Source organism: Mus musculus, chromosome 7, assembly GCF_000001635.26.
Source record: "Mus musculus strain C57BL/6J chromosome 7, GRCm38.p6 C57BL/6J".
In the NCBI taxonomy this organism is placed as follows: domain Eukaryota; kingdom Metazoa; phylum Chordata; class Mammalia; order Rodentia; family Muridae; genus Mus; species Mus musculus.
Window position 1 is genome coordinate 128,246,444 of NC_000073.6, and position 69,690 is coordinate 128,316,133.

Consider the following 69,690-nt stretch of genomic DNA (forward strand, 5'->3'; position numbering starts at 1 on the left):
TTAGAGTCTGGATCTCTGTTCTCTGTGAGACATTTCTTATTATGTATGCCTCCTGCCGTTAGGCTGGCAGTCAAAACCTGTAGTCTGCCAGATCCTTAGAATGTCACTCCTGCCTCTAACCAAATTCCGCAAGTCTTTTTAAAATGCCCAGGGTGCGAGCGGGGCCCTACTTTGAACTCTGCTGGCTTTGGGAGGTGCGGGCTTGGGGCCCTCCGTTTATGAGACTCCTTAGGCAGGAGCTATGGAAGAACCACTCTGACTTGGTTTCAGCTTTAGGGACTCGCTGCCGCTGAGGCAAAGGCTGGGGTGTGGCCTCCTCTAAACAGAGCCACAAAGCTGGATTGGGTGGGCCCTAGTGCTGTCTTTCTTCATGTCTCCATGCTCCCCCTTCATCGCTCCCCCCCCCCCCACTGTATCCCAGCGGGTCCCGGCTTCCATACATGGTCACGGCCCTGCTTCTAACTCCCTGACGTCCCCCCCCTCCCCGTCCTCCGCCCCCACCGGACACGGCCCCCGCCCTACTCTCCCCAAGCTGTCCGCCAGCGCACCGCCATGGAGGACCTGGGTGAGTGAGGAGATCCCCCTAGCCTCTCATCCTTCCCCGCATCTATCCCCTTCCCAACTCACACTTCTTCCCCATCTCAGCTTTCTCTCTCCATTTTCTCGCCTCAGCCTGCCTGTGCCTCCCTCCCAAATCCACATACCCTTTCCTGCCTCTCCCTTTCCTGCCTCGCTTGCGACAAGCCGCTCCCTCCGTTCTTCCCTGGCTCTCTCTGCTCACTCAATCCTGCTTGTGCAATGGACAAAGTGTTGAGGCACCCACGGGGGCCTGGATTCAGAGACTCTGGGTAGGAAGGGGTTAAGAGATCACTGAGTCCCGGGACTGGGAAAATAGACTAGAGAGGAGAGTGTGACCTGGAGTTTCGGAGATGAAAAGGACCTATATCAGGGTTTCAAGAAGAGTTGAGTGCTCCCAGGTAGAGCAGAGGTCAAGAAAGTCCTCAGGGCAAGAAAGAGAATAATAGAGAATGCCAGGGTTATAGAAAGAAGTCTAAGGCTTCTACCGTAGAGGCTCGGAGAAGAGTAAAGGGACGGGGCGTAGATAAAGCGCCCCAGGCATCTCGTCCCCTCTATTCGCCTAGGCTGAGACTAGAAGACTCTGCTCTTCGTGGCAGAATTTCTAGATCCAGCAGCAGAGGGCGCTCGTCAATAATAGTACATGGATAAGACGTACACCAAAAAGCCGCTCCCTGCCAGGGCCACTTAAAGGACAGGGCTAGACTTCAGTGTGGCCAAGTGGACCAAGCTGGGGAGAAGTAGTAAGTATGTCACAGCAAACATCTAATCAGGAAGTTGGGTGTCAAACATACAGCCGATTGAACAATTTGGGTACAGTAAGAGACAATCTGGGCTGCACCAGAAAAGATGGAGAGAATAAAAGATCATTAGTTGGTTTGTACTTGGCTCCCAGGGTAAGTCAAGGGAGAGGTCTGATCATAAATACCCCGCCACCCCATCCCTCCCCCTCCGCCCCTCCATCCCCACTCCCCCCGCGCTACTATTCTACTTTTTTGCCTTGGTCTGACCCTGTGAGTATGGTTTTGGCCGCTGCCTTTAACACCGGCTTTCTACCTTTTAAAACACGGACACTTGAAATCCTTTATACTCTAACCTCTTAAGACCTTGACATCCCCTCCTTCCCAAACTCTCACCCTGAGGGCCTCTCACCACAGATGCCCTGCTCTCTGACCTGGAGACCACCACTTCACACATGTCACGGTTAGGGGCTCCAAAAGAGCGCCCACCAGAGACACTCACACCTCCCCCACCCTATGGCCACCAGCCACAGGTGAGATGAGATTTTGGGTTCTGGGGGTAGCCATTAGGGCCTGGGTTGGTCTGGGCTAGGGGACATCAGAGTCTGAGTGAGGCAAGGAACATGACTGTCCTTCCACAAATACCTCTACTCTCTATAGACAGGGTCTGGAGAATCTTCAGGAACCACTGGGGACAAGGATCATCTATACAGGTGAGGGGCCTGGGAACTGGGCTAGGAAGATGGGGAAGCCAGTTTCAGTTCAGAGGAGGGGACTCGGATTCCCTACCCTAAACCCAGGTTCCCTCCTGCCCTTAGCACAGTATGCAAGCCTCGGTCCCCAAAGCCTGTGGCCCCTGTGGCTCCTCCATTCTCCTCTTCCAGTGGTGTGTTGGGCAATGGCCTCTGTGAGCTAGACCGTTTGCTTCAGGAACTTAATGCCACCCAGTTCAACATTACAGGTACCAGGGTTACCGAGACAGTCTTGGATGGCTTGGGGACAGGGCAAAGAAGGGCAGAGTCTAAGGGACTCAAACTGTCCGAGGAGCCATTAAAGGACGGGAAGCCTTCACTGGGAGGGTGGACTGATATGGGCTCCTTGCCAGTGTTGTTCTCTCATCTCTCCAGATGAAATCATGTCTCAGTTCCCATCTAGTAAAATGGCTGAAGGGGAAGAGAAGGAGGACCAATCTGAAGACAAGAGCTCACCCACTGTGTGAGTTTGGTAGAGTGGGCAGGGCTGGGAAGCGGATGATGGGTCCTGCATGCCTGACTTACCAGAGGGGTGTTAGGCTGGCAGGTTCTGAGGTGATTCACGGTGTCCTCCACAGCCCTCCCAGCCCATTCCCTGCCCCCTCAAAGCCTTCAGCCACCTCCGCCACTCAGGAACTGGATAGACTGATGGCCTCGCTCTCTGACTTCCGTGTTCAGAACCATGTGAGTCTGCAAGGATTTTGGTCCGTGTCACTTTGTGGCTCACCAATCCAGTCGTGATGCTTCCAGTCTGTGGCTTTGTTGACTCAGTGTCCTCTTTACTGCAGCTTCCAGCCTCAGGGCCACCTCAGCCTCCAGCAGCGAGCCCCACCCGTGAAGGATGCCCATCTCCACCAGGACAGACTAGCAAAGGCAGTCTGGACACCATGCTGGGCCTGCTGCAGTCTGACCTCAGCCGTCGTGGTGTCCCCACACAGGCCAAAGGCCTCTGTGGCTCCTGCAATAAACCTATAGCTGGGCAAGTAAGTTCAGTACCTTGAGCAGTGGCATATACTCACATATCCACCTTTAAGAATCAGACTGGCGTGGTGGTGCACACCATTAACCCCAGCACTCAGGAGGCAGAGGCAGGCGGATTTCTGAGTTCGAGGCCAGCCTGGTCTACAAAGTGAGTTCCAGGGACAGCCAGGGCTATACAGAGAAACCCTGTCTCGAAAAAACCAAAAACAAACAAACAAAAAAAAGAATCAGACTTTGTGGTTTTTCCCTTTTAAAATGTTTCCTCACTCTTTGAGAATTTAATGCATGTACAGGTTAGATACAAAGTGAGATTCGTGTTAGATACAATGTATCTTAACACCTTCCTCTATTTCTTCCAGTGCCCCTTTATATTCCCAACTTCATGTCATCTTTTTTTTTTTTTTTTAAAAAAAGTCTACCAGGTACAGTTAGTGCTTCCAGTGTGTGAATGGGTGTAGGGCCATCCTTTGGAGCACTGGCCCCTGCCAGGGGCTACATCCCTGAAGAAAACAAGTGCCGTCACCTAGGAGCCAACAACTGCCAATCACTCCTCAGCTAGGGGAAGGGCTAAATGAGCCCCTTCCTCATTCTTGCTGGAATTTTGACTGGCTCCATACTGTGTAGGTCTCATGAAGGATCTACAGCTCATGAGCGTGTGAGTGCACCAGCCAGGCATGCTGAGAAAGCACAGCTTCACAGCTGTCAACCTCTGGCTCTTACAACCTGGCCACGCCCTGTTCCGTGATGCTCGCTGAGCCTTGTGGGGACACTGTGGGAGATAAATGCTCCAATTAGGACTGTGTGTTTGCCCCTTTCAATGAGTATCTTGAAATGGAATTTGTTTTTCCTTGTGATGTTGAGGCCAGAACTTAGACCCTTGCATTTGTTAGATAGACTTCCCCTCACTAAGCTTTGCCCTAACTCTTGGGACAGGTGTACTGGAATTATAGGGATGCACGGCCCCTTCCCAGGTTATATGTAATTCTTGGAGATTGAATCCAAGACTGTGTGTGTGCTAAGTGATCAGTCTACCACCTCTAGCCCAACCCTTGGGATTTTGAGACAAGGTCTTATGTACTATGTAGCACAGGCTGCCCTAAAACCCATGATTGTGCCCCCTTTACCTCCCAAGTTCTAGAAATTTTAGCATGTGCTACTATGCCCACCTGAAATGGACATTATTATTTATATTTTATGTGTTTTTTGAAAAAAAATTTGAGGGAGTGTCTCACTGTAACCTAGGTTGACCAGAAGCTCACTCTGTAGCCCAGACTGGCCTTGAACTCAGGGCTATCATCGTCCTCCTCAAGCCTTCTAAGTGCTGGATGTACAGGAGTGAGCCACCATGCCCAGCTATGGTTTATGTTTCCTTCCTTCCTTCCTTCCTTCCTTCCTTCCTTCCTTCCTTCCTTCTTTCTCTCTCTCCCTCTTTCTTTCTCCCTCTCTTTCTTTCTCCCTCCCTTTCTTTCTCCCTCTCTTTCTTTCTCCCTCCCTCCTTCTCTTTCTTTCTTTCTTTCTTTCTTTCTTTTTCTTTCTTTCTTTCTTCCTTCCTTCCTTCCTTCCTTCCTTCCTTCCTTCCTTTCTTTCTAAAATGTGCATTGGTGTTTTCCCTGAGTTAATAGGCTCAGCTGCCATGTAGGTGCTGGGAATAGAACTCAGGTCTTCTGGAAGAGAAGCCAGTGCTTTTAACCACTGAACCATCTCTCCCAGCCCCCTATTTTATGTTTTCTTAATTTGAAAAGTTGCGTGTGTGCTAGGGACTAAAGCTGGGGTTTTATGCATGCTAAGCACACCTTTACCATTGAATACTCCTAGCACCATGTATATTTATGAATGAGAAAACGGAAACTCTTAGTGATAAGCCATAAGGTAAGAACTCCAACCTGTTTAGTATTTGGTGTGGCCCTACTGTGTGCTGACCACTGTACTAGTTCTTTTTCAAACCCCTATTTCATTTAATCTTCCCAAAGGGCTCATTAGTTTTGCTTGGTATCTCTCGGGAATCATAAAAACTGTCTCTCTTTCCTTTCTGGTCCAGAAGTCCTGCTTCTTGGATCATGGATCAAGGTGTGACCTCTGTGAGGCTCTAGGTACTCCAGACTTCATGGGAGCTTCCTCTACTAAAACTCACTCTGTATCGGCATAAAGAGGACTCTGTTTTCTAGCGTGGTGCCTAAATAGACTTTAAAGTAACTAAACCTTTCGTGGGCCCTTAGAAGGAGTGTGGCCCAGATACACCACTATGCCTTGCGTGCTTGTAAGCCTGAGGGTAAACCTGTAAGGCCAGCCCTGGACCTCTAACACAGTTTGTAGAGACTTGGACACTTGGGTTTGTTGTTATTTGTTTGTTTGTTTGTTTGTTTCATCCTGATCACCCTGCTTTCTGAGGTTGGCAAGTCTGGTTTGAGAGTCAGGAACTTAGTCTATCAAGATGCTTTAAGCCAACCCAGCACAAATATTCTGGATCATATCTGCTTAATTTTCCGTTAAGACTGGGAAAATGCCAGGTATATAAACCTTAGCTCGTCCAGCTCCTGCCAGGTGGAGAGCCAATCTGACAGAAACCTCCTGTTCAACTTGGCAGGTGGTTACAGCCCTGGGCAGAGCCTGGCACCCGGAGCACTTCCTTTGCAGCGGTTGTTCCACAACCCTGGGAGGCAGCAGCTTCTTCGAGAAGGATGGGGCTCCCTTTTGCCCCGAGTGCTACTTTGAGCGCTTCTCCCCACGATGTGGCTTCTGTAACCAACCCATCCGACACGTAAGCTCTGCAGACCTCCACCGATTAACCTGTTTCAGAGAGGACTGGCCATATGGAGACCTATCTCTTCCACCTACCTCCACGCCCACCCTACCCTGTCTCTTCAGTTTTTCCTCTTTAGCCCCAAATCCTTTGTTAGTTCTCCCGCCTTCCCTGGGTTCCCAGAGGGAAGTGGAGGGAAGAAGGGAGAAGAGGTGACAATAGTGTCCTTTTTCCGTTTTATGCAGAAAATGGTTACCGCCTTGGGCACCCACTGGCACCCAGAACATTTCTGCTGCGTCAGCTGCGGAGAGCCTTTTGGAGAAGAGGGTGAGAGCTGAAACTTAAAAGCTACAGGTCCACTTTTCTCCTCCCCATAAGTTTTCTTCAATTCCATCTGGCCTTTCCATCCGTGGGTCCCAACTCCCGCCTCTATCCCCACCCACCGCGCCCCTTTCCCTGTCCTAGACCCTATCCTTCCCTCCCTGTTCTGCATACCCACTGCCACGCTTTGATCTTGTAGTCCCGCCCACACCGTCTGTCTCCGCCCCCAGGTTTCCACGAGCGGGAGGGTCGTCCGTACTGCCGGCGGGACTTCCTGCAGCTGTTCGCCCCACGCTGCCAGGGCTGCCAAGGCCCTATTTTGGATAACTACATCTCGGCACTCAGCGCGCTCTGGCACCCAGACTGCTTCGTGTGCAGGGTGCGTGGCTGTGGGGAGCGGGCTAGGAGCCCAGGGTGTGATGATTCGTTGATTAGTCGCTTCACTTTTGCTGCAAAGCTGCAGGAGTCAGGGTGGATGCTAGTTATCCACACGGGTTACCTGGTTAGGGTTTTGGCTTATTTTTGTTAATTCTTCCTTCTGGTAGGAATGCCTTGCGCCCTTCTCCGGAGGCAGCTTTTTTGAGCACGAGGGTCGCCCTTTGTGTGAAAACCATTTCCATGCTCAGCGTGGTTCGCTGTGTGCCACGTGTGGTCTCCCAGTGACCGGCCGCTGTGTGTCCGCTCTGGGCCGACGCTTCCATCCAGACCACTTCACCTGCACATTCTGCCTGCGCCCACTCACCAAAGGCTCCTTCCAGGAGCGCGCCAGCAAGCCTTACTGCCAGCCTTGCTTCCTGAAGCTCTTCGGCTGACCTCCTCTTGGGATCAGAGATCTCCAAAACTAAGCCTTCAAAAACACATTCGTGAAAAAGACTGAGTCCTCCAGATCCCTGGCTCTGGAGCTACCCAGGCATCCTTGCTCCTTCTCCCACCCCCATCCCCATTGTGGCCCAGCCACTGGAGAGGCCTACCCCTAAGATGCTCTAGGTTTGTCAATTTCAGAAAGGGCCCCATTAGCCTGGAATGTAGCTCTCACTTTGACATGATTCTGGTTCTCTTGTCTGACCAAGTAGAGGCCAGGATGTCCCTGTTCACCCATGGCACACTATTCTGTACACATTTTTTTTTCTACAAACATAAAAACACACTCCACACTTTACAGTGCCAGAGAACCTTGCTTTACTACCCAGAGCCCTTGCTCTGTGCTCTGAGGGCTCCGGGCCACAGCTCTGGGGAGGGGACAGAGCTGCATCCCCTTGGGGATAACAATAAATAGCAGATGAAGGCAGGCATGGAGAGGTATGCCTGTAATCCCAACGCGGAGGCCAGGGCAGACTATCTTCAGTTGCATAGCAAAATTGAGGTCAGTTGGGTTCAAAATAAAACAAAAACCCGCAAACCCCTGGAAACCAAAATTCAAAGCAATGGCAACAGAGGGAAAGGTGTAGTACTTCATGACTCTAATCGCAGCATGCCGGAGGCAAGTTCAACACCAGTTCAAAAACAGGCTGGCTGTGTATAGTGAGTTCCAGGCCAGCCTGGCTCTTGGGTATAATAGAAGACCAAGTACCAATAGGGTGGGGTTGGGGCACTAGAAGACCGGGGTTCAGTTCCTAACACCTGCAATTGTCTGTAACTCCAGTTCCAAGGAGTCCAACACCTCTTCTGACCTCTGTAGGCACCAGGTACACACATGGTGCACAGACATACATGCAGGCAAAACGCCCCTACATATAAAGCACAATTTTTTTTTTTAAAAAAAAGGGGGGTTGGAGAAATGGTTCAGGGTTTGAGTCCTGTACATTCAGAAGATGTGTTCAGTCCCCAACCCCACATGGTGGCTCCCAATCACTTGCAACTCCAGTTCTGAGGAGTTGAGGACACCATGAGTTATCATTTATCTTAAAAGACATTTTTAACATAGGTTTTAACCACAGAGTCAAAAGAGAGGCACTGGGGAAGAAAGGAAGATATGCGTCAAACCATAGGTGTGGGCTCCTGAAAGACAGACAAGGCAGCTCTGTCCTAGAGGTGAGTATATAGGATTTTAACTGCTAATGAGTTTCTCAGGCACCGTCTACTTCTCTGTCTGTATTCCTCTTTTTGGTACTTAAGATTGGGTGGACGTCTGGACAAAGTGGGAGCTACAGAATGGGAAAAGATCTTTACCAATTACACATCCGATAGAGGGTCTATATCAGTATGAAAAGAACTAAAATCAAACAAAAACCTGGATGTTAAGAAATCAAACAGCCCAATTAAAAAAGGGCACAGAACTAAGCAAGTTCTCAAAAGATGAAACACAGTGGCTAAGAAACATTTAAGGGAGTGAGCAGCATCCTTAGTCATCAGGGAAATGCAAACCAAAGCTACCTTGAGCAGCACTTGGGAGGGAGACAGAGTCAGGCCTCCTGATCTGCAGGGTAAGTTCCAGAACAGCCAGGGCTACACAGAGAAACCAACAAAAACAAATGAACAATCAACCCCCCCCACACACACACAGATTACTTGGAGATTTCATCTTACTTTAATCAGAATGGCAAAGATCAATAAAACAAATGACAGCCCATGGCAGTGGGCATGTGGGGGGAGGGGAGCACTTATGCGTTGCTGTGGGAGTGCAGACTTGTCCAGCCACTGTGGAAATCAGCGTGGAGGTTCCTCAGGAATCAGGGAATAGATAGATCTACCTCACAATCCAGCTGATCACTCTTGGGCATACCCCAAAAGGAGTCTACACCCTACTGTAGAGACACTTGTCCATCCATTGCAGCTCTGTTCAAAGTATCCAAAAGCTGGAAATAGCAAAGATGCTGTTGATGGATGAATGGATAAGGAAAATATGTTATATTTACACAATGGTATATTATTCAGCTGTTTAAAAACATGCAATAATGAAATTCACCAGTAAATGGATGGAACTAGAAAAAAATAATTCTGAGCAAGCAAATTCAGATCCAGAAAGACAAACGTGGTATGTATTCTCCTATGTGTGGATGTTAGCTTTTAAGCTCTCAATAGACATGCTACAATCCATATAATCACAGAGGTTAGATATGGAGTAAGGGACTTGCCGGGTAGATTGTACAAGGAAGGGGAAATAGAATATATATAGTTATGGAGAGACAGGAGAACAGGAAGATTACACAGAAAAGAGAAGAAAAGAGGAAGATAAGAAAAGGACTGAGAGAAAGCTAATCCTAAAGGGCCATTGGAGGGGCTGCATAGAAACCTGCTACTGTAGAAGGGCCATTGGTAGAAGCCTCTAAAATATATACATATAGGAAAGGAATTTAAAGAGAGTCACCAAATAATGGGGGAGACAATGCTTCAGCGAGACACCTTCCACCACCAAGGGGAGCATCCAGTGAGAGGAATGGGCTACGTCTTGTTGAGTCATTGTTCAAAGGAGACCCATGGAAACCCTCACACATCTCAGACTATTGGTTGCTCTCCACAACCTGATGGTAAGTCCTTATTGCTGAAGACAGCACTTGCATTATCTCATCCGACACAGAGAAGTCAAGCTGGTGCCTAACACGAGCCCTCACCCTTACTAACTGTAATACTACTGTTAGTATTAAATACTACTGTTCGTAGTATTGGAATGTACTCTCTGCATGCTACCAAGGAAGGAAGATAAACACCAACTCAGCTACAAACCCTTCAATCTATAATATGATGACTTACCTGCATGATATTCTGGTGCAACTATGGCACAAACACTGTGGGAGGAACCAACCACTATCTGGTCGGATTTAAGGCCCACCCATGAGATGGAGCCGATGTCTTATGCTGCTCAGGTGGTTGAGAACCTGAGTCTAATAGACCTAGGGGCAAGCCAAATACTAAAACAGTGGTTCTCAACTGTCCTAATTCCCACAATACAGTTCCTTGTATTGTGGTGACCCCCAACCATAAAATTAATTTTTGTTGCTACTTCATAACTAATTTTGCTACTGTTATGAATCATAATGTAATTATCAGATATGCGACCTATGTGAAAAGGTCGTTCAACCCTCAAAGGGGCCAGGACCCACAAATTGGGAATGGCTGTGCTAAGGGATGTGGCAATTCTCCTGTGCCCACAGATTAGTGTCTTTCTCAATCAGCCATCATCAGAGAAACTTTTTCCTGCAGTAGATGGGAACTAATACAGAGGCCTGAGACCCACAAGTAGACAGTATGTAAAGTGGGAGACCTTGGAACGTCCAGTCCATAATGGCATGTCTTCCCTCAGGGATCAGGGAGAAACAAACAAACAAAAACCCGATTATAAGAGACCCAGGGGATGAAAGACACTAAGGAAAGAGTGTTCCCAGACACAGCAGGACTGATGCACATCTGAACTCACAGAGGCTCTGACAGCACAGGTCTGAGCCAAATGGGGTCCCAGTGCTGAGAGGCAGAAGTGGACATGAACTCCCATCCTTAACTAAGAGGCATCTTCAACTGATAGCCACTTGCTGTTGGGAGGTGTTTGCCTGCTTCTCTGAGGCAGAGAGAGACAAAACAAGACAAAAAGTCTGCCTGCTAGGCAGAGAGTCAAGGCAGGTCAGGTCCGCTGGCAGATTTCCCAGCCTGCCGAGGCATGGACCGATAAGAGGAGGTACACTTGAGGCTCAAGGTGAGGGGCTGAAGATTCTATTGACCTTGGCAGAAGGAACAGGGAGGTTTGGGATGGGAACAGATGTCTTGTGTGTATATTTCAGCAAATTGTTTTTGTTAGCTTGTGGCTTTGCTTCCCACGGCACTGCATAGTATTCAAAGGCTAAGAGAAATAAACTCACTGCTGTCTGCTGCTGGCATAGTATCGACCCCATAGCCTTCCCATATCTGCCGCTTGCATCTTCTTTCTGTCTTCTCTTTAATCCTTGATTTCCCCCGCCCTCTTCATACCGGCTTCTTCCAGCACACCTGCAAAGGAAAAATTAGTTTTCTCCAATGGAATCTTACTGGGTATATGAGCCACACGTAAGGGCAAGTCCTTCGCGTGCCCTGCGCTAGACAGCCAACGTAAAATGAACTCAGTGGTGTTAGATTTCAGTCCCAGGACAAAGGGCTGAGGTTCCTACTTCGAAGTGGACCTGGCTTCAGGTTCTCCTAGCATCTCTCAGCCCCTGCCTTTTTGTTGTTGTTTTGGTTTTGCTTGGTTGTTTTGATTTTTTTATTGGTTATTTTATTTATTTATATTTTGGATTTTATCCTCTTTCCCTGTTTCCCCTCCACAAGCCCCCTACCCTTTTCCCCACCTCCCCCCGCACTTCTATGAGGGTGCTCCCCCACCCACCCACCCACCCACCTACTTCCTCCTCACTGCCCTAGCATTCCCCTATGCTAGGGCATCAAGCCTTCATAGGACCAAGGGCCTCCCCTATCATTGATGCCAGATAAAGCCATCCTCTGCTACATATGCAGTTGGAGCCATGGGTACCTACATGTGTATTCTTTGGTTGGTGGTTTAGTCCCTGGGAGCTCTGAGGGGTTGGTTGATATTGTTCTTCCTATGGGGTTTCAAACCCCTTCAACTCCTTCAGTCCTTCCCATAACTCCTCCGCTGGGGTCCCTGTGCTCAGTCCGATGGTCGGCTGCAATGGCTGGCTGCAAGCATCTGCATCTCTATCAGTAAGGCTCTGGCAGAGCCTGTCAGGAGACATCCATATCAGACCCCTGCCTGTTACAGGATCCTCCTGGCTGGCTTACCAAGCCGCCTACTTCTGCAGCCCAGGTATTGGGCTGGGCTGCCTCTCCCCCAGCTGCCCTTCCCTATATAATCCAACCATGTTCTCCTGCCTCTGGGGCTCCCCCCTTCCCTCTTCCCTTTCCTTCTCTCTCTCTCCCCTCATGATTCAGGGTCCTGTTCACTCTGGTCTCTCCCAGATGTCTCTGCCTCTGGCCATGTTTCCCCACATATCTATAATAAACTTTCTCCTCCACCATACCTAGGACCAGTGATGACTTTACTGATCTTTTGCTTGTATATTATGATTTTGTACTTTGGATTTTTATTGGTGTGTGCGTGTGCATGTGTGAGAGAAAGAGGGAGAGAGAGAGAGAGAGAGAGAGAGAGAGAGAGAGAGAGAGAGTGCTGCCTGCCTGCTTGCCTGCCTGCCTGTCTCTGTGTGTGTATTGTTTTGTTTTATTCTGGTTGTTTGTTTGCCTGTTTTCTAAAGAGAGAGAGGAAGGAGGTTTGGAGTTGGGAGGGTGTGGAAGGGAGGGGGAATCTTAAAGAAGATGAGGAAGAGAAAATTGGCCAGAATATATTGTATAGAAATTTATTCTAAATTTAAAAATAGATATTGGGTGGGTCTGGGGTGCCATGTGAATTGAACCTGGGTCTCTGGAAGAGAATCCAGTCCTCTTAACCATTTCTCCAACCCTCCTGGTAGAATTCTTGCTTCTCAGATGGCAAAAGGCATTAACCAGTTTCTTGGGTGAGTGCCTTATGGTCCATGTATTCAGCAGGTGCTTGCATATGAATTTTTCATCCCACTGAGAGACAGGGTTTGGTGAATAAATGCCCCATTTCCTAGCCCACTGGTGATCCAGTCTGAGGAGCATTCTGTGTAGCATTTCAGGCCACGGGGGGCTGGGCTGCAGCTTCACATAGGTTCTATCTGTTAAACAGTGCATCGCTTTGTGGTCCTTCTCCTTTGTCTCACTTCCTCTGCTCCTTCACATCCTTATACCAGAATCACCAGAAAGCAGCAGCTTCGATGCTGTTGAGGTAGAGTTAGGCGCTAAGCTGGAATGGATGGTTCCAGAATCTCAGCATCCTGGGGTATAAATCTCTTCAGGACTGTCTTCTTGGCTGGCCTTCCACATCTGTGGTGTCTACATCACATCCCCTCTTCTAAGGGTTATTCTCAGACAAGAGACTTGGGAAGCAGTGGAGAATCCAGGTGGCTTAAATCTTTGTGACTTTATAGATGGGACATGTGTAAATGGGCAGGGCACTCAGTGTGCCTGCTTTGGAGGACAGCATAGACTCAACCAGCCTTTGAGCAAAACCATTTGAGGACAGAAAAGTGCTTCTGCACTGAGCATATGCAGGCCTTTTCTGGTCATTTCTTAAACAATATGGTAGAACAACTATTTTCATAGCATTTATATCATTTTGTGCCTAATAAGGAATTTTGAGATAGCATAATATCTGAGGATGTGTGTCGGACTGGAGCATCCTTAGATCTTCTCATCTGTAGTGGGTTCTGGAACCAAGACCTCACAGGTACTGAGGGATGAGTCTCCTTGAATTATCACATGAATTCTTGGCTTAAGATGATGGCGACCTGTGCTGTTCTATGAAGATGGTGATGGAATCAGGACAGAAACTTCCACCAAGTCCTCACCAAAACACCTTCCACTCTTATGTCTTTAGAGGCTGTATCCTGAAACAAATATTTAAAAGAACTCTGCCCACTGCCCTGCCTCTGTTCAGCCCCAGCCTTTTCTTATCTTGAGGTCTTCTTTTGCTTCACTAGGCGCTCCTTAAACACAGGTTATCATATTCATCTAAAACACCCGTCTCTACTCCCCATTTCAAGGATCCTTGCAGCTGCCAGCATCAGATAAGTCCTCCTGACTCCGGATGACACTTTCTGATTCCCAGTCTCATCAATTCTAGAAAGCAGATATGTGGAAATTTTCCAGCCCTTCCTAAATGCAGCCTGTGCTAAACAGTGGGCTACTAAGAATGAATCCGGTCAGTCAGTCTGCTGTGGAGGAGTCTTTAATCTGCTGGAGAGAGAGACCTGGACGTTCACAAGTACCCCAGAAGCATCCAGAACGATATCAGGAAAGTCAAGGAAGCCTCCTCATTCCTCCTCTTTCTCTCGAGGGCTCGGAATCAAAGCCGGGGCATTTGTGCATGCTGGGCAAAGGTTCCACCACAGTATTATTTACTTTTATGTCACAGTGACCAAAATACCTGACAACAACTTAAATGAAAAAAAAAAAAAGAGCTCATCTTGGCTCACAGTGTCAACCCGTGGCAGAGAGGCTGTGGCAGACCAGCTTGGTGCGCGGCTGCGGAGGCTTTTCACATCATGGTAGACCAGTGAGCAGAACAAGCAGGAATAAGCAGTATTATCTTCAAAGTCTCTAGTCTTCCTAAATCATGTCACTATCTAGGACTCAGACATTCAAAACATGAGACTGCGAGGAACACTTCATATTTACACCATAACAACCGTTGAGTTTCCTTGTCAACCCTTGGGTTTTTGAGACTATAGGTTATTGTGTAGTCCAAGCTGGGTTTGAACTTAGGATCCTCATGTATCTACCTACTGAGTGCTGAGCTTGTAGCTGTACACCACCACTGTGGACTGAGAAATACTTTTTTAAAGGTATCATAGACAAGTTACTGAAGGCTGAGGAGAACTCGTCATTTACAAGGCAGGGACAAACTTCTCCAAGTAGAAGACAAACACACTCAAAGACTTGAAGGATATGAAAATTTCCAGCACAGGAAAAGACTTTCTGAACAGGATCCTGACAACACAGGCATGAACACTTATAATTACTAAATGGGATCTTACAAAGCTGAAAAGCTTTTGGATAGCAAAGGGCACTATCATTTGAGCAAAGAGGAAGCCTACGGAATGAGAAAATATTTACCAATTACACATCTGACAGAGGTTAGTTTTTGGAATATACAAGAACTAAAAAACAAAAACAAACCTGAACATCAAGAAAAAATAGCCCAATTTTAAAATAGGGTATAGAACTAACACAAATGACCAAGAGACATTTTAAGAGTTCAGTATCCTTAGCAACCAGGGAAATGGACATTAAAACTGCTCTGAGATTCATCTCAGTTCTATCAGAATGGCCAAGATCACTATAAACAAATGGTAGCTCATGCCGGCAAGAATTCTGGGAAAGGGAGACACTTATGCATTGTGGGAGCACAAACTGGTATGGCCACTGTGGAAATCATTATGGAAGGTCTTTCAAAAGCTGAAAATCAATATACCATTGCGTTCATCTCTCTCTCTCTCTCTCTCTCTCTCTATATATATATATATATATATATATATATATATATATATATATATATATATATGCTCAGGCCAGGGAGTGGCACTATTGGAAGGCATGGCACTGTTGGAATATGTGTGGCCTTGTTGAAGTAGGTGTGCCACTGTGGGTGTGGGCTTTAAGACCCTCATCCTAGCTGCCTGGAAGCCAGTCTTCTGCTAGCAGCCTTCAGATGAAGACGCAGAACTCTCAGCTTCTCCTGCGCCATGCCTGCCTGGATGCTGCCATGTACCCACCTTGATGATAATGGACCAAAACTCTGAACCTGTAAGCCAGCCCCAATTAAATGTTGTCCTTATAAGAGTTGCGTTGGTCATGGCGTCTGTTCACAGCAGTAAAACCCTAAGTAAGCCACCACTCTTGGGCATCTACCCAAAGGACTTTACATCTTACTACAGAGACACTTGCTTGTCCACATTCACTCCTACTCTGTTTATAATAACCAGAAGTGGGAAAGAGCTTAGATGTCCATCAACTGACGAGTGGACAATGATAATGATGTGCATCCATGCAAAGGAATTATTATTCAGCTGATAAGAAAAATGAAATTTGAAGGTATATGGCTGAACTAGAAACTGTCATTCTGAGTGTGGTAAGCCACACCCAGAAGGACAAACACTGAAAATATTCTCTTATTATGAGAATATTAGCTTTTAAACTTTAGATATGTGTCCTTAATTCATAATATCCACAGAGGTTTAGGTAGTTATTAAATAACCAGGAAGGAGAAGGGGATTTTCCATAGCAGGGGAAATAGAATATAAATGGATAAAGGAAAATTAAAATAGGGGGACTAAAGGGGGCAGGGTAAGGGGGACATAAGGAGGGATGACTAACACTAAAAATTTTTTGAAAAGTTGTAAGGATCAACAGAGGAGCTTCCTGCTGCAGATGGGAGCTGAAACAGGAACCAACAACTGGACAATAAGCAACGAGAGGGAGAGAGGGAGGGAGAGAGAGAAGGAGAAAGAAAGGGAGAGAGAGAGAGTGAGAAGGAGAGAGAGAGAGAAAGGCAGAGACAGAGACAGACAGAGAGAGACAGAGGCAGACAGACAGATTGACTGAACTTGTAGTACTCAGTCTTAAATGAGATGTCTAAGAAGTCCTCATCAAATCCCTTCTCTGAGGGCTCAGAAAAGTCTACATAAGAGGAACGGAAAAAGTGTAAGAATCAGAGGGGATGAAAGACACCAACCAAACAAGGCCTTCTAGACACGACAGGACTAATGTTCACATGAACTCACAGCGTCCTGCCCAATACTTATGGGGTCCCAACACTGAGAGGGAAGTGGAGATGAGCCTCCATCCCTGACTCCAAAGCTATCTCAAGTTAGTTTTCTTCAACAGAGTCTAAATGAGTATACAAACCACACTTAAGGGTAGGCTCCATGCCCAGCAGTAGCTAGACAACACAAACTCAATAGTATTTTGGGAGGTATTTTTGTCTCATAATGCTTTGTCTGGGATTTGCTTTTTTTTTTTCTTATAGGTCTTCTGTGTATATATTTTTATGTTTGTTTAATAATGCTTCCTTTTACATTTCTTTTAACTTTGTTTATTTAATGTGTATGAGTGTTCTGCCTGCATGTATGTCTATTCCCCACATGTGTACAGTACCTGAGGCAGTCAGAAGAGAGCACTGAAATTCCTTAGAACTGAGCTACGGACTATGTGGGTGCAGCGATGGAACCCAGGTCCTCTGGAAGAGCAGCCAATGCCTTTAGCTGCTGAGCCATCTCTCCAGCCCCCTTTGCTTATACATTATGGTTTCCAATTTTGTGTTTTATGGGATTTGTGTGTTTGTGAATCTATGTGTCTCTGTGTCTATATGTGTTTCCTGTGCCTTTCCTTTGACTCTTTTATGTTCGTTTGTTTTTATTTTATTCTGGTTTTATTTTATTTTATTTTATTTTATTTTATTTTATTTTATTTTATTTTATTTTAGATGAGTGTTTTCTAATGAGATAGAGAGAAAGAAAGAATGTGGATTTGAGTGGGTTGAGAGGTGGGGAGGATCTGGGAGGAGTCTGGTGGAAGGGAAACTGTAATCAGAATATATAACATGGAAAAATATTTTCAATTTAAAAAAGAGCCATATGGAAACCTACTACTGCAGAAACTTCCTAAAATATACACATACATCAATGGAATTTAAATAGAGTCGTCATATAATAAGGGAAACAATGTCCCAACTGGACATCACATGGTACCAAACAAAAGACCCAGTACCAGGAATGAGTTACCATCTTATGAAGTCATTAACCATAGAGAGCTAATGGTAGCCTCAATCATTACAAAAGCTGTTGCCAAGGTTACTGGGTGCTCTCATACCCTGATGGTAAGACCCTATGGCTGAAGATGGAACTTATTGATATCCTTGAACATTGAGAAATTGAGCTGTGTGACTAGAAGCTTCACCCCATCGACGATGGTCACAGTGCTGCAAAGTGCTATGTTCAGGAGGAAGGTATCCAGCCGCCTCCCTCAGCCACACTCTGAGACTCACACCAGAGACCTGCTCAAAGGGCATGCCCACTGGCCCACAAATATTATGGGAGCAACTGACCACTTTTTGGGGGTGTATTTAAGGTCCACTTCATGAAATGGGACCCATCCCTGACACTGCTAAAATGCCTGAGAACCTGAAACTAGATAGAGCAAGGGCTCTAGGGGAAAGCGCACTACAGTTATTCTAAGGGCACAGGGTTATGACGCCTAATGACATATCGCTGGCTACATCCCTTGGCCAGCACATCACTGAAACCTCACCAGAGGAGCTTCTTGGAGTAGAAGGTGATTAACAGGACTGTCCGTGACTGGACGACTTGCAGAGAGTGAGAGACTTGGGAGCACTCAGACTTCAATGGGATGCTTGTATCTCACCCCTCTGTAAAGATGCAGGTTCTATACAGGAGGTGCAAAGATTGTAAGAGTCAGAGTTGGAGGTTGTCTTCAGGAAAGCAGAGTTTTGCAGACACAACAAAGCTGATGAAAATCTGAACTCACAGACAGTGATAGCATGCACAAGACAGATATCTGAACTCACAGACCGTGATAACATGCACAAGACCTGCACAAGTTCGAACCAAATAAAATCTGAGCATGGAAAATGAGATGTGGGCACAAAGTCCCACTCCTAAGTAAGAAACTACTTGCAGTTGACAGCTACTAGGAGAGAGAAATGGGTTTTTTTCAATGGAGAGACACTGGGTGTATCAACTGCACCCCAAGGCAGGCCACACGCTCAGGAAGAGTTGGCCAACACAAAACACACTCCGTGTTTGGTTTTCTGTTTGCTTGGGTTTGTTTTTGTGCTTTTATTCTTCCTTCCTTTCTTTCTTTGTTTCTTTGTTTCTCTCTCTCTTTCTCTCTCTTTTTCTCTCCCTCCTCCTCCTCCTCTTCTTTCTTCTTTTTCTTCTTCTTCTTCTTCTTCTTCTTCTTCTTCTTCTTCTTCTTCTTCTTCTTCTTCTTCTTCTTCTTCTTCTTCTTCTTCTTCTGATCAGAGAGGGGAGGGGATCTGGGAAAAGTTGGGGGAGAGGAAAGAATTTGCCCAAAATATATTGCATAAAAATTTTTTAAAAATAAATTTAAAACAATTTTTAGGATAGAGCAAAGAGAAAGTAGAAAATATTTGGGTTGGGAAGGGCAGGAGAATGAGGGAAATGTGATTTTTTCTCCCTAGGTTTTGTATGGCAGAAGTCAGGGCATGGCATGCGTGACAGTCAGGCTGAGGAACATGTATGTCCTGCTGACTGTCAGGGGGTGCTATGGAGGACTTGTGCGGAGGACACTGTCAGAGTTGGATTTGGACCTTCCTAATCAAAGTTAGAGGGTGTATTTTCAGAGAACGCAGGAAGGAACTTTGCTTGGAACACTGGGTATAGGATGGATCCTAAACCCAGGAAGGAGTGCTCTTGACTTCCAAATGGTCCAGCGCCCCAGGACCAGCCTTCGGCCTTGATAGATCCTGATTCAGCTAAATAAAGCTGGAGAAGGAGGCTGAGACCTGGGGGACTTGTCGGCTCAGTGCTCCTGAGGTAACCATTAATCCTTCCCCCAGGGGAATCCAGGGACTAGCCCCTTGAGGGACAGATGCTGGAGAGAATGGAGCAACACGTAGAGGCAGGCTCTGAACTTGGGGAGCAGAAGGTCCTGATTGATAATCCTGCTGACATTCTGGTTATCGCTGCCTATTTCCTGCTGGTCATTGGTGTTGGCTTGTGGGTGAGACATTGAGGGGGGTTGGATAGGGAAATGCTTCTGGGGCTTGAGGGTAAAGATTTAGGGAGACCTCAGAGAGGAGTGGGAGAAAAGGGTGCTTGGATATAATGAGGGAGAAACCTAGATTTAGTAGGCAAGCCAATTTTAATTCTTTGTCTTCGTACCTTCTGGATTGTGCAAAAGAGACTGGGGGTATCAATAGGTTTTTTTTTTTAATTCAAGTGTTCTAACAAGTGCTCTAAGAGATGTATCAGTTCCCACGTCTGTATTATGGCTGAGCAGCAGCCTATATTTAAGGTCACCAGGCAAGTTAGGCTGAATCTAGGCATATCTAGGATCCAGTAGTTGCGCTAGGATTAGGGCCTGGGTTGTTCTGAGTGTCGGGGAAGGTTGGGGGTAAGGAGGTGCAGTCTGGGGAGTCCAGGGCTGGTTAATCTTCAGCCTGAAACAAGGCTGAGGAATGTGTTGAGGAAGCTAAGGAAGTCCAAAGATGTGCCCCAATCCCAGTTTCCCCCCACTTCTGTTTCCCAGTCTATGTTCAGAACCAATAGAGGCACAGTTGGTGGCTACTTCCTGGCAGGACGGAGCATGGTGTGGTGGCCGGTGAGAGGGGCTGGGGGATGGGATGGGAGGGACCCTGGAGGAGCAGCCTAGCTCACCCCCATTTCTGGCCACCCAGGTTGGAGCCTCTCTGTTCGCCAGCAACATCGGCAGCGGTCATTTTGTGGGCCTGGCAGGGACTGGCGCAGCAAGTGGCTTGGCGGTGGCTGGATTTGAGTGGAATGTGAGGTCTTCTTTTCTATAATAATCCACCCCAGTGGAAACTCCTGGAAAGATCACAACTTGGAGAAGCTCCTGGCGTGGGGATATGAACAAGTTGGGACAGCCCAGTTTGCTGAGGGTGGGTGGGTGTTAGGTTGGGCTGGGAGCAAGGATCGCGTGCTAGCTTACAGCAGTAGGGTTCAGGCAGGTCCTGCTCCTGACTTTCTGTATACGCCAGCATCAGTCCTCGTGGGCCTTGACCACTCTGAAATGGGGCCGGCACCTCACTGATGAAGTACCTGTCTCCATGTTCTTTGATGCTGTAGTCTGTGAGCAACTCTAGGCTGAACTGAAGTTCTTTGCAAAAACAAGGATGGGTTGGAAAGATGAGGGTTTGAGCCTTCCTGTAAGAGGCCTTAGAACTGAGACTATGAGGGTAAAATTCTTGGGCCAGGTGGAGGAGGGGAGGCAGCCCTGCCTGGCAGATGCTGAGGTCAGTCTGAAGAGTCTGTGCACACAGGTTCATTTGCTGGAGAGACAGGGAGGGGCCATAACGACCTTGGAGGAGACTAGTTAGAGGTGATGGTCTGTACGCGCAAAAAGGGCTCTCTCTATATAGTTAAGGTGCCGGGAAGATGTCAAGATTCTTTCCCTTCCTGTCCAGGGCCCAGGCACTTCCGCTGTGTCTTCTGGGTCCTGGGTGTGAGGACTAGGACAGGCCTGCTCAGGATGCTGTCCCGGGCTGTCATTTGTTCCCACAGGCGCTCTTCGTGGTGCTGCTCCTCGGATGGCTTTTTGTGCCAGTGTATCTGACCGCTGGTGTGATCACAATGCCTCAGTACCTCCGCAAGCGCTTTGGTGGGCACCGTATTCGCCTCTACCTGTCCGTGCTCTCGCTTTTTTTGTACATTTTCACCAAGATCTCGGTGAGCACGTGTGGTGGGCGGTACAGACGCTTAGAAAGGTAGAACCACCCAGTGAAGTCTTCAGAGACCTCTGGAAGGGGCGGGAACAAGGAGAAAAGCAAGAATCAGCATGAGGGGTGGGGCCTGGAAAGAGCAAGTCTCCAAGCTGTGGGTACAGTACTCGGGACCTGGGAAGACCAGGTTGTTGCCAGGTGTGGTGGCACATGCCTTTAATCCCAGCACTTGGGAGGCAGAGGCACTCAGATTTCTGAGTTCGAGGCCAGCCTGGTCTGCAAAGTGAGTTCCAGGACAGCAAAAAAAAAAGAATGGGTTTTTGAGGTATGGCCACACAGGATGGATGGTTTCCAGGCAGGCATTGGACCTGAATCTCTGCCTTGGCCTCTCATTTATGTATATGCTCTCTCCTGAAAGGTGGATATGTTCTCTGGGGCAGTATTCATTCAACAGGCCCTGGGCTGGAACATTTACGCTTCGGTCATCGCTCTCTTGGGCATCACCATGATTTATACTGTGACAGGTGGCTGCATGGGAGTGGCGGGGTGGGAGGCAAGGAGCTTGAGGGTGGTGACAGAGAGCTGGCAACGTAAGAGGGGAGCCGTTGGTTCTATTGGGAAACAGGAACGTGAGACAGAGCTACAGAAGTGTGATATCATACAAGTAGAATTAACTCTGGGGAAAACAAATCCCCTTGCTTTCAATGTCCCTTGGATTTGGACTGTAAGGTCAGGTACCCAACGAGTGCTGAGGGAGTCTCAATAGTGAGAAGGCGGGAAATAATTTACAAGCTTCTGGCCTTCTTGGATGTCTCAAGAGTTGACCTGGTGAATCTCCGAGATCTTTGGCTAAATTCTGTGCAGTTCCCAGGATTCCAGATCATGCACACAATGGGTAGGGTGGTGCCAAAGTGGGCTTGGGGCCTGCTGCAGGACGGGGTGCAAGGAAGGCCTGGGCCTTATCACCCCACCCTATCACCCAGTGGAGAAAACAGGCTAAGCAGTGGCTTGTATAGGAGACTTGCACTACAAGCATTCCTGGCCAAGAAAGAATCATTGGACTCTCAAATGATCTCTGAATCAAACGCAACTCTGCCTCCCGGTGCCCCAGTGCACAAGCCCAACCTCATTCTTATAAACTCTGTTCTCTAGAATGGGTCCTTTTCTTGGTCTCAAAAACCATGGGTGCCAGGGGCCAGCAACTGTGCTGTCCTTCGTTGACTGGGGCTTGTTGCAGGAGGGCTGGCGGCACTGATGTACACAGACACTGTGCAGACCTTCGTCATTCTTGCCGGGGCCTTCATCCTCACTGGTTATGGTACGGGCTTTACCCACTGTGGGCAGGGCATGGCTCTTTGCTGCCGCAGAGCTTTTAATGTAAGGGGCTGGAACCTTGCTTGTCTCTGCCAATGTGGGTCCTAAGGAGGGCCAGATCCCCTGACAACCCTGCCTGCACAGCTTTCCATGAAGTGGGCGGGTACTCGGGTCTCTTCGACAAATACCTGGGAGCAATGACTTCACTGACGGTGTCCAAGGATCCATCTGTTGGCAACATCTCCAGCACCTGCTACCAGCCGAGGCCTGACTCCTATCACCTGCTGCGTGACCCTGTGACAGGAGACCTGCCATGGCCTGCGCTGCTCCTGGGGCTTACCATTGTCTCGGGCTGGTATTGGTGCAGCGATCAGGTAGGTCAAGGCGTGCCAGGGATGGTGTGTGTGCACGTGCCCGGGACAGAACTCTAAATGCCCTGTGCTGGTCGACGGTGACACCGCCCTTTGGAGTTAGGTTGAATCAGGCCCTGAGCTGATAGATCATGCCAGGGTGAACCATGAAGTCAGAATCCAGTGGCAGGATCGGAGGATGGAGGTGTAGCAGGGGCTCTGTAGAGCTGGAGGTTGGGTATGAATCAGAGTGGGGTTGCAGGTTAGTGCTAAGGGGCCATGGAGAGCAGAGGCAAGGCCTGTGGGCTGTGAGTTACAGGGATGACCTATATATCTGGATATCCCCTTATCCCATGTGAATTACAGGGATGACCTATATATCTGGATGCCCCTTATCCCATGTGAGTTACAGAGATGACCTATATATCTGGATATACCTTATCCCATGTGAGTTACAGGGATGACCTATATATCTGGATACCCCTTATCCCATGTGAGTTACAGGGATGACCTATATATCTGGATACCCCTTATCCCATGTGAGTTACAGGGATGACCTATATATCTGGATATCCCCTTATCCCATGTGAGTTACAGGGATGACCTATATATCTGGATGCCCCTTATCCCATGTGAGTTACAGGGATGACCTATATATCTGGATGCCCCTTATCCCATGTGAGTTACAGGGATGACCTATATATCTGGATGCCCCTTATCCCATGTGAGTTACAGGGATGACCTATATATCTGGATGCCCCTTATCCCAGGTAATAGTGCAGCGGTGCCTGGCTGGAAAGAATCTGACTCACATCAAAGCTGGGTGCATCTTGTGTGGCTACCTGAAGCTGATGCCCATGTTCCTCATGGTCATGCCAGGCATGATCAGCCGCATTCTCTACCCAGGTACTGTCTGCATCACCCCAGCCTCAGCAGTACTGTGACCCACATCCAGATCCCCCCCCCCTTTTTTTTTTTGCTCAAGGATTCAAGTGCCTGCCAGTTATACCTGCTACTATCCTAAGAGCTGGGGACCTGATTCGCCGTTCACACTAGGCTTCAGGGACCCTCGTTTCCAGATCCTGGTCCTTCCTAGCCACCTTATAGCTTCTTTCTTGCAGATGAGGTGGCATGTGTGGTACCTGAGGTGTGTAAGCGGGTGTGTGGCACTGAGGTGGGCTGCTCTAACATCGCCTACCCACGGCTCGTGGTGAAGCTCATGCCCAATGGTGAGTGAGGGCTGGAAATGGATTGCCCTTGGCCAAGCCTGCAGGGACTGCCTGTGGGAGGGTCACCTCACCAACCCTTCACCACCTTGAACGCACTGAAGGCCTTGGCCTGACAGCTCCTGTTGGCCACAGGTCTGCGCGGACTCATGCTGGCAGTCATGCTGGCTGCCCTCATGTCTTCTCTGGCATCCATCTTTAACAGCAGTAGCACGCTCTTCACCATGGATATCTACACGCGCCTGCGGCCCCGTGCAGGTGATAAGGAGCTGCTGCTAGTTGGAAGGTGTGGCCTGGCTCCCACCCTGCTCCATTATTGACCCTGGGATGTGGGCGGAGCACCAGGAGGGTAATGGGGAAGGCGGGGCTTCAGTGAAATCTGATTGTCCTCAACTACAGGCTCTGGGTGGTATTCATCGTGGCGGTGTCCGTGGCTTGGCTGCCAGTGGTGCAGGCAGCTCAGGGTGGGCAGCTCTTCGATTACATTCAGTCTGTCTCCAGCTATCTGGCACCTCCAGTGTCTGCGGTCTTTGTGCTTGCACTCTTTGTGCCCCGTGTTAATGAGAAGGTGAGAAGGGCACGTTTTCGTGAACTTGAACTCCGGGTGAGGCTTGGGCAGCTTGAGTAGGCTAACGCTGTTTCTCCCGTAGGGAGCCTTCTGGGGACTAGTTGGGGGCCTGCTGATGGGCCTAGCTCGTCTCATACCCGAGTTCTTCTTTGGCTCGGGCAGCTGTGTGCGACCCTCAGCGTGCCCGGCACTCTTCTGTCGGGTACACTACCTCTATTTCGCCATCATTCTCTTCATCTGCTCTGGCATCCTCACACTTGGAATCTCCCTGTGCACTGCGCCCATCCCTCAGAAGCATGTAAGTGCTGGCCAACGGGGCCGGGAGACCACAAGAACTGTATGGGATAGATGAGCCCTTTCACCCCCTTAGCCAGTCTGCTTTAAGGAACGCCCACAGAGGCCAGAGGCCTGCAGTATGAAGCGGTCTCCAGGACAAGCACATTTACTTGACATTTTTGGGAAGCAGAGCAAATGACAATAGGAATATGAAGTATCAGAACTGAAGAACTATGATTCTCGGTGTAGACCTAAAACTTGGGGTGAAACACGGGACTGGGCAGGGCCGAAGACTTTAATGCTAGATGAAGAGCTCGGGGTTCAGTGTGAAGGCAAAGACTGTCCTGGAAAGAGGAGTCTGAGTGTGCTGGGCCTGGGCAGGCCTGCAGGCCAGAAGGGAGTCTGGGGTGTGTGTGTGTGTGTGTGTGTGTGTGTGTAGACAGTGACAAAGCTGTGTGCCAGCATGGACCTGGGGTGACAGCCAGAACTCCCACCTGGTCCCTTCTCCCTAACTTCCCAGCTCCATCGCCTGGTTTTCAGTCTCCGGCACAGCAAGGAGGAGCGGGAGGACCTGGATGCTGATGAGTTAGAAGGTCCAGCCCCTGCTCCTGTGCAGAACGGGGGCCAGGAATGTGCAATGGAGATGGAAGGTAAGGCCGACCCCGGGAGGGTACCCTGGGGAGCTCTGGGAGCTAACTCCTTCCAGGCTAACTGTGTGCTCCCCATTCCTTCCAGAGGTCCAGTCCCCGGCTCCAGGCCTGCTCCGCCGGTGCCTGCTTTGGTTCTGTGGGATGAGCAAGAGTGGGTCAGGGAGTCCTCCGCCCACTACCGAGGAGGTGGCGGCAACCACCAGGCGGCTGGAGGACATCAGTGAGGATCCCCGCTGGGCACGAGTAGTCAACCTCAATGCCCTACTCATGATGACCGTGGCTGTGTTCCTCTGGGGCTTCTATGCATAAAGTCGAGGGTGTTGGATGCCATGAGCTACAACCAGGCCATGTTGGACCCTCACAAAGAGTAAGGGTGAGCAGCTTGGAGTGGATCCCAGAAAAGGAACAGGGCAAGAATACAGCAGGAAGGAACCGGTTCCCTTCCTCTTTACCCGGGGTCCAGTCCATTTGATTGGTTGTCACTTCCCACAAGATGATGGCCAATTGGTCATAGAGGTTTGCCTATACAAAAATAAAACTGCCCTCCTAACATCCTGTTGTGGCTGAAACATCGTTGCTCTCGGCTTCATCCTGGTCTCTGGGCTCCTGTTCTGGGTCCTGGGCTTGGAGCACGGCTGCTCATAAGACCTTCTTTTCTGGAGACAAGGGCCATGTGGCCCTCCACTCATCCACCTCTAGATGGTGTTTCTCCGTCTTCCAGCCAGCAGCCTGCAGTCCTAGGAAAAGGTCACAGGATGAGGCCAGGGAAGAGACTCTGGGCTGAACCTGGGGATGTGTAGCTGGTCTTGGCTACTCTGTGGGTTCTTATTTTTCACACCCTTTACCCCCCAGTTTCACCCCTATCACTAGATAGGAGAGAAAGAAGGAGAGAGGGGAAAGAGAGAGAGAGAGAGAGAGAGAGAGAGAGATCCCTGAATCGAATGTCTTTCCTTTTGTTTCTTCTTTGACCATGGCTACTAACAAACTGCAACCAACCTCCCACCCCCGAACAACCAACAACCACCCACCCTACCTTTTGGGGACCTAGCATGTATATACCCTACGAAAAGTTCCCAGAATTCCAAAAGTCACATAATTGCAGAAACTATCCGCAGCTGGCAAAACCATGGCTCTGCTGGAGCACAAGGCAAATCGCAGTCAGCTGCTGCGGACAGTCCTCAGCAGCCTTATATCCCTATACCTGGGATTAACACCAAACACATACTCTTATAATATTTCTGTGTCTTTAAAAGAAACCAAACTCCCAGAATTCTCACTGCAGGGATGGGCCACGTGAGCAGAGGTGCAGGCCGGTGCAGCCCCTTACGCTACTTGGGCTCCTCTGTTGGGATTTTCTGTGGCAGAAAATGAAGCTAAAATTTTGTGCAGAGAGAAATCAGCCATAGCACATGGAAAAAGGCAGAAAGAAGTAAGTGCTTTGAGACCAACTTGGCTTATAGACTATCACTATCAGAGACCAACCTGAACTCCAGTCCTGTAGGTAGGGAAAGAAGAGACCCAGACTGAAGAGCACAGATGGAAGCAAGCCTTTATTTCCCATGCAGGAGCCAAGGGTCAAGCCAGGGGTGTTACCTTTCAAGAACTTTGGGAACAGTGTGTCCAACACTTGATGGGTCTCCCTGACAAGAATCCAGCTTTCTTTCTTAGGATCTGGTGGATGTAAAATCAGGAATTCTCACATCCTCGGCAGAACAGATAGCCCACCCTTTCCCACCCCTGCTGTAATCACCATGAGACCATGCAGCTCTTACCAGCCTGCACCTGGTGCCTCAGCTGTGCCAGCTCTCCCGGAAGTGGCCCATCTTCCTGCAGGGCTCCGAGAATCAGCCCATGGGTGGCAGCCCTTAAGACAGTCTCGGGGCCTGCTTCTTGGCTCAGGGCAACCCGTACCTGGTCTGAAGAGACCCAAGAGACAGCCAGAGTAGAATAACTATTCCTCAAATGCCTTCAACCCATTTTTCTGATTTTCTCATCTGCCTGAGGCCATTGCCAGACATGGAAGTCCCCACTCTTCCCTTGCCAACTTCAACTTCTGTTGTTTCTTTAGCCAAACTGAAGTGCTCAGTTTTCAAGAGCAACTTCACAGTAGCTCCAAGAGGCAACTTTTCTCATCAGGGAACATTAACACCTTTAACACATTACAATCAGCAAATCCCGAGGACTCATTGCCTAACAAAGGACTCAGGGTAAGAGTCAAAGTGATCTACAGAGAAGCCAAGGGCCACAGTCTTACCTGAATATGTTGTAATGTACAAAGCACTTTTTACGAAATCACCCTGCTCAATCCTTAGAAAAATGCCACAAGTACTAAGACAACTTCTGCAGCATCATGTTCTAGATCAGCAGTTTGCATGTCAAAGGTCACGCTGTGACCCTCTGATACAGTTCCTCCTGTTACGGTGATCCCCAGATAGAAAATTATTTTCGTTGCTACTTCAAAACTGTAATTTGCTACTGTTATGAATCATACTGTAAATCCCTGATATGCAGGATATCTGATGTGTGACTCCTGTGAAAGCGTCATTCAACCCCCAAAGGGGTTGCTACCCACAGGCTGAGAACCACTGTCATAGAGGGATACAGCGAAGTCACTAGGGCATGAAGCTATTCATTTGAATGCATCAAAATTTTGGTCTAGAGTACTCTCTAGGACTCTAGGCAGCCTCCAAACTGTCCAGGAATTGGAGGCCTGGAGTCAGAGGAATGAAGACTGGGAAGATGCAGCACACTCACTTCGTGACTTGTTCCAGCAAAGGAGGTACGGTTCGTGATGGCCCTCAACCAGCTGCTTCAGCTCAGAGACACTGAGGGAGAGAAGAGTGCACTGGGGCAGCGAAAGCAAGGCAGCAGGACCCACTTGGTTAAACTGTTGGCTGTAACTGTCCATTTGCCATTGGCTTCTGCTCACTGCCCATTTTCCTAGCTATTGCCTTAGCCCCTCCCACCTTCTCTCTTCCTGTACAGCCTTCCCCATGTACATCCCTTCCTTCATCTATAAACCCCTCCATCATCAATAAACATCTTTTGCAAAATTTATGATTCCCAGTGTTGCATATATACATCATGCATACTGACCATTTACACCGCTCCCATCTTGCTTCTCCCACAAATCTTTCATATTTGCTGTCTATTTGCTTTGTTTTGTGGCCCACTGAGGTGAACCAGGGCCTTCTTTATGACTATGGGCTTGGAGCTATGGCTGAAGGCTAGAAGGCTCAGGAGTGAGTACATAGCTGAGGACAGTGGCTTCCTTCTCTTAGAACCTATTACGAGCTAATAGTCCTCTTCCCTGGCTGACAGGTATGGCCAGCCTCGTGCGAGCTTAGTGCAGGGAACAACAGCTGTGAGCTAATGACTGCATTGGTTGTACTGTGAGGTGCTTAGCTTGTGTCAACTTGACATGACTTAGGAGTCACCAGAGAAGAGGGAACCTCAACCAAAGAATTGCCTTCCTTGCCCAGGTTGGCCTATGGCCATGTCTGTGAGAGACTGTCTGACTGATGATCTGTTGGGGTGACACCATCCTTCGGCAGTCAGGCCAGGGTTGCATAAGAAAGCTAGCTGAGCCTGAGGTGGCGAGCGAGCCAGTTAACAGCATGGCTTCTGTCTTAGTTCCTGCCCTAACTTCCTTTGATGACTGAGTGTGACCTGGAATTATAAGCCAAAGAAATCCAGTCGTCTGGGAGTTGCTTTTGTTCATGGTGTTTATGACACCAGAAAACAGTAAACCAGATCATACCATGTGCAGATAATGGCATTTAGAGCTTTTTACCCTGTCTTCCAGCATACAGACTTCCTGCCCCCTCTTACACAGTGCCCCATGAGCCTTAGAGGGGATGGGTGGAGGTAACTTGATTCAGGATGGGCCACATCCTTCATCTGTATTGTGCATCTCGGGTGGTCCTGAGCCTGCACCACTGCCATGCATGTTAAGGATGCTGAGGGCTACTTTGGTCTACCGGTATCTACAGGGGTATTCAGAAGGCAGTTTGCTGCTATCACATATCTCTCTGTTCTATTTCCTGCTTCCCTCACAAGCTCTCGCTCATCTCTGATGCTGTACAATGGCAATAAAAAAAAACCTAGAACAGATTATACAGTGAAACCTGACCAAAAAATCAGTGTGTAACTGAAAACAGGAGCTTATGTGGGAAGTGTGGGAAGCCAGAGGTATTGGACCACTCACCTGGAGACCAAGTGGTGTAGGGGAACACCCAGGGACAGAGACAGGGATGGCCAGAAACCTGTTGGAAGCAGTCAGGAAGCTCAGGCAGAGGGGGAAGGAAGGCTGGGAAACCCAGGAACCAGAAACCAAAGGGATGGATCACCTGTCCACAGTGGCTCCATCTGATTGGCTGAAGCAGGTTCAAGTACCTCTCCCCTCTGCAGGAAGTGCTCTAGGACCAGCTGGAGGCGGCTTTCATTCAAGGTCTCCAGGACAAGGGCTCGGACTGCCCGGTAGTTGGCATAGATGTGGAGGGCGGTGAGCAGGACGAAACAGCCAAGGCTGAGGCTGGGGCCAGAGAGTACGGTAGCCAATGGACACAGGAAGAGGCTGAGCCGGCATCTTCACCACAGCCTCACTCCTGGCTTACCTTGGGCAATCTGATACCAGAGGAAGCATCAAAAGGCTGACCAGTAGCCCTGCTAGGTTCACCACTGTCTCCTGGAAAAGAGCAGAGAAGCTGAGCGTTAGAGGGCTTCCCAGCAAGCTGGAAAAAAATGTCGGTGCTTTTTATTATAATCCTTAGGGCTTCAAAAACCACCCAGGGCTCCCTGCCCTGATGGGAGTGCCAACTATACTTTTAATGTTTTGGTGAGTAAGCTGCTATTTAAAAGATGCTGGGAATTTCTCTGCTCAGTAGACACAATACTCTTAGAATGCCCTTGGGACACACCTTGGTTGACTTCCAAGACTCACCTGAGCAGTCCTACACTGGGCACTCTGGGCTGTGCACATCTAATTTCCTGCCGTGTGCTGGAAAAGGTGGGTCCCTCCTTGTTTGGTATCCAATACTGGCAAACACGGAACCCCAGGATGGCAAGGAACGGCCTTGACCTTCTGCTTGTGGACCCATGTGACCAGAGCCTTCCACTAGCCAGAATGAAGATACTGGGGGGGGGGAGGGGGCGGGAGAAAGGAACCCTGCTGCGGCCCCAGGATTCAGTCAAGACAACGAGCTATGGAGAGCTATGGATCCTAGCTATCGGGATTCTGGGGAAAGCTGGTCTTGGCATGGAGGGGCCCTGAGGCTCACCAGCTCTTTTTGCTCCTAGCCTTCCTTGGAAGGAGAAAGGCTGAGGGACTAAAGCCCGCATATGAAGTGGTGAACTAGGGATGGAGGCAGTCAGGAGCGCAGGAGCAGAAAGGCTCTGCTTCTATAGGTAAAGTCAGCCGGGTAGCCATGTAAAGTTGCAACAAGTGAGCGCTCAGCAGCAAAGCTGCCTGGAGACAAATGAGACAAAGGAGCCGAGGGTCGAGGGTCGAGGAGGACTGGGGTCCTTCTTTATCTTGGCATCACCTAACAGACAGCATTCCCGAGAACTACAGGGTGGGGTGTAGGGCGTGTATTTGTAAAAGAGCACACAGCTCGGCTGCATGCTTTGTAAACTCGTTTCTCGGCTCACTAGCCCACTTCCATTCCTGGCCGACTTTTACCCCTTTTAAAGAATCCATTCTAATTCCATGCCTAACTTAAAAGGTGTAACTTTTTCTCCAGCTTCCTTCCTGGAGGCTGCTGGCAGTTTTCACTTAACTTTTACTGTGTTTTTCTCCTACTAAACTATTAATAAAGTTATCCTTGAGCTTCCTTCTGGGTTCGTTTCTGAACTCTTTCACTAAGGAGGAACCTCTAAGAGGAACCCTGGGCTCCCCTGGAATGTGTCAGAACCAGGAAGGGTTCCCAAGGAGGCCCCTCTGAAGACTCAGCTACCTGTTGTCCAAGATTCCCTTCGAAACATCTGTCTCCAGGCTTCATCCTCTCTTCTGCCTCAGGCCCTGAGTCTCTGCATGCAGATCCCTCGTGTGTCACAAACATGACAGCGCTGTAAGGGCTTGGAGGGCCGTGATGGCAGAGCCAGCACCTGCTTCCTAGTGGGCCTGGCTTTCTAAGGCAGGGGATGGGCTACAGGAATGTGAAGGCAGAAGTGAATCATGCAGCTGTCATCCTCAGGGTCCCCGTGACGCCGGCAGTCCACTCTGCCAGAACTCATTTTCACATCCCTGTCTTCTCTGCATCCCTTTGTCCTCTTCATCCTTTACAATGTCTACCTCCCACCAAGAGGATCGAGAAGTGGCTCTGTGCAAGGAGGCTGCTATGAGCCATGTGCCTGACTGACCCCAAGGGTTCAGGCGGGTGGGGCCGGTGCAGGTGAGTTTTACAGGATGTAGGTACCACAAAAGTGTTGTTGAGGCTTTAAATCAAGATCAACTCTTTTAACAACTTCATTTAAACAAAATGGTGTCTATATATTCCTGACAATTCTGGTAATGCCTTTTGCTTTATAAGATCTACAAATCCGACTAAGCTCATGCCAAATACCGCCATCTCATTGGTAAACAGGGTTAGAATTGGATCTCTAGTTTTTTGTTCTTGTTTTTGGCAGAAATGGGTTATATTTATCATAATCTTGATAGTGATAGACATTGTGTATTTAACCATTGTTTTAACTTTATGTCCTGTTTATAGTCAATTCACATTCTTCCGGTCCTATGAAAAATTTTAACTCCTTCTTCCTGGGTCTCTTTGATCACCCTCCAAAGCCTGAAAGTTTACAAGAGTGGGAACCGCAAGCTCCCACACACATACTACTTTACGCAGTGCCTATTCCCCCAGTTCTCGTCCTTTATTCTCCCTGGGTCTGTATGCAGGTGCTCTTTTATTAAGGAGGGGTGGCAATGCTCTCCCTTCTTAATAACATGAATTATTAAGTAAAGTACTGTCTCCCGGGTGTCCCTCACCACATGATGAAATGAAAGCTAACATAGATCCGTGCAGGATCTTACTGCCTCCAGTTGGAATGTCAGTGCCTGCAGGTACCTTCCAGCTCACACTTCTTCTCTACAGGGACAATTCTTCATGGGGGCAAGGGTTGATAGTCTGGGGTTCTACTGCAGGACTCAAGGACTAAAGAATAGCTGGCACCAGGAAAGGCTAGCTCCAGAACTGGTTTATATGGCGGCTTGTGGGTGCTGAGCCCATGCTGCTCAGGAGACTTAAGTCTCTGCAGCTGAGGTGACTCTGGGTTTCTACGGTTCACCTCGCAGATGTCTTCTCCATAACCAGAAAACATTTATCCCCAAGCGAAATGATGCTAGAGGTGAAATCCAAACAGAACACTGCACCCCTGTCCTTTACCCTGCACAGTGATTTCAAACCAAGAGCTCTGAGCCCATTTGGTTTTCCGTTCCCTCCATTTTTGTTTACTTTTTAGAGCGTCTTAGGATAGAGACCGTAATCAGCGTCAGCACAGGAGACACTTCAGTGACGCAAGCAGCAGGCTCTGCACCAGGTAGTTGGGGACGAGGCGGGGGAGAGGGGAGCACAAACCAGTGTCTCTAATTCCTTTGGGGACATATGCTGGGGAGTTTTCCCCAAGGATGTTTGGGTAACTAAAGACAGGAAGATTGGTCTTGGGTCCAGAGTGCCATCAGGGGACATTCTACTTTACTTCAGAAGCCCTTGTGCGCCCAGGGTTCCCACCTGGTTTTGGTCTCTTGTTATAATGCACTGAACAGCCTGGCTCTTTCATCTGCATGTACTTTGCACACACACCCCTCTCCAAACACTGCACCCAGCATCTTCAAAAGCTCTACCATCCCTGACCTGCACTGGGTTTCCAGTCTCCTATCTCTGAAAAATAGTATGAGCTGCCCCGCCCCTGGTAATTATCAAATTTAGACAGTTTCTATTCAAATGTATTCCTAACATATCCAGGTATAATGAGCAGAAAAGCCAATCTGTCCTGAACTGGTCTGGGGTGTATGTGCAGTAAGGCAAACTGTCTCCTTTAGTAGCCTTTTAGGGAGAACCTCCTATTTACCATACAAGGACTATGTAATGGAGTGTGCATATGACTAAAATTGGAAGCATTATGAGAAGGGGTATTCACAGTAGAGAAACAATCTATTAATCAAAATATTGAACAACCTAAACTATTTCTGGGAGGAACCAGCTCCTCCCCCCAGCCCCATAGAAAGAAACACCAAGCTGTAGCCCCCGAGGATACTCGCGTGGCTAGCTGTCAGCTATGACAGTGGATCTTGTCTTAATCTGGAGGACGCCTTAGCTCCAAATAAAATTACCTTGCTTCTTGTGGACATCTGTGTGAGCCTTTATTTCCAATTCTTGGGTTAAGAAACCAAGGACCTGTGAACACCCAGCCCAGACCCCAACCACCAATAACACCAGCCCTTTCTCTGTCCTTACACCTGCCACTATGACATGCTAGGACACAGCCCCTAGAACACAACGAGAGAGAGGCTAATATTTGACTGTACTCTCTGGCCTCACTATAAGCTAAGTAAATGAAAGCTTGGGCCAAGAGATAAATCTTAAACCTAACTGCCTGCCTCTAGCTGGGTTCCCTCTGGAAAGGTCAGGGGCACTGATCTGCCCTCCGGGGCATCTGAGCGCTGAAGTCTCCATTTACTCCGGTGCCTATGGAACTTCAGGCAAGGGAAGTGCTGGACCCTCAGGAGCGATTACTGCTCGTGATCCTTTTCAATCATATGCCCTCAACAAAAAGCTGCAAAGTGTCTCTGGAGAGTCCCCAGACAGCAGTGGGCGACATCTAAATCTGTGTCCTATTATGATTATCTGTTGTCTTAGGGCGACTTACAAAGCCCCATTTCATACAGTACCCTCCTTCCTCTTCCCACAGGGGAGCTTTCCTCACACCAAGCTGATTCCTTCTTTTCCCCTAACGGTCCAAAGACTATTCCTAAGCTGATTAACTCGAATTACAGTGTTACTCTAAGAACTTTCAATAGTACAAGGACCTCAGACTCCACACACCAACCTCTTGGACACCACTCCTTTGATGTTGAACAACTGTGACCTGAAAACCCATCCCTGCTGCAACCCTCTCAGGGACAGAAAGTTCTGACACACAGACAACAGGCAGCCTGGCAGATTCCTCAAGAGCTCACCTCACTCCCTCCACAGCCAGAGAGGGGGACTTCTGAACGCCTGGTTGTAACTGAGTCACATGCATTTCCAAGTGATGGAATGTCCTAGTACGGTAGTCTACATGTATGGAACAGTAAGGAATGGAACTCAGTATGTCCCTAAAATTTCCCAGAATAACTAAGTAACAGGGACCACTTTTTCTTTCATTCATTTTGTTCTATGTACTTAAAATAATTGTGTATGTGTATGTATATACATATATAAAAAACAAATGTTATTAAAAATTTTACAAATAAGTAAAAGTCTCACACTAAAAATTTAAATTTACTTTTTATACCTTGGCATATCTTAAACTATGTGAAAGCATATATTAAAAAGCCTTATATGTGTATAATAAATTAAGGCTCTCATTTGCTTTCTTAAAACCTATTAAAATGGTATCTTTGGGTCTATGAGTTACTCCCTAAAATATTAAATGCTATTTTTTAATATAAAACAACAATACCATTCACAGTATAGGTTACTTTGCTCTGTATATAATCAGGATGGCTATGTTCTTAAATCCTCAGGTGTTAATAATGAATACCTTACCTTTCTAATTTCTAAACCTATATTTTACCTTAGAACTATGTCATTACAAAGCAAGACTTGTTTCCAGTCCGCCTCTGTCCTTTATAGACTTGCTTTTCTAGGTCCTTATCTTGTCCAATTTAAAGAAAGTCACTTAACGGTCAAGCTGTGGGTGTCTGCCCAGTGAGCTCGGAGTCAGGCCACACTCTGGTTTTAAGATCAAAGATCTCTGACTTTATACTAAAATAATATCTGTAAAAACGGATTTTGGAATAAGAATTGCTAATGCCATTATAATGTGAACTAACTGATAGGCTAATCTGCAATGGTCCAGCGGACGGTCTGGCGTCATGTTTACATGCGACCGTGTGTTCTCATACGCTTGCACTGCTATGTGTTCACAGAACCAAACTGTCTGATAAGTAAATGGTCTGGTTAGTTAAAACCGCCAAGCTTAACCACAATTCTTTTTAATTCATACTGTAACTAAAATTTAAAATAAAAGGGGGGATCAAAGAAACAGTCTGGGCGCAGACACTGCTGCGTAGCTGTTTCAGCTCTGACCGGGAAGAGCTTTCGCACTCTGTGCTTAGAAAATAAACTGGCTTGTAGGGTGTGCTAAGTCCCCTCACCAGAGAGGTGGTCCTCTCGGCTCTGCCATTAATAAAATCTAAAAATCGGGGCAGTGATTTAGCCCTGTACCTTTAACTTTTTCCAAACAATTAATTTACTTAAAAAAAAAAAGAAGATTTTGTTTTATCAAAGTAATCTTATAGTTTCCACAAAATGTGACAGGGTTCGAATTAAAGAACCGACACTTAAGTCAGACTTATTTAAAAAAAAAATCTGTCTGTTAAGTGTCTCTGATATATCCACCAATGTATTATAAATTTGTCTTGATGTTTTTCTTTATTCTGTAAAACTATAAAAATGTCTTGAAATTGCTTCCCTGTTGGAACATGGAATTAAGAGAGCAACCCAATTCTGTGTTCCGGGGCAATGGTTACTCAAAATGGCTCCAGAATAAACTGTCTCTTATTTCCTTTAAGACGACAGCTGTGGGTTTTGTGTCGACAACCTCTGTCCTTCCTCACCTCTGCCCTTTCTCACCCAGAGCTTTTGTGAAACAAAGCCTGCCAGGCACAGACAAGAGGGGCTATAAAGACTGTACTACACGCCTGCCGCATGGCTGGACGCCTTTTGGACTGTCTATTAACTTGCTAGCCACTTCTATTCTTAGGAGTGCTTTTTCTTCTCTTAATAAGCTGTTTCTATTCCACATTAAAGGGTATTAACCTTTTCTCCACCCCTCCTCCTGGAGGCTACTGGGATTTCCACCTAACCTGTGCTGTGTATTTCTCTTATCTCTTAAACTAATTATGTCTGTGCTTCCTCCTGAGTGCTGCTCTCAGGCAGGCCATATGGTCAGAAAGTAGTGAAAGCTGGTTACAGAAGGGTTTCTGGTGTTAGAGAAAAAAGCCAGCATTCCTCGGGACCTTGTGAAATAGATTTTCTGTCCCCAAAAGGAATCACTTCCCTTGCCTCTGGCAGAAGTCCCTACTCACAAGTACTTATTACACAATTCAAAGCCCCCACACTAGCCTGCTGCCTCCACACTAGCCTGCTGCCCCTACACTAGCCTGCTGCCCCCCCCACTAGCCTGCTGCCCCCCCCACTAGCCTGCTGCCCCCACACTAGCCTGCTGCCCCCACACTAGCCTGCTGCCCCCACACTAGCCTGCTGCCCCCACACTAGCCTGCTGCCCCCCCACTAGCCTGCTGCCCCCACACTAATGTGCTTGCCCCCACACTAGCATGCTGACCCCCACACTAATGTGCTTGCCCCCACACTAGTATGCTTGCCCCTACACTAGCATGCTTGCTCCCACACTAGCCTGCTGCCCCCACACTAGCATGCTTGCCCCCACACTAGCCTGCTGCCCCCACACTAGCATGCTTGCCCCCACACTAGCCTGCTGCCCCCCCACTAGCCTGCTGCCCCCACACTAATGTGCTTGCCCCCACACTAGTATGCTTGTCCCTACACTAGCATGCTGCCCCCACACTAGCATGCTGACCCCCACACTAATGTGCTTGCCCCCACACTAGTATGCTTGCCCCTACACTAGCATGCTGACCCCCACACTAGCCTGCTGCCCCCCCCACATTAGCATGCTGACCCCACACTAAGCAGGCTGCCCCCACACTAGCCTGCTGCCCCCACACTAGCCTGCTGTCCCCCCACATTAGCATGCTGCCCCCACACTAAGCAGGCTGCCCCCACACTAGCCTGCTGGCCCCTTTTATACCCCTACTCTCCCCACTCTTGCTACTCCATCACTCTTGCTATCTTGCTATGCTCTGTGCCTTGCTATCTCCATTATTATTTTCTGCTCTCTGGGCTCTCTGGAAGACAGCCCTGGCCATGTTCAGTTTCTTCTCCGCTCTCTGTTTTCTCTCTCCTATCTACAATAAAAACCTTCCCCATAATAAAGCGGTTATTCCAGGAGTTTCCTCTCTGTGCTCCCTTGTCTACACCAAGTCAGTTTATAAATCATTTCATTAACGAGACTAAGAACCCCCAAAGGGAGCCTCACTTTCCCTGCAGAAAGCAGGAGCCAGCTATGGGACTGAGCACGTGGTCTGAATAGCCCCCATGATGCACTTCTGCCTTACTGAGGAAGCTCTACAGAAACAAAGCCTGGGGGCTGAGGCAGGACTGGGAGCCAGGGAGAACTAACACAAGAAGCTGGAGATGCTGGCGAGGAGGGCCTGGTTTTCACTTGTTTGACTCAGCCCAACCATTTCGCTGGGCAGAGGGACTTGCCCAAGGGTATCTAGATGGACTTTGAGCCTTTCTGCCCTTTATTTTCTTATCTGTGAAATGGTCACAATGGGTACATTAACAATAGAAAGACTGAATGAGTTCCTGGAGAAGACACAGGTAACATGTGAGGGAGGCTTTACAAATACTAGTTTATGAGCACTGAGCGAAACGGTGTGAGCCGAGGCTAGAACAGGACTGGATAGGACGGGCTCCTAGCTGATTCAGGGTCACCAACTACAAGGAGTAAACAAGTAAACAACAGCAAAATCAGCACATCACATTTCTGGGACCTGTCCAGGCCTTACGTCCCTCGTGAAATAAATAATGAAACCCAGAGAGCACTTAGCACAGAGCTTGGGACAAAATGTAAGACCTGTGGAGTCTCAGGACTATCCCTCCCAACCCCATTCTGCTCAGACCCCTCTGTCAGCGGGGGGTACTGGGACCTTCCAACTCAGTGGAGGCCTCTGGCTGGCATCCTAACAACCTCACATGCTGAGTACGCCTCAGTGGGGATATGGCTGACCCCACCAGGTGACAGCAGGGCCACTTACTTTTCTCTCTGTACACTCCCTACTCACCTCCTTCCCAGGGACACTTGGAAGTCTCTTTTTGTACTTCTAAACTGTGGCGAGCCCTGGACCCTTCCCCACCTCACTCAAATGGCTTCCGGTGCCTGTGCTCACCTGACTGCTGTCCTTGGCTGACACGTCTGCCATGTTGTTCCTTCGGGCCTGGTGCATGGTCAGTGCAGCTCGAGTGGCCCCGCCAGCCACACCAACAATGCACTGGGTGGGAAAAAGAGAAGAGTGAAGGTCAGGGCAGTCTGTGCTGTGGAAAGGCAGGCCCTCCTGGTAACTCACCCCAGCCAGAGAAAAGCGGGTCTCTAGTGACACATCCCTTCCGGCAAACACTCAATGTGTCCTTGGCTTTTTATTCTTACTACTGAATCTTTAGAAACCTGTTCCCAAAGTTGTTCCAAGAGAAAAGGGAAGTCTCGCCAGCCATTATTACCCTGTGACCCTGACTGTAGGAAATTCCAACTTCCTTTCCCCAAGGGTCTTTTTGCCCTCTTTCAATCAGGGTCTTGCCATGTAACCTAGGCTGCCCTAGAACTTGTAATAGTCCTAACTCAGACCCCATGATACTAGAATCACAGGGCTGTGCCCTGCTGGGGTCGTTTTAAAGCCACATCTCTCATCTCCTTGGCTTGCTTTGGCTCTCTCTCTCTGACTGATCGATAAGGTCCAGTCTGGTCTTTGACTTCACGCTTACAGTCTGCCTCCTTATAAGTCCTTTCTTCTTCCTGTCCCAGCCTAGCTCCACTGAGCGCTCCAGGCAGATCTACACTTACTCCAGTGGCCCTGGATTAACGAACTTACATCTCTCCTGAGATCTCTAGAAAGCAACTAGAGCCACTGATAACTTTGACCATCGAGTCTCTTGTAGATGACAGACACAGAATGATGACAGACGGGTTTTTGATGAAGCTTAAGTATAGCTATAAAGGTGGAGGAACTAATTTATTCAAAATCAAGAGAAAAGTGGTGTAAGATGAGGCTCAAGTGACTGGCAGGGAACAGTCTGGTTCCAAATAGAAAACTGGAAGCCTTTAAGGTTTCCAGAGAGCAGTGGCTCAGGCAAGTAACCTAATTTGATTCCTACGTTTACTATTGTGTGTGTGCGCACATGTACACACGTGCTGACGCATGCATGGATGTCAGAGGAGAATCTGCAGGAGCCCCTGCTCTCCTGCCACGTTGAGCCCAGAAACTGAACTCAGGTTGGCAGGTTTGGCTACTGCACCTTGCTGGCCCACTGACCCTAGAGAAATTTTAATTCAGAACAAGGTTGCTCTGGCCAGAGATCACATCCAAAGATGTTCTAGGTCTGTGTGATCCAGATGGAATACAGATACGCCTTTAATCCCAAGGTACAGAGGTAAGCACATTTCTGAGTTCAAGGCCAGCCTGCTATAGAGCACATACATATGTATCAGGCAAAGAAAAGCTTAGGTACAGGTGTGGTGGTGCACGCCTTCAATCCCAGACAATGAAGATAGAGTTAGCTTGTAGAAGGAAGCAGCCATGTTTGAAAGTGATGTCTAATTGAGTGGCAGACAAAGTGACAGATCAAGGAAAGATATGACAGAATGGGACCTGCCCAACTCTCCTGAGAAGAGAGAGGAGAGGGAAGCTGCTCACGGGAGCACTGCAGACAGAGGATGCAGTCTGACCTGGGCAGCTCTGCAGTCACGGGTTAAAAGAAGGAGCCAGAAGAATAGAAAAGATTGCTAGAGTTACTTTGAGGCCAAGCAGAGCAAGCCAGAGGCTAAGAGAACAGCCAGACTGAATCAGTGAGCTTGGAGAGGAGTTTGAGCCAGAACAGCTGAGTTGAACCAGCCGGTCAGAGCTCAGAAAGAACAAGAAAAGGTGAGCATTTTTAGCAGCAAGTCTCAGAGGCTGAACACCTAGGCCTAGACAAGACTGTATGGAAGCTGGGAGCTTTCAGGACTAGGTCTAGGTTGGAAGACAGACGCCGTGAGCCTGGGACATGACAGTTACTACAGGAGAATCAAAGTTCCCTTTACAACTGACTTTCAAGAGAGCGTTGGGCTGTGAAAAGGGCTACAGACTCCCTGGGAAGGAACTTGTCCAGCAGAGGGGCTGCCAGTGAGAGAGGGGGATGAACGGTGGGAAGCTGGAGGAAAACTGGAAGATCTGAGCAGAAAGCGACAACTGAGGTGAGGAGGTAAGGGTGACAGCCAGCTTCTGGCTGCTGTAGCTGTGGAGGGAGTGCTGGTCACAGACTGAAACTCTGCCAAGCCGGATCTTAAGGGGAAAGACAGAACCTTGCTCTGGGACAGTATTTGACAGACACGGGTCTCAGAAGCAGAGCTTGCTGCCGAGTCTGAAAGATATGCCAGAAGTCACAATCCCCAGCTGGTCCCCAGCTCCAGCAGTATCTTCTCTGGGGTTTCCTAACTTGATGATAAAATCAGGGGCAGAAGTTAAGGTGTGTGCAGCATTTACTGCCTGTCCTAAACAAAAAGACTGCTTTACCCCAAATACCAAAAGTGCCTGTGGCTTGGCGGCTTGGCTGCAGTGTAATGCGTCCGGTACTGAGTCTTAGGGCTTTACAGCTCTACATACCTGACTGTAGTGATGGGTTTTCTGACCCTGCTGGGCCTGTTTCCTCATCTGAAGGTGCTGTGAGGGCAAGTGAACCCCACCAGCTTCAGTGGCGATTTGTGCCATTGCTCGCTTGCTCTCTCTCTCTCTCTCATGTGTGTGCGTACGTGTGTGTGTGTGTGTGTGTGTGTGTGTGTGTGTGTGTGTGTGTGTGTGATTTCTTGGTCCTGGAATCATACATAAACTCCTCTTCTTCAGGACTCAGCCTCATGTAGGGCCTTTCTACATCCCAAGACCATTCCTCACCTGGTATGCTCAGAACTGTAACCCCATAGATATCTGTGTAATTATGTGCCATTTCCGTTAAACATGGGAGAGTCTGTGGCCTGGGTCATCCATGCAGTAGGCACTATACAGATGCTTTACTGAAGAATGACAAGCCCCTAGATTCTGGTGTTGGACCACCCTTCACTCTCAGCTCAGAGCACCCTCACCAGCATGTGCTCCAACATGGCCCTGCACAGGCTGGCTGAGGTACAAGGGCTGTCTGGTCAGAGGATCAGAAAACTTGTCTGTGTCTCAGTAGAAACATATGAACTTTGTCCTTTTCGAACTTCCTTCAGTACAGGGACCGGGTAAGCCACACACAGCGTCGGTAAGGATGGTATTGGTATCTCAGGTACAGAAGTGTCCCAGAGGTGGCTACCTTGGCTAGGTTGCTGGTACTGACAGTCATGGTGAAAAAGATTGGGTACATGGGAGCCATAATCTCTAGGAACATGGCTACATCGTTGAGGATGTCGGCAAAGAGCCTGTGGGAAGGATCAGAGGTTAGAGGTCACAAACCAGAGACTTTCTAACAGCAGATCCTCCCTCCTCCCCATACCTCCTCTCTTCTCACCTCCACTGCTTGGCATTGCAGTCCAGTTTGCTCCTGTTGGGATAAGAGGTTGTTGCAATTTAGAACACAGGAAAACTGCTGTGGGCTGTAAGGAGTTGTCAGGTCACGGTCAGGTCTACAGGATTCAGGGTGGAAATATACTGAAGGGGCTCTGGGCAGCTCCAGCGTGCCCACACAGCTCTGGCAGGCCGTACTCCCTCTGCCTTGCTAAAAATTGTTAGGTTACATTCCTAAAGGTAGCTACCAGGGTCTATTCCCTTATTTGGGCACCTCCTCCTCCTGAGGCTGACTACCAAGAACCAGCTAGACAGTATTGAAGTCCAGCAATCAAAAACCCCCTTTGTCCCCTAGTTAAGATGCCCAGTGAAGATTAAACCCCTCATCCTGACACGGGGTTCCCTTTGTACCTTTATAAGCTGCTGTTTTCCCATGGGCCACATCTGTCTCCTCTGTCCAGAGGCAGTCCTTTGTACTCACTCCGGGACAGATGCCCTTTCTCCCTAGTCCTCTCCCTCCTGTCTTTGTCTCTCACTCCCTGCCCTTTGTCCCTCTGGGACGAATCAATCTTCTTTGTGCTTTGGTCTTGGAGGTCCAGGAGAAACGGCTCCTTACTATCACTTTCCTGTCACTGTGAGATCAGGAATTCTTTAGCTGCTTTTCCCCTCCCCAGAAACTGGGCGACACCCTCCTGCAGCTCTCTGATAACAGCAGGGAAGAAAGGCCTTGTAGCCCTTCTCAACTCAGCTGCAAGATAAGTTCACAGTCCGATCTAGTGCTAGCTCCATTTCCCTTAGCAAAAGACTGGGCCAAACTAAGTCACATGGTGTAGATCTTCTACCACGCCTCTGAAAAATCAATGAAGGTCAGATTGCTGCTTGGCAGACTTGAGGCTTTCCCCTTTGGCGCCCCCTGCCCCCCGCACCCCTTTATTACACTGCACATGGCTGCCACCTCTCCTCACCTCACTCCTCTCTGGGTTTTGAAGGGAAGGCCTGCTCCCTTCAGTTGGAGCCCCACCATGCTGTCCTTGGCAGGATGTTATATGTTTCCTAAGTGGTCTCCTACTGCAAGGTGGGAAGCGCTCTCATGATGAAGCTCTCCTGAAAGGTGATTTTCTATCTGCCTCTCTGACCAGTGTTTTGTTCCAATATTCCCAGTCCCCTGAAATATGATCCTTAGCTGGGAAGGTCTTCAGTGAGTGCTGGGTATCTCGCCCGTACTGGCTCTGAGGAAAAATTCTGTTTATTGACAGTTCTCCCACTCTCTGGGCAACCTTTGAAGAGGCTATTCGTGGACCATTCTCCTTTTTGCTTTGCTTCTTTCAAAGGTAACTAAGTCAAAGTCCATACACTTGGAACTGCTTAATACCCAATTTGGTATAACTTCAGGTCTTGGCTCACAGAACAATAGGTAGGTGGGAAGAAGACCAAGGGAAATGCTGCCCCCCCCCCATATCCAGGCGTAGGGTATCCTGTTCTACAACACTGCAGGTGGCTACCCCTCTGTCTCCATTCTACGGAGTCGGTTATCCTCTGGCCCATGCATAAGCATCTAAGAACTTAGTGTTAGGAGATGCTGCAGGGTAGTCCAGCCCAGAATCTGCACTGTTAGGTCCAGATCTTTCTCTGGAATCTTTCAGAGGGAGAGGGAGTCCTTCCAGGCCAGGCAGACTATATATGCACCGTGGAGTTGCTAAGACATGGGCACTCTTCACACCTAACCAGCCTGATGCTATGGAAAGAGGAAAGGCTTCAGTCCCACCCCCACAATTACAGAGTAAGAACTGAGAAAATAACTTCCCTCTTCTAGGTGTATTTCACATCTTGAAACGTATCTTTGTCATCTTCCTCTTGTCAGTTTAGGGGACTGAACCCAGGGTCTTGCCCACAGCAGGTCAAACGCACACCTCTGCTATATTCCCAGACTTGCATCTCCAAAATGCTCAATCCTACCCAGAAAGCCTATGGGGACTAAGGTTAACACAGAACGCAAGTGGGACACAAAATGTTAAGCACTTTGCATAGTTTTTCTCATTCAATCTTTCCTAGCAAGTAAAGACTCACTACTACTACTAAATGGCACTGGGAAGTGCTACTGGAATCAGCTGACCAAAGAAGAGAAACAAACTTACCCCTTCCACCAGGCAAAGATGATACGGCCCAACATGCCAGTTGAATCTGGGGATGAGAAGAGTGCCTTGGTAAGGACAAAGAGGGAACTCGGGAGATTCAGGGTAAGGCAGACCCTGGCACAGAATCGCTGATTCACTTCAGGTCATGTTGCACTTGGGAAAACATCTGATGTGATACATTCTAGACAGATTTAAGGCTGAGGGGTATGCTAAGGTCAGCAGCTTTTCACTTTGTACAGATTAGGCAAGGAATCTTATTTGTAGCTTCGCTAGATGGGCTCTGAACACACTGAGCTGCCTCCTCAGCCTGCAATGCTGCTAATAACAGCAAAAGCTTGAGATAATGCAAATGTTTATAGATGAGGGGATGCACAAAATCTTGGGAGATCTACTCGGTAGCATATTAGACAGTAGTGAAAACCACACGAACCAGCTATTCACATCAACACAATAGTGTATGAAAGACAAATTCACAGAAACTACATACAGCGCAATGTGCTTTTCAGAAAGCTCTACAACTATAGTGTTGAGGAACACATATCTACTTGGTACAAGTATTCAAAAGTTTGTCTAGTCTATAGCTGTTTCTGTAACCAAGTGGTAGGACTGAGTAACTTTGCAAAAGGTAAAGTTGCCTGGCCCACAAGGCACCTGCAAATTCAGCCTGTGCCCTTCGTGGAGCGAGCGGCCATCCGGCCTAATGTGGAGAGAGCGGCCATCCGGCCATGCAGAGGAGCACAGGGAAGGAATGGTTTAGAAGCAGACAGCCGGACAGCTGGGAGGGACAGACTGAGGAGGGGAGGACTCCATTTTGTTTGAGTTTGAGGGCAGAGACCTTTATGTGAGAAGGTAAAGAGAAGGTTGTACTTGCATAACGTCCATGCTTGCGTGCCTTCTACTAGACATGCAGGACCTCGGGCTTAGGGGATGTTTCTGAGAACTCAGATGGACAACCACCAACCCTCCTGGAAGTCTGGGGAGGATCATCCTATTTCATAGACAAAGCAACTGAGTCTCAAAGGAGACACACGAATGGACTGGAGCATCTTATAACAACTGTCTTTCCAGCTTTCCTGAAAGACTGATGTCATAGGAACACGGGGTCTACCTTCCCTCACTACCACAATCTCCTAACAGATCTCATGTGTACGACACACTCCTACTCAGGCTCTCTACCTCTCCATTTCTGTCCCTCGCCTGGACCCAGAATACCCATCAAAGCAACTTCATAGGTACCCAACTTTCTATAAAATAAAAGTTTTCACTTAACTTCTTTCCTTCAAGGACATTAGATTATATACAAAATTTTATGTTTCAGATTTTTATATTAGATCCGTTTGTTATCTTGAATATGGCAAGATTACTGCTTCTGAGAGAGTCACTGAGGCAGGCTCCATGTCTTCCTTTTAGTTTTGTACTTACATCAAAGGGCATAATCCTCCCCAGACTATTCGACGGAGACGAGGGGAGGTCTACTGATCAATAGAAGCAGTCCCTGGGGCCCCAACACAGTCTGGAAAGTGGCATTATGGTAAATTAATGACATAATGTCCAACCTATTATCCGAAAGCCAATATTGTCTACCAGAATAGGAAATTTAATTCTCACCTCCTCTTTGCCTTCCTTAGTCCAACTGATAAATTAGTAATTACCCTTCCACAAATTATATGTGAAACTACTGTAAATGCCTGCCAAACATTGGCAGTTAAGAACAGGACACACTGGGGCTGGAGAGATGGCTCAGTGGTTAAAAGCACCGACTGCTCTTCCAGAGGTCCTGAGTTCAATTCCCAGCAACCACATGGTGGCTCACAATCATCTGTAATAGGATCTGATGCCCTCTTCTGGTGTGTCTGAAGAGAGCAACAGTGCACTCACAAACGTAAAATAAATAAATCTTAAAAAAAAAAAAAAAAAAAAAAAAAGGCACAGGACACACAGCCTGCAAACTGCCTTTGCCTGGTGAGTTTCTGACCCCAACCATTCCTGAGCCAATGCCACACTTGGAGGCCTAGGTCTGGGTGTGTAGTGCTTGGCACCACCTTTGCCTGCTGAGTTCCTCTGACTACACCAACCTCCATGACATCTCCACACATGAAGGTCCAGTTCCAATCCAGCAGCTGATCATCAGGTGTCCCTAATCTAGTTTTGATCATGCAGTTCCTGCACTGGCTCCACCTAAGGCCGGCCATAATCTCACATCAGACACAAAACCCAAAGCATCTAAGTCACATTAGAAAACCCAGCAATAGCAAAGGCCAACAGAATCCATCCCCACTCAAACCCCGTCGTCCTCCAGTGAGAACTACGCGAACCCAGGACACCAAACCTAAAAGAACAATCACAAACTTCATTCAAGAATGCAAGGAGGTCACGAAAACCTCAAAAAATCAACTCAATCAACTTAAGGGGGATGGCAGTAAACGCCTGAATGATGCCCAAGAAAGCACTAATGGAGACAACTCAGTATCTGAAATATAATCCAGTGAGGAGATATAAATACTGAAGAACTCAAGCTGAAAATAAGATGGACTGAAAAACTCAAATTGTGTAAGTATAATAGATCAAGCAGAAAGTAGAATGTCAAGATCTGAAGATAGAGTAGAGGAGTTAGACCACACACACACAAGGAACACCAATCAATCAATCAATCAATCAATCAAAGCAAACAAAAGAAACATGGAAGAACTGTGAGACACCATGAACATACCATATCTTCGAATTTATAGGAACAAATAAACAAGGATTCCTGGTTGATCTTCAACAAGATCATAGAAGAACACTTCCTCAATGTAAGGAAAGACATACTCACACAGATACAAGGAGCACCTAGAACACCACACAGATGAGACCAGAGAAGAAACTCCCAGGACACCCTGTAGTTAAAGCACTAAATATCCAGAACAAAGAGCAGGCACTGAAGGCTCCAAGAAGAAAATCCCAAGTCACTTACAAAGGAAAGCCCACCAGCATAACAACTCATTTCTCAAGGGAAACTTTAAAAATCAGAAGGGCCTGGAGCAATGTACTTACCTACTGCCAGCCTAGGCTACTGTACCCAGCAGACTGATGAAGAAACAGAATAAAAGAGCCCATGTACACTAACCCAGCCATACAGAGAGTTCTGGAAGCACTACTTTGGACTAAAGAGAGGAGATGACACAGCTGAGACTATAAAAACAAAACAAACGAAGCAGTAATTACCGAAACAGTATATGACTAAGAACACAGAAAGAAACAAAAATACAACAACCAACACATACCTTTTAATAATAACTTTAAATATTAATAGTCTCAATTCTCCAATCAAAAGACATGGGTTATCTGAACAGATGAAGAATCAAAATCCACCTACCTGTTGCCTACAAGACACAGGCTCCTATCTTCAAGTCAGGCAGAGCCTGAGAGCGAACGGTTGGAAAAAGCATCCCAGAACAGAAACAGAGGAGCACTTCCACACCTCTCCTAAGAAGCGGCATCACTCTAAATACCAAAACAGTAAAGACACAACAACGGAAAGAAAACCACAGGCCTGTATCCCTCAGGAGCACGCATGTAAAACCCTCAGTAAAATCCCTACAAACAGAATACAGGCAGACAACACAAAGGCCATCTACCAAGATCAAGTTGGCTTTATCCCAGAGCTGCAAGAATGGCTCAACATACGTATCAACACATATAATAAATCATATAAATGGACTTCAGAGACAAAAATCACATGATCATACCAAGAGATGCAGAAAGGGCCTCTGACAAAACCCAACAGGACTTCATGATCAAGTGCTAAAGAGTGCAGCACTGGAGGGAAGATACCTCAGTGTAACCAAGGCTTCTTACGGCAAAACCACAGCCAACATCATCTTCGACAGAGAACACTCAAAGCAATCCCATCATCGTCATGACTGAGACAAGCTATGCACTTTCCTGACTCAATACAGGGCTAAAGCGCTAGCCGGAAAGACATCAAAGGCATCCAACTAGGACAAGACATCAAATGATCCCCTATCTGCAGATGATATACGTGAGGGATCCTAAACGTTCCACCAGATGTCTAGACAGAACCCAGGTCAAATGCGCACCTCTGCTGTATTCCCAGATTTGCATCTCCAAAATGCTCAATGCTACCCAGAAAGCCTATGGGGACTAAGGTTAATACAGAACTCGAGTGGGACACAAAATGTTAAGCACTTTGCATGGTTTTTTTTTAACCTTTTCTAACAAGTAAAGGCTCATACTACTACTAAATGCCACTGGGAAGTACTACTAGACCAGGATGTCTGCTTTGAGATGGTGCCCTCTATGTACGTTAGAAAAGCTGAACTCACAAAATCTCAATAATACGGTTGCCTAGACAAGACCTGACCAACGATAGCAGCTGACATGCCAGCATGGACGGGAGGGGCCGCACGAGGCTCCAACCCAGATAAAGAACTACAGGGAAGTTCACAGTTGCCAACACTGGGAGAATCCATCTTCTCTAAATATATGCTCCCTGATAGGTTGTCTAATCCCAACAAAAATGAACTCAGTGATATGTGTACACATGTGCGTGTACGTGTACGTGTGTGTGTGTGTGTGTGTGTGTGTGCGTGTGTAACAATAATAATTAAAAAATAAGAGGCCATAAATTTTAGGGGGTGCTGAAGGGAGAAGAGGAGATAAATTATGTAAATATAGCATTCACATATTAAATTTTCAAAAAAATAAATTTAAAAAAAGGAGACACAAGAGTCAGCTGGCCTGGGGCTGCTTGGAGTTCCTCTATGTGAGAAATAAATAACTCCACTGGACTGGCTACTGTCGGCACTAAGAGACACATTATACAGAAGAGGGCAATAATGCCTGGCCTATACCCGACTACTAAAATAGTAACTGCTACAGATATTACCATTGTTGGTTCTGATAATTAACACGTTCTAACAGAGTGCTGCAGTAGTTGTGGTTCCGTGACTGAAAGCCACTTGGAGAAGAAAGGGTTTATTGGCTTACTCTGCTGGCTCACGGTCCACCAAATGAAGTTAAAGCAGGAACTGAAGCACCGCAAGAAGCTGGAGACAGGAACTAAAGCAGAAGCACAACCTGCACAGGGATGGCACTGCCCAGTGGCCTGGACCCTTCCACAGCAACCAGCAATTAAGAAAGTTCCCCACAGGCTCAGACCAGTCTGATAGAGGCATGCTCTCAACTGAGGTCCCCTTTTCTCTGTGACCTTAGTTGGTTTCAAGTTGACAACAAACCAACCAACCAGGACAATGTGTGCCTGAAAACGATTACGACATGCATTCCAAAGCCAGGTTAATGAGTGCATGCCTATAATTCCAAGTAAAGACATGGGGTTATATCCAGTGATACCTGGGGATCTGGGCTAGCCTGGGCTACAGAAGATCCTGTGTCAAAAAGAAAACAAACAACAAAAATCCCAAGGGAACTTCTCATATGGTGCTCTGCTTATAAACATCTCACTCTTGAGGGAAACAAGCTTGTAAAATCCTTTCTAATTAAGAGGGCGTCTTTTAACACTGGTAACAGGTTCTCGAGTGCGGGTACTTTCATATCTTGAAGTGGCCTCAGCTTTTCTTAAAAACCTGTTAGACAGATTAGCATCATGCTGGTGATAAGAATGGGATGTTTAGAAATGACACTTAAGAAACCCAATTACTGACCCAGTTTTGAATTGGCTAAAGGAGAGCAATGGAAAAGATCTCATTAAACACAGTGTGATGCCGTGAAAAGGACTAACTCTCCTAGGCTCAGATCCAGGCCCTATAACTCAGCAGGTGTGTAACCGTGGGTACCTCTGTTTCCCCAGCTATAGTGTGGGGATAACAACACTACCTGTCACACAGCCACCAAGAGGTCTAATCAGCAACACAAAGAATGGCATATAATAAACACTGTCAGCATCTATGTGTTGTGGTGGCGGTGGTGGTGGTAGTGGTGGAGGTTGGCATCCTTAAAAGATGAGACACTGTGGCCAAGAAGCCCTCGGTCACCTCTGCTCTGACATGCCCTTTCAAGGGGTGATACTTAGTTACAATGTGCTGGGTTCTAACAGATGAGCATAAACAGAAGCCTCCTGACCTAGAGTCCAGGGAGGCTTACCCAAGATGTGGTGAGGTCTAGGATAGAACAGGATGTCCTTGCCCCGCCCCTAAGGTTCATTTAAATACCACTGGGGATAACAGGGAAAGACAGAGGCCAGAAGACTGAGCCAAGGACCCTCCTAAACGTGAAACAAGTGTTGAGTTCCCTTTGGTCTGCTTCCCTCACCAGGTGGCAGGCATAATACTAGATTATCTTTGATTTTCTTAGTGACTTTTTTCAGAAGGCTGTATACTCTCAGCACACGGTTACTATAATCTTACTGCAGCACAGTCAGGTACCCCAGAGGGGTCAGAGTGCATTTTAGCATTTCCTTAACTACCAATTTAGGACCAGCCACATGCCCCTTTGCCCACTGGAAGTACCCAACTTTCACCATCCCGGGAAGCTGGCGGGTTTTTTTTACGTAATAAACTGCATGTCTATGCAATCCTGCATAAAGTAAGATTAAAGGTAATTTAAGGAGGATCCCGGATGATTTCGGGATTCTGAAGTTTGCATGGGTAACAAGGTGAGCCACTTAGGCTGATTCACTGATGAGGGCATTCCAGCTGTGGGCAAAGATTCACAGCTTCTGTGTACTAATCAGGCTGCAGACCATAAATGTGTATATGCGCACGCGCACAAACACACACACGCACACGAGAACCACTGTTAGAGGTCAGAACAGTTCAAAACAGCAAGGCTAGGGTTTGCAGTAAAGGAAAAAGAGGCCAGAGACAGGAAGCAGGGATGAGATCAACAGGTAAGGCTCCCAGGTTCCAGCTCACCTTTCACGAGCCAGGTGGACGTGGCAGCTGAAACGGAGGCTTTTGCGTTGCCTACCCCTAAGCCCTGCAATACTGCTTGGGTGGCTAGAGAGCCGGAGAGGCTGGAAGCAAAGGCCTGGAGAGAAAAGAAGTGGAATGAGGAGAGGTGGCAGGAGCACGGAGCCTACTGTGCTATACCAGCTCTCACTGGTTCTGTGGGACCTGGAAAACTGTCAGGACTATGCAATGCACCCTAGCCTTCCAATGTGCACATGCAGATTGCAGGGGCCTATTCCCCGGGTCCCCAGCTATAAACCGCCCCCCCCCCACGGCAATCGGCCAGCCGGACCTGCACGGAATCCCACAGCTGGTATGGCAGGTAATCCGGGCTGACGCTATCTGGGAAGCCCTGAGGCAGCAGCACGGATCTGAGGCCCGAAAGAGCGGTCAGTGCTGCCCAGGGTCCCCCGCCTCCACCCGCGTGCTGCCCAGGTTTCGCTATCGGGGCCCGGGAGAGCCAGCCCCAGCGCCGAGCCCCGTCCCACTGCAGGCTCCCATCGGCGGCAGCGCTGCAGCCGCGCGGGGCTCCGGAGCCGAACTGCTCCGTGCACAGCGGCGCCCGTAGGCTCGCAGCGTCAGCCATCCTCAAGTTCAGCGAGTCGGTCCAACGCGGCAAAAAGCTAGGCGAACTACATTTCCTGTTTGGCTACGGTGGCCACAGAAGGACACTAATCTTTTATTCTCTTGGAACTCCGATTATTGTGTGTCCTGCCTTCCTGGGGCACACCCCAGGACTGCACCTGACCTACCTATCGTTCTTTGGACCCTAGGAGCAATATAGGGGCCGTTGACTCTGAACTCCAATCGGAAGAGGGAGAGATGGCTTCCTGGGGAAATAGTTGTGGTGGAGACTCCACTCAGATCTCAAACTTTTAGCTGTGTAACTGGAGTATCCCTCTCCGTCGCAGTGCTTTTTTTTGTTTGTGAGGCCAAGGACAATAGAGTTTTTGAAATTTTTTAAGTTAGCTTGTGACTTAATGAGCTTCATTATGGCATTTTGATTCATATTTTGCTCCCTTTGTTCCTATTTACCACCCGCCTCCCCCTGTTCTCTTGCCTGACTCCTACTATGTAGACATCCACTTACCCACTCCACCCAGCCCTCCTCACCCCAATGCTGCTTTTATGTCACATGATCTCTATCTTCCTATTTCTTTAAGATCCCTTCTTCCCTCCTCAGGGTCCCATTTCTAATTTCATGACTTATACCCCAGCCCCTCCTCCCACACACACACATACACACATAAAATTCCAAATCTAGGACTTGCATATGAGAGAAAACACGGGGCATCTGTGTTTCTGCAACAGTCTTTAAACTCATTTTCCTGCAAATGTTATTATTTCACTTTTCTTTATGGTTGAATAAAATCTCACTGTAACTCCACATTTTGTGACTCATGTGTCTCCTGAGAGATCCGGACTGACTCCATTTCTTAGCTGTTCCGAATTCTGCAGCAGTAAACACACATGTACAGGTATTTCCGTGGTAGGACATGGCGTCCTTTGGTGTATAGCTATAGGTAGTAGAGCTGTAAGCCTAAGGCAGGTCTGTTCTTTTTTCCTTTTGATTTTCAGAGCAGCTGGAGCAGTTTACATTCTGTAAGGGGCTCTTTGCCAACATTTGTTGTTACTTTGTTACTGGGGAAACCGAGGTTCCCATGGGAACTTAGGCTCCTTAATAAGGGGATTTGGAGGCTTACTAGCTAAATGCTCCCAGTTCTTCCAAGACATCAGCAGTGGGTTCCCAGCATTCATGTTAGGTAGTTCAAACCACACGTAACTCCAACTTGAAGAGGGAGCAGACACCATCATGGATGTGCACCTACACACACACACACACACACACACACACACACAAAGAGAGAGAGTTTGGTTTTTTTTTTAATAAAATAGTTTAGAAAAGGAGTACACAGGAATCTTTTTTTTTTTTAGATTTATTTATTATTATATGTAAGTATACTGTAGCTGTCTTCAGACACACCAGAAGAGGGAGTCAGATCTCGTTAGGGATGGTTGTGAGCCACCATGTGGTTGCTGGGATTTGAACTCAGGACCTTCGGAAGAGCAGTCGGGTGCTCTTACCCACTGAGCCATCTCACCAGCCCAACACAGGAATCTTGAGGACAGTTTATTAGTTTAACAGTACAGGTTAGGTGGAAATCCTGGCAGTTACCAGGAGGAAAGAGGAAGGAAAATCATGCCTTTTAAATTAGGCACTGGGGGCGGGGGAGGGCGGGGGGGCGGGGGGGGAGCTGGAAAGATGGCTCAGTGGTTAAGAGCACCAACTGCTCTTCCAGAGGTCCTGAGTTCAATTCCCAGCAACCACATGGTGGCTCACAACCATCTGTAATGGGATCCCATGCCCTCTTCTGGTGTGTCTGCAGGCAGTGACAGTGCACTTACATAAAACAAATAAGTAAATCTTCAGGAAAAATTTCTATAAATAAATAAATAAATAAATAAGGCACGGGATAGTAGACAGCCGGTTAAGGAAGGGTTACCAAGAGTGGAAGTGGGCTAGAACTGAGGAAGGAACCTAAACAAATCCAGCCAAGCGCCATGTAATGACCTCTACAAACACATAACAGAAATGGTGCCCCTGACGTTGCCCATTCCCACCCCTTGAGAACATGCTCCCCACAGTGGTCTCTCTGGCCACTGTCACCCTCATCCCTTGTTATTATGTGCTAATCTCTATTTTCTACACTACACTCTGTGTGTCTCACCTGAATTCATTTACTAGAGAACACAAGGGCTGGAGCACTGAAGGGAAGCCAGAGCAAGATGCAGTAACAGCATTGTCTTTGCCTTCACTGCGTCTCTGTGTCCTTTGCTGCCTCAATCTTTGCTTCAGACCATTTCAGCCCAACTCTGCATGCAGATATATTAATCACTAAAAACTCTTTTGTCTAGAACAAGAAACTTGCTTGTTTCTCTTCCCTTCCAAGGCCAAAGACTTCAAAATTAAGAGTAACTAAACCAAATAGGGCCACTGGAGTGGTACCAAGAAAACACCAGTCTTTAGGAGGTTGTTTTTAAAATGTCTTTAGCTGTCAGATCTTTGTTGCATGTGGCTATCAGCTCTTTCTTGCATGTGGCTCTGCTCTCCTCTCTATAAAGCCTTTCTTAGCACCTGCCAGTTTTTATTAGCATCAGCCTCTTTGTTTCCTTGGCTTTCTGGCTTTCCAAACAAGCCCTTTCCTTCACCCCAGTACTTGTCCCCAAGTGGTTGGCTTTTTCAAGTAACAAGTAGACAGTTTGGTTCACTCACACCCTGAGAAGTGATTCTCTGCCCTTTGGCTCTCCCCAAATTAGGGTATTATTTCTAAAAGGCCCCTAAGGATGCCTGGGGGTAAGAACATCAAGAGGTTGCAGGACTATGTCAGAAGACGGCATAAGCAGGGGAAGTCCTCGTTTCTTCTCCTGGGAGAGCTCTGTAGAGTTGGGGTCCATGCTAGAGGGTCTCTCTCCCTCTGAGCTCACCCCTTTTTCTTTGGCTCCGTTCCACTTCCCATCAAGTTTAGGGAACTGACCTTAAAGGAGGAATTTACCAAAAGCATCTTTTTTTTCTTTAAATTAGAAATAAAACATGGTTGTTCCTTAGCCTGGAATTCTTGAACACACTCTTGGCACTCTTCCCCCACACCATTTGATTCCAGTTAACAGCTCCGTTCTGTAAACTTCTGATTCCTGAGGACTGCTGACTCCATCACAAACTGTGGCGAGGAGTACTCTTCCAACCCAAGCCACCATATCTGACCCCACACAGAGTCTGTCTAAGGATGAAATAAACTGGCACTTTTAATGAAAATTTGTGTTTCCTGGAAGAATGAAAAATTCCAAGCCAGTTTCTGTGAATGAATTTACCCAGGAAACTTACATGAAACACGGGTTTGTAACTGTGAGATCTTGGTAAAGTCAATTGTTTCTCTGGCATTCAGTTTTTCCATCTGATAAATGGAAAGAATACTACTACATACCAGATAGAGTCAGGGTGAGAGCTAAACAGGTTTTAAATGGAGCAGTCTAAGTCAGATTTGGCAAGTGATATATACTATATTTACTTACTTATTTATCTGTTTGTGTGTGTGTGAGAGAGAGAGAGAGAGAGAGAGAGAGAGAGAGAGAGAGAGAGAGAGAGAGAGAGAGATGATAGCATGGTAGCATTCTCTGAAAGCAATTGCAAATGCTGTCCCTGCATTGCTGACACTCAGAGTGAATTCAACCAGCAAAGTCAGCAGAGCACCAAAGGATTCCCATTTGCTTTGACTTTTAAAATACTACCAGTAAAAGGTAAGAGAACAGCCTCCAGGCCGAGCAGGGCACCTTCTCTCCAATTCCTTGTGAAGGAAGAGGTTTCTTCCGGTTTTGGGGATTTCTTCTTTCAAGATGTTCTTGCTGGTATTGCTGCACTAGGCTTCTTGGAGCACATACCCCCACCCCCACGCCCACCCCACCCCACCCCCACAGAATAAACCTTGCTTTGATTTGGCCAAAACTTCTGGTCAGTGGGATTGATGGTATTACTTATACATTGTAATGAAAAGCACCTTTCCTGGCCTGCATTCAGTTTCTAATAGGAAAAAAGAAAAAGAAGAAGAAGAAAGGAACATAATAGAATTTCCTAGTCATGATGGAAGCCAATAAGCACATAACTGTAGAAACAACAGCGGTAGTGTGGTGCTTCAGGTGTCAACAAACAATAACAAACATCATGGTTTAAGGGTTTCTCCTGTATTGTGTGGCTTTGCATCCTTGTGCCCAGTCCTCAGATGCTTCTGCTGATTCTGAGAGCAGCCCAGTCATTAAAAATAACAGCAATGCTTGCCCACACCCGCCGGTTTCTTTTCTTAGCTATGAGAACAATTACATGTATTTTGCAATCCTGAGAATGGGAAGTGTAAACATCCATTGAGCAGGCTGGATGTATTCTACTACCCTTTTATTAAATAATATATTCAAGTATTTATATTAAAGAAAATACAGATGGATCCATTTTGAGTTTTGTATCACAACCAAAGGCAAGTAAATAAAACTCAGATGTGAGACAGTATATGTCCACCTTTGTCTTCTGTACCTACCAATGGTGGTGAGTTGGACACCATTGTTTCATTCATTTCATCCTTTCCTCTCTCTCTCTCTCTCTCTTTCTCTCTCTTCCCTTCTTTCCTTCTTTTCTTCTTTCTTTCTATCTTTTTTTCATTTCTTTTTCTTTTTCAGGACAGAGTTTCCTCTGTCTAGCCTTGACTGCTCTTGAACTCACTAAGAAGACCTCTAATTCAGAGCTCTCCCAGCCTCGGCCTCGCAGATGCTGGGATTAAAGGCACGTGCCATCATTATCACGTGCCCCGTGAAATCATTATTTTCTTAACCAGCACATTTGCCAGAGTGTGTATTGTAAGCAGCAGAGACCTGAAGTGATTTTTGTCAGCTGGTTTTCCAACAATGAAGACATAATCCTTCCCAACCACCCCTGGGCATTGCAAAGGAAAGAGAGACAGAATCGCCTTCTGGGATGCGCAGAGCTCCTCACAGCTCGTCTGCATGGATGCGGTGTTGTTCCCACACCTCAGCCATCCTCCTCGAACAAACACAGTCAGGCAGAAGACACGCAGAACTAAAAAGTAAAGAGGAATAACACGTAAAATAACCACTCTAATGCACAAATATGAAAAGATTCAAATACTTAAAGGCTGTGAAATGGGTTTCAATCCACTGTAAGGGCTCTAAAAACAAAATACCAGAACAGGGAAAAGAAATACACCCAAAAAAAAGGAAGAAAAAATGTGATGTTTAGCAACTCAAGTCTCCACAAATGAAAAAAATAGTAAAAATTCATATTTGTACATTGCCCTTTCCTTGGTTTAAATACCACCCCAAGGTAATTTTCTATCTACAAAGTTACTGAACACAATCCTGTAAAGAGCCGTTCAGTAGCTCCCTGTGTATGTTTCCACCAGATGCTGCGGGATAATTGATAACTGATGTTTCCACTTCTCTTTCTCTAATAAAACAAATTTAATTATATTGTTACAGAAATAACATGCCTTCTCAATGAGAAATCCCTCCACACAGTTAGAAATAAAGGGAAACTCTTTACTTAAGCACCTGGTGCATTGGGGCTAATGCCCAGATAAGAGTCAACCCCCAAAAGAAGATTTCATTAGCTCATATACATCTTAGGTTTATGCATTCCACATATGCTGTTATCCTTAAATCTCTTTTGAGTCTGGCCCCAGGTTACACTCTCAACAATTTAAACAGAGACAGGAGACTGTAAGTCTGCCACTTAAGCAAATGGGAGGTTTTCACGGCAAAGATATTATATATTACCAGAATTATTTTAGGTACCAGTGTTCTTTTTTGATAGTTGTTAACCAGGTCCATCTTCCCCACCTGGCAGAACTATGCTCTTCTTGATAAGAACACAGGGGACTTAATGGCAGATGAGGACTATTGATGGTTGTGACCCCACGCTACCCCAGTGAACTGCCCATCTGGGCTATGGATCTTTGGGAATAGAACCTAATGGGTGGTCAATCCGGGGGAGTAAACACTGACATCCTAGGACCCTAGATTTCTCTTATCTCCATCAGGCTTGGACAACAGACTACTTACCCTTGGGTATTGTGGAGGCAGCGACCCTTTAGCTAAATTCCATTTGTGTGACTTAAGGTCTCCTAAGCAAATCTGTCAGTGTGTCCTTTGTAACATCTGTTTTATTGCTTTGAGTTTCTTCGAATCAAGCTTAGGTTCTAAAAGTTGGTTATGTGGGAAACCCAAGGGAGTAATACTGATTGCTACATTGTTCTCCTAAAGGCAGGTGAAGCAAACAGTTTGAGTACACACTAGCGGGGCAGTCTTAAGGGACTTCAGGTATATTATTAACTCTAGCTGTGAGGTCCTACAAAAGCGTAATTGATACTTCCAAGGTATTGCATCACCGCAGCTGAGGGGAACAGAAGCATCCACGCTGATTTCCAAACTCAGCCACGTTTTTGAAGAGACTCCACACCCACATGTATTTTGGCTTATTTGATTTTACCTCATAATTTAATTTGATTACATTTATTCTGGAAGCCAGCAAGCCAGATTGATTGTGCCACCATTGTTACCCTCAGCTTTGCAGAAACACAATCTCACCGCCTGGCCCAGGACTTCCCCCTGAGCGCTGCCATGGGAGCAGTGAGCCTCTCAAAAAGTATTTTAAATTATTTATTATTGTTGTTTATTACTAATAATCAAGATTGGCTCTCTAGCCTTTACTTTTTTTATGGTGAGCGGGAAGAAAGGGAGACAGGCCTGACAGGATCTCTCTGGCCCTCTTCCTAATGGAGCCAGGTTGAATGGATCTTTTCTTACTTCTCTCCTTCCACACCTCAGCCCCCTTCCTACTTCCTGCCCCACCCAACCCCTGCCTTCCCTGTTTCTTTCAGTTTAGCACATTTTTTAATGTATTGCTGTGCTATGCATTCATTTCTCTGAGAGAGGGGCTTTCTCTGTATTCCTGCTAGGCACTGGCCAGCACTCCCAAACCTAATTAGTAGTTGTTGCCTCCGATGAACACGAGGTGGCAAACACTCCCCTTAACTTGGGAAGGAAGGCGCTGGAGGAGCACAGCTAGCCCTGCCGGTTACGTCACTAAATCTCTTTCTTTCTTTTTTTTTTTTTTTTTTTTTTCTTCTTTTTTGGATTCCCTACATTTCATTTTCTTTACCTTGTATAATTTCTGTGATTTTTGTTTTCTACAAGCAAGCATGATCTACAGAGGGATACCCTGTCTCAAAAAAAAAAAAAAGATAATAATGGTAAAATTTAAACATTATCATAATAGATGATATTTAATAATGTCACTGACCTTGGAGGAAAGGGATGTTCCTCCATCATGTTCTCATACACATATGTATTATAGGAAAGGAACAATGACAGAGGGGAGAGAGAGAGAAAGAGAGAGAGAGAGAGAGAGAGAGAGAGAGAGAGAGAGAGAAGCTGTCATTATTTTTTAATAACACCTAGAAAATGGCTTAACTATATCATTTTGCCTTAACTGAACGAAGAATACAAGTAATATGCCCTTTTGGTATCTGTAAATGAAGACTGTCGTAATCGTTCTGTCCTTAGTGCTGGTGTCTAGACCTCCTCTGCATTGTTCGGATCTTCTCTGCTGCGAATAAGAAATTCCTAGTTTGTGTGTTCCAAGGAGTAGAGGATTGGCTACTATTTCATAGTAGATTGTGATCTAAAGATTCCATAAATGCATTTAATTTAACTTAGGTTTTATTTTTGAGACAGAGTCTCACCATGTAGAACACTGGCCTTGAAGTTACAAGATCCATCTGCCTCTGCCTCTGCCTCTGCCTCTGCCTCTGCCTCTGCCTCTGCCTCTGCCTCTGCCTCTGCCTCTGCCTCTGCCTCTGCCTCTGCCTCTGCCTCTGCCTCTGCCTCTGCCTCTGCCTCTGCCTCTGCCTCTGCCTCTGCCTCTGCCTCTGCCTCTTCCTCTGCCTCTGCCTCTGCCTCTGCCTCTGCCTCTGCCTCTGCCTCTGCCTCTCTGCCTCTCTGCCTCTCTGCCTCTCTGATTCACACTTTTGCATACACACATACATTTTAAGTTACAGAGAATCGAGTCTATTTGGGTAAGGTTGTATGCATTTGTTATGGAACGCAGCATCACTAATTACAGTGTGAGCCTGGTAAATCCTCTCGATTTCCTGTACTCTGAGAAATCTCACCTAAACAGGTTCCTTCAAGTTTCTAGATTCAGGAGTCTATCTCACTATCAACACCATGCTCCCGGTAAGCCTATCTTTCATTTTCTTCAGCACCTGGGGTGTGAAAGGTAGAGTGGGGTCTTTCAAGTAACTTCTTTTGAAACAGAGTCTCACTATGTAGACCATACTGACCTTAAACTCTTTCTAAGGTCCTGGAATTGTGACTGTGGGTGCTAGGGTCCAGTGCCATGCCAGTTACTGCCAATCCATTTTTCTTATTCAGAAACCGGGGCTACAGGCTTGAGCGGGTCAACCATAAGGTTTACCTCTTTCTGGGACTATGAAAGGCTGCTGGGGAGGCCCCTCCCATGCTGCCCTCCCTCATTTCCAATCTCTGTCCCCCCCTCCCACCCCCTGCCCCCAAGCCTCCAACTCCACCTCCAGAAAGTCCTGGAACTTTTTTTTTTTTTCCTTTTCTCTGAACACCCTCCATCCTGGACTGGCCTCAGAGTTCTGAGACTGTGGGTGCTAGGGTCCAGTTTGCCCACTGGCCTGGCCTCTCTCAGTGTGTCCTAGGGTCCTTTTTCTCCAAGTGCCCTCCATCACATACACACCTGCACCACACACACACACACACACACACACACACACACACACACCTGATCCCCCATTACCACCTACCCTGTTCTCTAACAAGAGGGTGCTAGAGGCTGGGGCATCCTAGCGAGACTGGGCCCTCTCTGGGAAGCCTTTTTCCCCACATTTTCCCAAGTACCCTCTGTTACAGGCAGGCCTAAAGGTGTGGTTTGAGAGGATGCTAAGGCCCAGCATTTCCAGCAGCCTAACCACAGGTCCATGCAGCTTGAGAGCTTTTGTTCTTGTTCTCAAAGAGACTCCATGTGACCCAGTATCCTAGGCAAGTGGTGTCAGAGTTGTGGTCTGGGCAGACAGCAGCGTGCTAGAGGATGCTGGAGGCTAGGCCACCTATCCTGGAATCCTGGAGCTTGTCACTTCTTTTTCTCCAAGTGCCTTTAATTCAGAGAAGACCTTACACTCTTGGACATCTCTCCCACCTGGCCCCCTCTCTGGTGAGTCCTGGATATTTTTCTTTTCTCCAAGTTCTCTCTTCTCTGGAACACCCCAAGGTCTAAGCAACAGAAGATACTAGGTAGAGGTTCGGAAGTAGGATGCCTGGCTCCCTCTATGGGGAACACCCCCTCCCTTTTCTCCAAGTGCCCTCAGTACCAGACAGTCCTCAGGATCTCAGAAGAAGGCAGTGCTATGGGCCTGATGTCCTATGTGGGCTGGGCTCTTTGGGGAGCTCTGAGATTTCTTTCTGTTCTCCAAGTGCCCTCATTTCGGGGCAGGCCTCTCTCAATTTTTCCATCTGTCAGTTTTTGGCCTGGATCCCTGGGTAAATAGAGTCCTCTTTAGACAGTCTTTGCTCACACTTATATTATTTAGGGTACTATCTGTGTTTTTTTCTTGAAGTTTCAATGTCCTGGGTTTCAGATTTAGGTCTTCCATCCATTTAGAGTGCCGTGCCCCCTGTGTTGTCCCTGACCATGGGCCTGGGTAGTATGTCAGTAGTGGTGAGAGGCCTTAGTCAGGCAGCCAGCTATTGCTAGGATTAAGTTGTGAAGGCAAGGCCTTTGGTCTTGTTCTAATCTCTTTTGGTTGACATTTTGGCAAATGTCAGGCTGACCTGGGAAGACAGAGAGAAGAGGCTTGCTATGTGTTTGAACATGGGTTTTCAGACAGTTACACTTCCCACTGGGTAAATTCATTACCCCACTTAACATGACTTGCTGATATCTGCTCCTTCATGCCTGGCCCTTACCCCCCAGGCACTTGACATTTTCTTTAAGCCACACCCCTTCAAGGCTACTCCATGGCACCCTGCAGAGGCCACATACTTGGCCCTGGATTCAAGAAGTGACCTTTACAACTAAAAGAACTTTCTAGTACTGAGAAGTAAGAAGTCTTAGAAGAGAGGTTGGTGGGTAAATAAAGGAAAACAAAGCTGGACTGTTCCAGTGGTTTGTGGGTACTTTAAAGCCAGGAGGGCATAGCAGTGAGATACATGGCTCAAAGCAAGATCTCAGGATCTACAAGAGGTGTCTTCACCCCCAGCCATGTGTGTGTGTGATGTGTATGAGTGTATGGTATATATGTGTGTATGTGATGTTATGGGTGTATATGTGTATGTGTGTGTGGTGTGTATGGGTGTATATGTACATGTGTGTATGTGGTTTGTGTGGTGTGTGTATGTGTGAGTGCATATATGTATGTATGTGTGGTGTGTATGTGTGTGAGAGTGTATGTATGAGTGGTGTGTGTTTACATGTGTGCATATATGTGTATGTGTATGTGTGGTGTGTGTATGTGTGTGAGTTGTATATGGGTGTATATGTGTGTGGTGTGTATGTGTGTGGACTGTTGTGTGTGAGCGTATGTGTGTGTGAGAGTGTACAAGTGTATGTGGTGTGGTATGTGTATATCATGTGTCCATATAAGTCTCTGTGTGGTGGGTGTATGTGTGTGCATTGTGTATGTGTGTATATGTGTGCGGTGTGTATGTGTGTGGGCTGTTGTGAGAGTATATGTCTGGTGTGGTGTGGTGTGTGTGTGTGTGTGTGTGTGTGTGTGTGTGTGTGTATACAGTGATTATGTAGTGCATACGTACCTGTGTGTATAGCTTCCCAGGTGCTCCAGCTGGAGAGACAGAAAGAAAAGGCTCTGTCCTCCTGAGCTTCCCAGGCTACACTGGGAAACAGAGTGGGACTCTCCACAAAAGCCACCAGTGGCACAGCTATTGCTGTGACACTTCAGAGAGGCTCTACTCCAAAGCTCTGCCACACGGTTCCTCTTGCCTCCAGCTTCGCTGGAAGCATCTGATTTGTTCACGTTGTTCTTGCTATGCTGAGAACTTTGGTTTCCGCTTTCTCCCATCACCTAGCCCGTTCCCATGCTCACGCCCCTCCCCCATGAAGTCATCCATTCCTAAAGGAATCTCTGCTTTTGGATATAAGGATAAATGTATCCTCCATTGGAGGCTGGAAGATGGTTTCTGGTCCCTTTGTCTCTTCCTGACCAGGTAGTAAGTGGCTTTCTTTCCTGGGATCATCTGTACAGTTGGAAGAGCTTGACAGCTTGTGTTAGAATCACGTGTTTACTGTGCCTGTGTTTATATCAGCCGTGTTTCTATACTGACAGCAAACACCATATGGAGGGGAAGAAAGCCTGCTAGATGAATTCTTAAGGAGTCACAATATCAGACATGAAATCTCACAATTGCTCTGGGAAACAGGGGGTTTATCTCGCTCCAGTCAAATAAGAAATACTGTGCTCTCTCCCATACTGGAATAAAACTGTCTGACTCATAGTAATTTGGTCTGGTTCTGGTAATTTGCTACTTGGTTGGAGAAAGATGTAAAGGTTTGTTTTTCTTCCCTGTGAGGCAGGGGGTGGGTGGGTGGGGGACAGTGCTCAGCGGGCTGTGTGAAGGGCCTCATGCTAACAGATACAGACTACAGACCTACAGGGAACCACAGTGGCCAGGATCCTCCTGTGGTTATGATCATCTAGCATGCCGTTTCATAACTATCACTTGGGACCATGTCTGCTTGCCCACATGCACCCCTGTTACCCCTTCCAATTGAGAAGCCCTCCTCCCCACCCCCCACCCCCTTGGAATCTGATATACACCAAAGCTAAATATTTCATGGAGTGGCTACTTATGAACCATCTGTGCCTAGAGATATGGAGCCTGTACCCACACTGAAAGGCAGAGTTCAGGCAAGAATCCAGTGCTGGTGGCCAAGTAGGGGAGGACCTGGCATGAAGCTCACCCATGTCAATCAAAGTATTCACTAAAGAGAAAGCCACATTTGTGAGTGGCCTCTACATATCACACTGAAAATCTGTGAGTTCCTACTAAAATAGCCCCTGCCTTTCAGCCATTTCCCTGTGAAAAGAGCAACGAATGTCTCCCACTTGCTGTTCCTGTCAGACACAGATGCCCAGGTCTCAGGCTGGCCTTTAACTGACAGGTGGAAAAGATATCTTATCAGCCCTAAGTCCTCGGCACCCTAGAGATAAGAGTGAGTTCCAGAAGTCCTTTTTGGGAAGATAAGAGGTCCTTCCAGGCCTCTTTCCAAGAAGCTCTAGCTGCAGCTTCAGGACCGCAGTCACAAGCCCTGATCCCAGTTGCTAAGTCAGGGCATGGGCCACTCCTCGAATCTACCACTGTGGCCAGGAAACAGACTTCCAATTTGGCTATGACTAAATTAAGCGCCCATGTTTGACCTTATTGTTGTGACAGGAAGGCCGAAGGGTTTAATTGGCTGGGGCTGAGTCATTTGCCCGTTCTTGAACGCGTCACTGGGACTGGAAGACAGGTGACTCTGATTGGCTAGGGCTGAGTCACAAACCATCCCCAGAGCTTGGGAGGCACCAGTGTCTCAGACCCAGAAGGTCTGATAGGGATTTGTTCAGACTTGGGGAGAGGATGCTCTGTAGAAGAAGAGATAGAACAGACCAAAAAAACTTACATCTGGGCTAAAAACAGGTCCCCCTCTCCCAACCTTGTTTGTGGACAGTTGTCCCTGCTTCTCCATAACTGCCAAGGGCACAGTCCTTCCTTTCCCCCAAGTGCTTCTGTGAGCCTGGGGGCAGCTGCAGAACGGAAGGCCAGACGTGCATGCTGGGAACATTGAGGATAGTCTTGATTCTCAAGGTGTCATCCTCTGTCTAGTTAAAACTCAAAGAAGCTTTAGAAAGACTCCTAGTCCCACTCCCAAATCAGTGCTTCTTCTACTTCTACTTCTTCTTCTTCTTCTTCTTCTTTTTCTTCTTCTTCTTCTTCTTCTTCTTCTTCTTCTTCTTCTTCTTCTTCTTCTTCTTCTTCTTCAGAGGAGGAGGAAGAGGAGGAGGAGGAGGAGGGACTATGGTCACAGAGAGGTGTCCTCTCTCCTTAAGTCTACTTGACACAGGCTAGAGTCATCTGAAAGGAGGGAACCTCCTTAAGAAAATGTCTCCACAACCTCAGGCTGAAGGCAGAGCTGTAGGACACTTTAATTAGTGATTGATATGGGAGGACCCAGCCCATTGTGTGTGGTGTTGGGCTAGTGGTTCTGGATGCCATAAGCAAGCAAGCTGAGCAAGTCAGGAGGAGCAAGCCTGTAAGTTAGCACTCCTCCACCATCTCAGCATCACCTTTTGCCTCTTGGTGCCTCTGCAGTTTGAGGTCTTGCCTTGGCTTCCCTCAGTGGGCTGTGATTCGGGATACCTAAGCAAAACAAACCCTTTCCTCCCTAAGTTGCTTTGATCTCTGTGTTTCTTCACAGCACTGGTAACCTAAGACAGGCGAGCTGTTTGAAGTAATAAAATAGCCCATGGCTTAGCACTCCATCTCCTCGGTCTTGGGGTTGATTAGCCCACCTTGTTTCTTCTTCAGACTCCCCTTGATCTGAAGGCTGGTGGCTTTCTGTCGATGCCTGTGCAGCTGGGAAGTGTGCAGCTTTCAGAGTCTGAAGCAGCTAAGCAAGTGTGTTCACTTCACTTGGGAGAAAAAGAAAAGGAGAAGGAGAGGGAAGAGGGAAAGCACAAGGCCCAACTGTTTATTCATTTACAATTAATTATAAGCCGTTTAGAACTTTTCCCAAACTCTCCTAAGGAGAGAGAACGGGTTTCCTCATGAAGCAGCCTTTCAGAAGTGGTGTGGGCTACAAGCAAACTTTCATATCTGGCCCAGGTCCTACATCCGGTGCCAATGGCTACATCTACAAAACACTCCCACACGTAAGGCTCAGGAAACATTGCGGAAGAGGGAGTGAAGATCGGGGGATAGGTTATGAGATTGTGTCTCCTAGTACTGTCAGAAGGCATACTCATAAATCTCACAAACATGACTTCCCAAGCATGAGCTGAACAAAGACGACACGAATAGACAAGCCAAAGTGAGTGGGGGGAAGCCCAGGGAGGCCTCAGCCCTGCACAAAGAACGGCAGGCAGCTAAGGAAGGCTGAGGGCAAAAGAAATGGTTTTCTCCAGAGAAGGGCACAATCGGTTATCCAATACCAAAAGGCTGGCCCTGAAAACACACATACAAGCCTCAGTGTACAGACTGGACAGGTTATACTTAGGAATATACATGATATTCATCCAATAACGATCAATGACAAAAGACGCCATGGTTTGAAAGAGAGGAAGGAGGGGTAGAGGGCGGGTTTGGAGGGAGGAGAGGGAAGGGAGAAATTGGGAAATGAAAGAGGAAAAAAATGGGTGGGTGGTTCCCTGGTAATTACTTTGGGACAATGGAGCACCTGACAGAAGCAGTGTAAGGAGGCAGGGGTTATTTGAGGTCATAATATGAGGGTAGAATCCGTCATGGCAGGGAAGTCTTGGTGGCAGGAAACCCACATTGCATCCAGGGAGAAAAGCAGCAGGCGATGGTGAATCAGGTCGTCGTCTTCTCAAATACAAATCCAAACTCCACGCCTTCTTTCCCTCTCTTCCCTCCCTCTTCCCTCCTCTCTTCTTCCCTCCTCTCTTCTTCTCTCCCCCCCCCCTTTTTTTTTCTTCTGTAAGGAAACAGTTGTCGGAGTCCAGCCACCTCAGGGACAACTTCTCCATTTTGCTGGCAGGGTTAAACTAAGTTCATGTTTCCAGGCCCAGGAACCAATTCCTACCCTTAGTGGTGGACAATGTAACAATAACATGGCACGGATGCTTGTGGTCTGCAAGCTTAAAGATGCTGTGATATTCTGGCTCTGGCAGTTCCTGAGTCTGTTCTGCGGCTCTGATTGATCAGTAGCGACTTGATCACAAATACTTTTGTCATCTCGGTTGATCTGGTGTTCGAGTTATGTTGGATTCAAATGGACCCCATAACACTTCTTCCCTCCCTCCCTCCCTCCTCCCTCCCTCCGTCCCTCCTTCCTTCCTCCTTTTTTCTTGTTTCTGTTTTCTTCCTTCTTTTGTGTATGGGTGCTTTGCGTCCATGCATGTCTGAGACCCATGTGCATGCCTGGTACCCTTGGGGACCAGAAGAGGGCATCAGATTCTCTGAGACACGAGTCACGGGTAGTTATTAGCTGCCATGTAGGAACTGAGGTTCAAACCCAGGACCTCTGGAAGAACAGCCAGCGCTCGTAACCTCTGAGCCCTGGTTTTCTCTCCAGCCTGGTTTTCTTCTTTTTCTGCAGTGGGAGCACATGAATGATGGCGCCACACTTCAGGTAGATCTTCTTACTTCAGTTAGCTCAGTCTACAGAGTCCCTCACTCAAAGCCTGGCTTCTTCATGTTTACAAATTCTGTCAATAGTAGCTGCCACCAGCTTCCTAGTTCTGACACAAGCAATTGGGAGGGTGAAGTAAGGCTAAGACTGCGGGAGGTCATGCTGAGAGAAGATTGGGAGTTTCATTTTACAGACCAAGCCTCTTCAGCATTCAGCTGGAGAACTCTAGGAGACCTGCATGTGAATCGAACCCAGAGTGATAAGCATCCACTACTGAGCTCATGGAGAAGGTTTGTGCTTGGGAACAGAAACCCAAGAGTTGTCACCATACAGCTGAGACATAATGCCTTAGGCTAGGGGGAGCTCTCACCCAGCAGGTAGATGCAGCTATAGCAGTGACTAGGACCAAAGACCAAGGGCAGGACCAGAGCTGCTCCCCATATGGAGAAGATGAAGTGGCTGCTGCTGTGAGACCTGTCTGGGGAGTCGATGATGCTGAGCAGGGTCAGACTGAGCCCAACATCTGGTGGGATTCTCCAGCCCTGTGTTCTGTTGGGTGCCTCTAGCCCACTTGAGAAGGGGATGGGGAAAACTCAGTGGGTGCCCATTTTCGTTCTAGTTGTGCCATCCTTCCCTTCTTGCTGGGCTAGTACCAAGAGCTGTGTATCAGAAAGGAAACAGGAGTCTGGCTCTTGCATTGGCAGGCCAAATGTTCTGCATAAGCCTTGACAGAGCCGCCATTTGGAGGAGCTGACCTAGCCCATCGAGATTTTTCCTTGAGAAGTATAGAGTCCTGTTCATTGCCACCTGGCAGCCTGACTAGCCTCTGGAGCGTCTCTTAAACAGGAAGTTTTCGCTGAGTTTTCCAGGACCAGTGTGACTTCTCAACTCAAATCATTTGTTTTCTTTCATTCTAACTAGATGGGAGGAGCAAGGGAATGGCCATGTCCTTGGCACTGAAAATAGTTAACACCCAGGGAGCAGTGAGTGCCCTCGTCTGCGTTCCCACCTCCTTGGTGAATTTCCACCAGGCAGAGCTTATTAAAAATAACCCGTCTTCACGGGGGCTGCTCTTCTCTGTAATCTCACCATCTGCATTTCTCAGGTCAAGCACAGACTGGCTGTTTTCAAATGGACCTCAGTGGTCTGGGGGGGTAGAAGCTTTGTGTATTAGTCGCCAGGCAAAGGGGTTAGCTCAATCCCACTCTGTGCTTCATTGGGGCCTCCACAGCCCTCTCAGAACGTCTGTGACCTAAATCTGATCTCTGGAAGACAAATAAGATTTGGCCATCTGGCCAGGCAATGGAGAGAGGCTCAGGCTAGTGTCAACCCCGCAGGCCAAGAGAATCTTGCCGTGAGCATCTTCAAGATGGTCGGGCTTCTCATTAACTCTTCTCTCTGGGGATCCTAATCTCTGGCTTGTCACTAGTGTGAAACCCTCCTGTCCCCCCATTTCGACCAGACCTTATTTTTTCTAGCCTCTTCTCTGGGGGTGTGGAAGAGTTGTTGGATCTTGAAGCAGATTTTCCTGGTGTGTGTTCATCATCTGCCTCCTATGAGGGAGACCGTCTTCTGCAGTTAGTGGCTGCATAGTGAACAGAAGAGGTGAGCACTCACACATGGGAGTTTACCTGCCTGGGTAAAGGAAAGATCGAAAGTTAGCAAATAAGAAAGTGTCCAGAGGATGGCATCAACAGGAGCTGTGAGGTCAGGGAGCCGCTGAGTGTCTTCCCTGCCTCACAGTGCAGTGGCTCAAAGCATCAGGACTCCGTGCCAGCTCCAAGTCCTGTGGGCCAGGTGAGCACACATTAGTGTCTTCCAATATGCCTGGTTATTTTGGAATTTTGTTGTAAAATAATCACTTCTACCTCACCATGGAACTAAGCAGTCTGACTCTTTGTATCTTTCTATTATTAATCTGATCTCTCTCAAGAATTATTATTGTCTTAGAGTGAGGACAGGATCTCATGTAGCCTAGGCTGACATCTAGCATACTATGTAGCTAGGGATGACCAGGAGTTTCTGATCTTTCTGCCTCTATCTCCCAAGTGCTGGGGTTATAGGTGTGCACCACTGTAGTGGCTATTCCTGGTTGTCAACTTGACAATATTTGGAATGAACTACAATCCGGAATTGGAAGGCTCACCAGTGACCCTTATCTGGAGGCTTGGAGATCCTTATCTGGATCTTGGTTTGAAGATCTTGAGCCATAGTGGCTATGGATTCCAGAAGATTGAATCTCCGAGTTTAAGGAACACACCTTTAATCTGGGCTACACCTTCTGCTGGAGACAATATAAGGACATTGGAAGAAGGGAGTCTAGCTCTTGCTCTTGCTCCTTCGCCTGCTTGCCGTGTGAGACTGAGTAACTGCTAGATCCTTGGACTTCCATTCACAGCTGCGACTGAACAATTGTAAGGAATTGGGCTGCCGACTGTAAGTCATCAATAAATTCCTTTACTATCTAGAGACTATCTATCCATAAGTTCTGTGACTCTAGAGAACCCTGACTAATACAATCACGTAGCCTGGTTTAATGTGGTGCTGGCTTTGTGCATGCTACCCAAGTACTCCACCTAACCTAACCACATCCACAGCCCGAGAGTCATACTTGAGAAACCTGCAGGACAATTGGCAAAGCCAAACCCAGGACTCACAGTCATTTGGAAAGAGTGCCTCTTCTA

General features: G+C 47.5%; 3 protein-coding genes and 1 non-coding gene across 11 annotated transcripts; 2 read left to right on the forward strand and 2 right to left on the reverse strand.

Moving 5' to 3' along the window:
* The first annotated feature begins 368 nt into the window (after positions 1 to 368).
* Tgfb1i1 (transforming growth factor beta 1 induced transcript 1) lies at positions 369 to 9,256 on the forward strand. 7 transcript variants are annotated; one of them, NM_001289550.1, is made up of 11 exons: positions 369 to 565; positions 1,734 to 1,849; positions 1,977 to 2,029; positions 2,135 to 2,277; positions 2,444 to 2,531; positions 2,647 to 2,752; positions 2,857 to 3,051; positions 5,634 to 5,807; positions 6,035 to 6,116; positions 6,341 to 6,489; positions 6,656 to 9,256. In NM_001289550.1, exons 1-11 carry the CDS (start codon positions 553 to 555, stop codon positions 6,920 to 6,922), a joined length of 1,386 nt encoding a protein of 461 aa, NP_001276479.1. In that variant the 5' UTR covers positions 369 to 552; the 3' UTR covers positions 6,923 to 9,256. The 7 variants fall into 7 exon arrangements, with proteins under 7 accessions (NP_001276479.1, NP_001276480.1, NP_001276481.1 ...); NM_001289551.1 differs by having other exon boundaries at positions 2,857 to 3,047; XM_011241729.3 differs by having other exon boundaries at positions 509 to 565; positions 2,140 to 2,277; positions 6,656 to 7,269.
* Positions 9,257 to 19,239: 9,983 nt separating this feature from the next.
* Slc5a2 (solute carrier family 5 (sodium/glucose cotransporter), member 2) lies at positions 19,240 to 25,987 on the forward strand. Its single transcript, NM_133254.5, has 14 exons — positions 19,240 to 19,373; positions 19,902 to 19,973; positions 20,050 to 20,154; positions 20,894 to 21,058; positions 21,470 to 21,575; positions 22,289 to 22,369; positions 22,510 to 22,739; positions 23,486 to 23,621; positions 23,837 to 23,944; positions 24,077 to 24,227; positions 24,341 to 24,509; positions 24,592 to 24,807; positions 25,306 to 25,435; positions 25,521 to 25,987. Exons 1-14 carry the CDS (start codon positions 19,254 to 19,256, stop codon positions 25,742 to 25,744), a joined length of 2,013 nt encoding a protein of 670 aa, NP_573517.1. The 5' UTR covers positions 19,240 to 19,253; the 3' UTR covers positions 25,745 to 25,987.
* On the reverse strand, positions 24,936 to 51,688 carry Rusf1 (RUS family member 1). 2 transcript variants are annotated; one of them, NM_145590.2, is made up of 13 exons: positions 51,347 to 51,688; positions 51,019 to 51,133; positions 44,147 to 44,192; positions 42,016 to 42,048; positions 41,821 to 41,926; positions 38,670 to 38,771; positions 30,052 to 30,122; positions 29,785 to 29,969; positions 29,643 to 29,700; positions 28,190 to 28,260; positions 27,208 to 27,351; positions 27,029 to 27,106; positions 24,936 to 26,172 (listed from the first exon to the last, which is right to left on the reverse strand). In NM_145590.2, exons 1-13 carry the CDS (start codon positions 51,638 to 51,640, stop codon positions 26,075 to 26,077), a joined length of 1,401 nt encoding a protein of 466 aa, NP_663565.2. In that variant the 5' UTR covers positions 51,641 to 51,688; the 3' UTR covers positions 24,936 to 26,074. The 2 variants fall into 2 exon arrangements, with proteins under 2 accessions (NP_663565.2, NP_001347811.1); NM_001360882.1 differs by lacking the exons at positions 44,147 to 44,192; positions 51,019 to 51,133; positions 51,347 to 51,688 and adding an exon at positions 42,423 to 42,561.
* Mir3103 (microRNA 3103) lies at positions 41,926 to 41,992 on the reverse strand. The gene has a single exon (NR_037290.1). It is a non-coding gene; the product is annotated as a microRNA 3103 (primary transcript).
* Positions 51,689 to 69,690: the final 18,002 nt, after the last annotated feature.

What these genes read in the sequence shown, in the direction of transcription:
- Rusf1 (NM_145590.2), bottom strand. Translation starts at nt 51,640, where the DNA reads ATGGCTGACGCTGCGAGCCTACGGGCGCCGCTGTGCACGGAGCAGTTC. An exon ending in ATCTTTGCCTGGTGGAAGGG is followed by an intron (nt 42,049 to 44,146) that starts GTAAGTTTGTTT and finishes TTATCCCAACAG; the next exon opens with GAGCAAACTGGACTGCAATG. An exon ending in GATGGAGCCACTGTGGACAG is followed by an intron (nt 29,701 to 29,784) that starts GTGATCCATCCC and finishes TGCTTCCAACAG; the next exon opens with GTTTCTGGCCATCCCTGTCT.
- Slc5a2 (NM_133254.5), top strand. Translation starts at nt 19,254, where the DNA reads ATGGAGCAACACGTAGAGGCAGGCTCTGAACTTGGGGAGCAGAAGGTC. An exon ending in CATGATTTATACTGTGACAG is followed by an intron (nt 21,576 to 22,288) that starts GTGGCTGCATGG and finishes GGCTTGTTGCAG; the next exon opens with GAGGGCTGGCGGCACTGATG. An exon ending in ATGTGCAATGGAGATGGAAG is followed by an intron (nt 25,436 to 25,520) that starts GTAAGGCCGACC and finishes CATTCCTTCCAG; the next exon opens with AGGTCCAGTCCCCGGCTCCA.
- Tgfb1i1 (NM_001289550.1), top strand. An exon ending in GACAAGGATCATCTATACAG is followed by an intron (nt 2,030 to 2,134) that starts GTGAGGGGCCTG and finishes TCCTGCCCTTAG; the next exon opens with CACAGTATGCAAGCCTCGGT. An exon ending in GTAACCAACCCATCCGACAC is followed by an intron (nt 5,808 to 6,034) that starts GTAAGCTCTGCA and finishes CGTTTTATGCAG; the next exon opens with AAAATGGTTACCGCCTTGGG.